Source organism: Dipodomys merriami, unplaced genomic scaffold (genome assembly GCF_024711535.1).
Source record: "Dipodomys merriami isolate MVZ:Mamm:240054 unplaced genomic scaffold, mDipMer1.0.p SCAF_45, whole genome shotgun sequence".
Lineage (NCBI taxonomy): Eukaryota > Metazoa > Chordata > Mammalia > Rodentia > Heteromyidae > Dipodomys > Dipodomys merriami.
In genome coordinates, this window is record NW_027206013.1 from 7,487,397 (window position 1) to 7,550,625 (window position 63,229).

The following is a 63,229-nucleotide window of genomic DNA, read 5'->3' on the forward strand; positions in this document are numbered from 1 at the left end:
CATCATTAATCAATTCAGTATTCCATTTAAGAAAGGCACACAGGAGTAGAGGGAAGAAGGGTGAACAAATGCAGTCATTGTGTACAATATATGTGGTAAAAATTGCAGTATGCAACTTGTGGGCAGGGACAGGATGGGGAAATGAGGGAAACTGAAGGAAGAGTAACAGTGTCTGAGAAGCATTTTATTCATTTTACTTGATTTACCAAATTGTAACCCCTCTGTACAACTCCTTAATGACAATCAGAAACAAAAAATAAGAAGTAGTGCTGTGGCTCAATGATAGAGTGCTAGCCTAGCCTTGAACTGAAGAGCTGAGGGACAGTACCCAGGCCCAGAGTTCAAGCCCCATGACCGAAAGAAATAAGAAATAGTGCTAGGAGTGTAGGTCAGTGGTATAGTGTGTGCTTAGCATATGTGAGGCCCTAGTTTCATTTCCCAGGACCAAATAAAAGAAGAAAAATAAAATACAAATATAGGGATCAAAAATGGTGTTTCGCACCTGTAATTCTAGAGGCAGAGGCAGGAAGACTGTTGAGTTCAAGACCAACCTAGGATACATGTAACACCATGTATCAAAACAAAACAAGTCAGCCACTGGTGGCTCACACCTGTAATCCTAGCTACTCAGGCTGAGATCTGAGGATCGGAAGTTCAAAGCCAGCCCTGGCAGGAAAGTCCATGAGACTCTTAATCTCCAATTAACCACGAGAAAACAAAGTGGTGCAGTGGCTCAAATTGGTAGAACTCAGAGACAACACCCAGGTGCTGAATTTAAGCCCTATGACTGAGAAAAAAAGGAAAAACAATGTGTTGCAAGTAAAATCGAATTGGCTACCTCCCAAGACTAAAAGAATTTTACCTTTCATGAAAGTCTAAACATTTTTCTCTTCACCATGCTGATTACCCTTGAATAGTTGTACCTCTGGGATTAAAAAAATACCCTCTGAGCTGATCACCCAGCATGCCCTGGGTAAGGGTTTTCTGAAGGTGAGCTGGCAAGCTCCTAGCCCTGTAAGGTCCTTTCTTTTACAGATAAAGATCTGAGTCCAGTGCAAGAAGGTAATGGTATCTTAGCTGGTCATTAAATGTGACCATTGGAGGGTCTCTGTCCCAGCATGTGTCATGTCTTCAAATATCAGAGGTGGGTGTTACACAGCTCAGAGATCCTTGATCTGCACATGTCACTCACCCTGGCTGGTCTGGGACTTGCTATGTGTCCCAGGCTGGCTTTGAACTCGTGGTCTTTCTGCTTTTGCCTCTGAAGTGCCAACGTTAACACATAACACCACTATGACAGTAAGTGCTTTGGATTGATGGATTGATTTTTTTTTTGGCAGTCCTGGGGTTTTGAACTAAGAACCTTGCATTTGCTACTCAGGTGCTCTACCACTTGAGTCACACCCTCAGCCAGGAAGTGTATTTTTACAAACTCCTTGGGTGTAGTTGGCCCTATCTCTTTTTGAAAGGTGCTGTTCTTCCTTTCCCCATTTTTCCTGACTCCAATAATGAGGAGGGCTGGACCAAAGAGCTCACTGTTTCCATCTCCTTGCCTTGTGGCTTTTTCTGCAGCCCAGGCTTCTAGACACTTTGCCTGTGGAGTAAGATCTTGTTTTTTTCCTGACCTACTTGCCTGGGGCTTTGTCCCTGCTGGCATCTCCTTGGTGTGGCCACCTTCAGGCCTTGTGTCTTACTGCCTGTGCTGAATCAGATTAAAACTGGGCCTAAAAATAGTTTAAGGGCCCTGCATTGCAGCCTCTGTTCCTGGTCTTGGCTGGAAGGCAGCCAAACTGACTCAGCACAAAAGCTCATCTCCAGAAGGGCGCTCGGACCCATCCGCAGATGTCTGAGAGGAGCCCTGCTTACTTGCTTCTTAGGCAGGGATGTTACGCTTGCCATTCTCCAGAACACATTTTCCCTTTTCAAATAGCGGGCTGCACAAAGGAATCCTTTGGGCTCAAGGAGGAAGGTATTAAAACAAAAGAGAAACCAGGACAATCTAGGCCCTTTCAGCTGCTTGTTTGGGCTGTTTGTTCATTCCAAGGATGGACAGATCAGGGGAAAACAGGCCCATCTTGGGAGGACCTAGAACATTCCTTGGGAGATTCTTGCAGTTTTTCACTGGGCCATGTATAAGACCAACCCCTCTCTTTTATCACCTTGCCCTTGGAAGATAGTTTCCTGCCTTTTTATTTATTCATTGCCATGTTAGGGATCAATGCTTATTCAATGCTTGCTAGGCAATTGTTCTGTCTACCACTAAGTGACACCCCAGCCTGTCCTTGCTTTTTCTTTGTTTTTTTTGTCAGTCGTGGGGCCTGAACTCTGGGCCTGGGCGCTGTCCCTCAGCTCTTCAGCTCAAGGCTAGCACTCTACCACTTGAGCCACAGTACCACTTCTGGCTTTTTCTGCTTATGTGGTGCTGAGGAATTGAACCTAGGGCCTCATTAATACACGGCAAGTGCTCTACCACTGAGCCATCTTCCCAGCCCCTTGCTGCCCTAACTTTTTTGTGTGTCTGCCAGTACTGGGGGCTTGAACTCAGAACCTGGGCTCTGTTTCTTAGCTTTTTTGCTCAATGGCTAGTGCTCTGCCACTTGAACTACTCCCCACCCCCATCCCCCCTTCTAACTTTTTGGTGGTTAGAAATAAGAGTCTCATGGACTTTCCTGCCCAGCCTGGCTTTGAACCTCAATCCTCAGATCTCAGCTAGGATTTCAGGTGTTAGCCACCAGTACTTAGCTTCTTGGTTTCTTCTGCTCTCTTTCCTTGCTTTTTTCCCAATATATACTTATGTGTTTTCTCTAAAAGACTCATAATTTCAAGGATCTTCTTGCTGATCACTTTGATAAAAACAGAGCTTTAAAAAGCCCTATTCATGCCGGGTGCCAATGGCTCACACTCATAACCCTAGCTACTCAGGAGGCTGAGATCTGAGGATCACCATCCAAAGCCAGCCTGGGCAGGAAAGTCTGTGAGACTTTTTTTTTTTTTTTTGCTCCGGTCGTGGGGCCTGAATTCTGGGCGCTGTCCCTCAGCTCTTCAGCTCAAGGCTAGCGCTCTACCACTTGAGCCATAGCGCCACTTCCAGCTTTTTTTTTTCTTTTTGCTTATGTGGTACTGAGGAATCAAACCCAGGGCCTCAGGCATGCAAGGCAAGCAGTCTACCACTGAGCTACCTTCCCAGCCCATCTGTGAGACTCTTATCTCCAATTAGCCACCAAAAAACTGGAAGTGGTGCTGTGGCTTAGGTGGTAGAGTGCTCTTAAGCTGAAGAGCTCTGAGACAGCACCTAGGTCCAGAGTTCAAGCCCTACGACCAACCAAAAAAAAAAAAAAAAACCTATTCATGGGTAGAAACAGAGTGGTCAGGTTCCCAAAGAACTTTGTACCTCCCTGATGAGAATAGGCATTAAGCATCTATTCTGAGTGAGGCCCTGAGCTAATCACAGTGTCACTCAATGTTCTGTTTATTTATGAGTGTATGTGGTGACGTTGGGTTTTTGTTTTTGTTTTTGTATTTTTGCCAATTGTGGGGCTTGAACTCAGGGCCTGAGTACTGTCCCCTAACTCTTTGCTCAAGGCTACACTCTACCACTTTGAGCCACAGCTCCACTTTTCCATTTTCCGGTGGTTAATTAGAGATAAGAGTCTCATAGACTTTCCTCCCCAGGCTGATTTTGAATCTCACTCCTCAGATCTCAGCCTCCTGAGTAGCTAAGATTACAGGCATTAGCTACCAACACCAGATCAGTTGGTACCTTTATCTTAACAGAGGTGGAAACCAAGATTCAGGATAAAATGACTTACCCATGTTATTAACACATCTTTTTTTTTCTAGTCCTGGGGCTTGAACTCAGGGCCTGAGCTCTGTTCCTGAGCCTCCCTGTGCTCAAGGCTAGCACTCTATCACCACATGAGCCACAGTGCCACTTCCGCCTCTTTCTGTTTATGTGGTACTGATGAATCGAATCCAAGGCTTCATGCATACTAAGCAAGCATTCTACCTTTAAGCCACATTCCGAGTCCCATGTTCACACATCTCTTGAGCTGCCTGCCTGGAGTTGGAACCTAACACAGGTCTATGTGTCTCTGAGGCTCTACCCTTCCACAGTCAGACTCAGTGTCCACCTGGGCTTGTGCACAAGCTGGGCCTTGTATTTATTTCAGCAACACAAGTTTTTTGTTGTTGTTGTTACATCCAGAAGAAAAAGATAATCCCCATATCAGTAGTTAGTTTGGTGTCAAATTGAACCATCTGGATTCTTGTTCTACCCTCTAAACAGCCGTATGACCCTGGGCAGGTCACTTAATTCAGTTTTAATTAAAATGTTGGGGTCTCCATGACAACTGTAGGTAGCCACAAACCATTCCTCCCAGCATGGCTGTGAGGATTAGCTATCAACTCTCAATGCCATACCTGGTGCCTGCTCCTGATCTGCAGATGGGAGGTTCTTGTCCCTGGAATCCAGGTTTCAGCCTTGAGAAGGGGCCTTTCAGATGAGGATGGTCCTTTCTCCTCTATCTCCTGTTCCTCTGCTAGGGGTACCCAGGCTCTAGAAGCTCAACTCTGTCTGGCCATGTCCTTTCTTGCAAGCATATGGTCTGTATTAGTTTCCTATGGTTGCTGTAACAAAGCATCACAAACCTGATGACCTAACACAGATTTAGTCTCTTCCAATTCCAGAGGCTACAAGCCTAAAATTAGATTCACTAGGCTAAAGTAAAAATCTTGGAAGGAACGGTTCTTTCTGGAGACTCTAGAAGGAAGTCCATTTCCTTTCTTTTCCTTTTTTCTTTTTCTAGCTTCTAAGAGGCTTCTTGTTGTCCTTGGCTGATGGTCCCTTCCTTCCTCTGCCTTCAAAGCACATCAGTCAGATCTCTACATCCATTATCACATCACCTTCTGCTCTGATACTGATCATCCAGGCTCTCTCTAGAAAGGACCCATCTGATGACATTGGGCCTGCTCAGTTCACCCAAGATAATCTTGCCATCTTGAGATTGTTAGTTCAGTTGTGCCCATAAAATCCTTTGTGCTGTAAATCCACAGATTCCAGAGATTAAAACCTTGATATTTCTGGGAGACCTTGATTCCATCTGCTATATGGCTTGAGAATGAAGATGTATGGTTTCCCAAATAGAAATAGGAAGGTGTAGTTATCAGAATTATCTGGAACATTGCTGTGGGGTTATCAGTAGTTCTCATGATCCCTCTCCATGCATGTAGACATTGAGGGCTACTCTGCCCATCACAGATACTGATTGTGCCTATAAATTGCTCTGATCAATGCAGTATCATCAGGAGACACCTATACCTCTTCCAGATAGAAGTTTTAGGAAACTGTGCAGTTTGCCTTAGTGCATTTGGAAGCCTGGGTACACATGGCCTTCCCTTTTTAGCTTTGGCCCTTGAGTGTCTAGGACGTAAACAAAGATAAACATAGGTGCTTTCTCTATGTTAACACCCTTTTTTGTTATTTATTATTGGATACTTAATCTATCCTGTCTGAAACAACTGGGAGGGGGGTGGCCACTGGAGGATGAAAGCTGTTTCTCATCAACCCAGCTTATCTGTTGAGCTAACAGCTAGGTAACAGAAAGGGCATACTCCTAAAATAGCTCTTCTGTGCATATTGCCTGTGTCCCTGAGGACTATGGTTTCTGACAAGCACTTCTTTCCTAAGTTGACATGATTAGATTTTCCTAAGGTTTGATCTCTTCCTGAAGGGAGGATGTTTTGTGTTTGTTTGGTTTTTGAGTGTGTGTGTGTGTGTGTGTGTGTGTGTGTGTGTGTGTGTGTGTGTGTGTGTGTGTGTGTGTGTGTGTATGTGTGTGTGTGTGTGCGCGCCAGTCCTGGGGCTTGAACTCAAGGCCTGGGTGGGTTCTGTCCCTGTGCTTCTTTTGCTGAAGGCTAGAACTCTACAACTTGAGCCACATCTCCATTTACACCTTTTTTGGAGTAATTTTGTGGAGATAAGAGTCTCAGAGACTTTCCTGCCCTGGCTGGCTTTGCACTGTGATCCTTAGATCTCAGCCTCCTAAAGAACTAGGATTACAAGCATGAGCCACCAGCACCTGGCTCATTTCTCCACTGTACTTTGTTTTCAGCAAAGCTTTCTATTATGAGACATAAGGAGGGTTTTGCTTTTTTTTTGTTTGTTTTTGGTAGGTTGTGGGCCTTGAACTCTGGGCCTGGGTGCTGTTCCTGAGCTCTTCAGCTCAAGGCGAGTGCTCTACCACTTAAGCCAGTGTCACTTCCGGTTTTCTGATGGTTAATTGGAGATAAGAGTCTCACGGACTTTTCTGCTCAAGCTGGCTTTGAACCATGATCCTCAGATCTCAGCCTCCCAAGTAGCTAGGATTACAGGTGTGAGCCACCCAGAGCTTCTTTGTTTTATGGTATTGGGAATCAAACCCAGGATCTCAGACAGAAATTAATTTTTCCTTTCTTCCTCTCATCCTTCCTATATCTTGCTATAAATAACTATTGCCGGGCGCTGGTGGCTCACGCCTGTAATCCTAGCTACTCAGGAGGCTGAGATCTGAGGATCGCGGTTCAAAGCCAGCCCGGGCAGGAGAGACCGTGAGACTCCTATCTCCAATAAACCACCAGAAAACCGGAAGTGGCGCTGTAGCTCAAGTGGTAGAGCGCTCGCCTTGAGCTGAAGAGCTGAGGGACAGCGCCCAGGCCCAGAGTTCAAGCCCCACGACCGACAAAAAAAAAAAAACTATTATTACCTATTGGATTGGCTAGTGTATCACAATTAAGCTTTCTCTGATATAACATACTTCTGTTCTGGAGTTGATAATTGTCTCCTTTCTTTCTTGGTTTTTGTGCCCAGTGTTGGAACTTGAACTCAGGGCCTTACTTTCACCCTTGGCTTTTTCGTTCATGGCTGGGGCTGTACCACTTGAGCCATACCTCCACTTCTAACTTTCTGCTGGAAAATTGGAGACAAGAAGAGTCTTTTGAATTTGTCTGCCCAGGCTGTCTTTGAACAATGATTCTCAGATCTCAGCCTCCCTGAACCACTGGCACCTTGCTTTATGGAGAGTCTGTGTGCATGTGCACGCACGTGGTGTGTGTGTGTGTGTGTGTGTGTGTGTGTGTGTGTGTGTGTGTGTTGAACTCAGAGTGTGGGCTCTGTCTCTGAACTCTTCTTTGCTAACACTCTACCACTTGCGTTACAGCTCCACTTTGGCTTTTGGGATGATTAATTAGAGATAAGTCTCATAGAGTTTCCTTCCCAGGCTTGCTTTGAATCATGATCCTCAGATCTCATCTTCCTGAGTAGCTAAGATTACAGACATGAGCCACCAGCACCCAGCTTCATTGGGATTCTCTATGCTGTTTTCATGTGTACTTCCAATATTTCCATTTACTGTCCATTGATATTAAATCTTCCCGCAGTCTGCAGTAGTTCAATATGAGGCTTTCAATTGAATCTTATATATGGCCAGTCTTGTGAAACAATTTATCAGTTCCATCTTTTTTCCTTGGAGCCCCCCACCTTCCTGCACACCCATTCCACGATGCATGGGAGCTGCACTGCACCCCAGAGAGCACCTTCTCTCTTCTCTGCTATACCCCATTTTCTATATTCCCACAGCTTTTAAAATTCTTGGTTTATGGTGTTTCTTTTTTTAATCGGTTTGGGACTTGAACCCAGAACTTCACATATAGGAAGTACATAGTCTGCTATTGAACTTCCTCCCTACCTCATGGTCATTTTTTTTTTTTTTTTTTTGGTCAGTCGTGGGCCTTGAACTCTGGGCCTGCGTGCTGTCCCTCAGCTCTTCAGCTCAAGGCTAATGCTCTACCACTTGAGCCACAGCACTTCCGGTTTTCTGGTGGCTAACTGGAGATGAGAGTTTCACAGACTTTCCTGCCCAGGCTAGCTTCGAACCACCATTCTCAGATCTCAGCCACCTAAGTAGCTAGGATTATAGGTGTGAGCCAAGCCACCAGCTCCTGGCTGGTTGTGCTTTTTGTTGGAGCATGTCCTCCAGTAACTTATAGAAAGTAAGTTTTTGAGACTCTGTCAGCCTGACATGGTCCTTTTTTACCCCCATCCTTGGTTTCTTAGGTGAGGCTTCTGCACATTTCATCTTTGCTACTAAGGAATTTGGGGCCATTCCTGGTTCTTCACTCTGCTTTATTTCTCAGGAAGCTCTTAGGGCACTTTTTATCCCTGGGCTCTGAAGTGTCAGGTCTGTGATTCAGATATGCTTATCTGTCTCTGCATCTAGAGTTAAACAGATGACCTGGCAGGTCAAGTCATTGTCTTCCCTCCTCCCTGGCCACTGTAACTCATTCCAGGATGGGCATGTGGCTACTCATCCCAAAGTCTGATTTTTTTCCTTAGAGAGAAACCCTATAGATTCTGTCTAATCCATGTGGATGTGTGTGTGTGTGTGTGTGTGTGTGTGTGTGTTTGTATGTGTTGGGGATATATCGGTACCCAGTCTTGGTCTCAGGACCTCAGATTCTCCCTTGGCATTTTTTGCTCAGGGTTAGGCTCTACCACTTGAGCTACACCTCTACTTCCAGCTTTTTTTTTTTTTTTTTTTTTTTTTTTTGTCATGGGGCTTGAACTCTGGGCTTGGGCGCTGTCCCTTTACTCTTCAGCTCAAAGCACTCTACCGCTTGAGCCACAGCGCCATTTCCTGTTTCCTTAGTGGTTTATTGGAGAGAAGAATCTCACGGACTTTCCTGCCCGGGCTGGCTTTGAACCATGATCCTCAGATTTCAGCCTCCTGAGTAGCTAGGATTACAGACATGAGCCACCCGGTGCCCGCTACTTCCAGCTTTTTTGTGTGTGTGCAGGTCCTGGGGCTTGACCTCTAGGCCTAGGCTCTGTCCCTGAGCTTTTGGCTCGAGGCAAGCACTCTACCGCTTGAGCCATAGCTCCTCTTTCAGCTTTTTGTGGTTAATTGAAAGTAGAGTCTCACAGACTTAACTGCCCAGGCTGGCTTCAAACCACTATCCTCAGATCTCAACTGCCTGAGTAGCTAGGATTACAGGCATAAGCCATCAGTGCCTGCCCACTTCCAGCTTTTTGCTAATTGTCACAGACTATTTTTTATTTATTTTTTATTTATTTGTTTATTTATTTATTGTTTTGTCAGGTTGAGCTCAGGGCCTGGGCGTTGTCCCGGAGCTCTTTTGCTCAAGGCTAGTGTTCTACTACTTGAAGCCACAACACCACTTCTGGTTTTCTGGTGGTTCATTGGATATAAGAGTCTCATAGCCAGCCAGGCACTGGTGGCTCACGCCTGTAATCCTAGCTACTCAGGAGGCTGAGATCTGAGGATCGGTTCAAAGCCAGCCCAGGCAGGAAAGTCCATAAAACTTTTTTGTGTGTGAAAATACTGTACAGAAGTGTTACAATTACATGAGCAAGATAATGAGTACATTTCTTATCAAGCATCGTAGCCTCCTCCTTTGTTTCCCCTTCCCATCCCTTCCCATCCTCACCCCTCACCCCCCAAGTCCAGGAAACTCTTATCTCCAATAAACCACCAGAAAACTGGAAGTGGCACTGTAGCTCAAGTGGTAGAGTGCACTAGCCTTGAGCTGAAGAGCTGAGGGACAGCACTCAGGCCCAGAGTTCAAGCCCCATGACCGACAAAAAAAAAAAAAGGGTCTCAGCCTTTCCTGCCCAGGCTGGCTTTGAACAGCAATCCTCAGGTCTTGGCCTCCTGAGTAGCTAGGATTACAGGCATAAGCCATCAGCATCTGGCCTCTCACAGACTTTCCTACCTGGGTTGGCTTCTAAGCTTGATCCTTGGATCTCAATCTCCTGAGTAGTTAGGATTACAGGTGTGAGCCACTGGCGCTCAGCAATGTGGATATTTTTCAAGATAAATACTTTAAATAGTAAATACCTTGATGCCTATTTTAATAGTGAGGTCTGATATACCCAGGACAGGCCTGCAAATTATCAAAAAATTAATGCATGGAACTGGAGGCATATTTCATGTGATAGAGTCTAGACAGCATAAGCAAGCAAACAGAGTGAACATGAGGCCCTGAATTTGACCCCAGTACTACCCCTCCAAAAAAAATAATGCTTAAAGGTTCAGTTCTTGGACATGTTTCATAATGTAAGATAACAGCCAATCAGAATCATTTCTATTTTTGTTTTGTTTTTTTTGGGTCCGGTCGTGGGGCTTTGAACTCTGGGCCTGGGCGCTGTCCCTCAGCTCCTCAGCTCAAGGCTAGTGCTCTACCAGTTGAGCCACAGCGCCACTTCTGCCTTTTTTCTTTTTGCTTATGTGGTGCTGAGGAATCGAACCCACGGCTTCATGCATGCAAGGCAAGCGCTCTACCACTGAGCCACCTTCTCAGCCCCCAGAATCATTTCTAAAATGGCATTTAAAGACCCTTTGGGGCTGGGCTTGTAGCTCAATGGTAGAGTACTTGCCTGGCATGATGAGGCCCTGGCTTTGATCCTAGTGCCACAGAAAAGTAGTCAATAAAACGTCATTTAAATATGACCACCCTAAACTGATTTGGCATTCTTCTAAAATTTAGACCTTGAACTGGATGCTGGTGGCTCACACCTGTAATCCTTGCTACCCACAAGACTGAGATCTGAGGATAGTAGTTCAAAGCAAGTCAGGGCAGGATAGTCTGTGCAACGTTTATCTCCAATTAATTACCAAAAAGCTTTGGAAGTGAAGCTGTGGCTCAAATGGTAGAGCACTAACTTTGAGCAAAAAAGCCTAGGGACAGCACCAGGCCTTGCATTTGAACTCTAGTCCCAGCACCAAAAAAAAGGAGAGAGACAGAGAGAGAGAGGGAGGAGGGAGAGAGACAGAGACAGAGAGTGATACAGAGAGAGAGGAGAAAGACAGAGAGAGACAGAGAAAGAAAGAGGAGGGAGACAGAGACAGAGTGACAGAGAGAGAGAGAGAAAGACAGAGAGAGAGACAGAGAGCACAATGGCTGCATGGCCAGGTATGGGTGGCTCACACCTGTAATACTAGTTACTCAGGAGGTTGATATTTGAAGATCAAGGTTTGAAGCCAGGCTGAGCAGGAACAGTCTCTGAGACTTATTTCCAATTAATCCAATTAGAATTCTAGCTTTGAGTAAAAAGCACAGGGACAGCTCCCAAGCCCTGAGTTTGAGTCCCAGATCTCTCTCTCTCTCTCTCTCTCTCTCTCTCTCACACACACACACACACACACACACACACACTTTGTGACAGATGGAGAAGGGTGCTGAAAGTGACACATGGTGATGGTCAGTGGCCTGAGGAGTTGACATGGACAGATCTTTGCTCCTTCCTGGAGATACCATCATTTGGTTTCTAGCATAGCCTCCATCTCTTTCAGCCACTGATCATTCAGAACTAACTGTTGTGATTGTGACAAAGCCATAACCCATAATGAACTCTAAAAGAGGGAAATTCATTGGTTCAAGGAATGGCCAACCAACTGTGGACAGACCAGAGCTTCAGATAACTTGGTTGGATGTTCTCTCGGTGCCATAGAGGGTCAGGTGTATTATCTATTATCTCTCCTGCCCCTGTATTTCCAGGAGAATAGAACAAACAACAGAAGACACACTTCATCTTAGAAGCACTTGGTTTTATTGCACAGAAGCAATTGAAGGTGGACTCCAGCGGGAGGCGGGCCCTGTGTGATTTGGTGGCCAGTGCCCAGCCCTGCCTGCCGCAGCTCTTCCACAGTAAGAGCGCTGGGCTGGGACCTGACCACTCGTTTGGAAAACAGAAGGCATTCGGGAATAGGTTAAGACATCTCAAGCATTATGCGTTTCTAACTGCTCATTCATTATTGCGGTCATCTGTCAGTGGTACATACAGGAAATTAATGCACTTAATTGGAAAGGAGGGGGCAGTTTCTGAAGTCAAGTGTTTATGTGTGGCATTCAGCATACATCACATTCGGCTACGGAAGCTATCATAACATAATTGTCCATCGCCTTGGGAGGGTTGAAGAGTACACTCCAGTGTGTACTGGAGCTGAGTGTACTCTCTCTTGCTACCAATTACTAAAAGGAATTCTTATTTGGTGACGGAGGGCCCATGGCCAGTTTCCTCTTACAGAAAGAAAAAGGGAGGACAAAAGGAAAGGAAAATTCATTACACTGACCCTTGAGCTCCAGGACCCTCCTGAGTTTCTTTGGCTGCTCTGGATGTTTTCTTTCTCCCCGCTTTACTTCTCCCCCTTGGCGGCCTTGTCCTCTGCAGCCTTCTCTGGGGGCTTGCTGTCTTTTTGGTCTGTGCTGGAGGATTTCTCAGCCTTTTCTGTCTTGGGTTTGCTGGGCGCAGGGGCCTCCTTGCTGGGCTCTTTAGGGAGACTCTTGTCATCCTCCTTGCCCTTGGCCTCTGCTTTGGGTTTCTCCTCTTTGGTATCTTTCTTTTCTGGTGCTGCTGGTGTCTCTTCTTTCTTTGACTTTTCTGGCTCTTTCTCTGCAGGTTTGCTGGGCTCTTTGGCTTTAGCCTCCTCTGTCTTCTCTTTGGGTTTCGCCTCTTCCTTCACCTCCACCTTGGCAGGAGCCTCCTTCTCGGGGGTTGCTGCTTTTTTCTTATCTCCACCCTCTTCCTTCTTGGCTTCCACTTTGGGTTCTTGGGGCTTTTCCACAGCAGCTTCCTTCTTCTCCTCAGCCACGGGCTTTGAGGCCTCCTTTTTGGGACTCTCATCCTTCTTGCTGTCCTTTCCCTCGGTTTTTTGTGTGGCTGGAGTCTTATCTTCCTCTGCCTTCTTTGGGGGCTCTTTGGCTTTCACCTCCTCCTTTACAGGGGACTTTACCTCTTCCTTTTTGGGGACCTCCTTCACAGGAGCCTTGGCCTCCTCCTTCGCAGGGGACTTGGCCTCTTCCTTCACAGGGGACTTGGCCTCCTCCTTTGCGGGGGACTTGGCCTCCTCCTTCGAGGGGGACTTGGCCTCTTCCTTCACAGGGGACTTGGCTTTCTCTGGAGACTTGGCCTCCTCCTTCGCAGGGGACTTGGCCTCCTCCTTTGCGGGGGACTTGGCCTCCTCCTTCGCAGGGGACTTGGCCTCCTCCTTCACGGGGGACTTGGCCTCCTCCTTTGCAGGGGACTTGGCCTCCTCCTTCACGGGGGACTTGGCCTCTTCCTTTGCGGGGGACTTGGTCTTCTCTCGAGCCTTGGCCTCCTCCTTCACAGGGCTTTTGGCCTTTTCCGGGGATTTGACATCTGCAGGGGACCTGGCTCCTTCCTTCACTGGGGTCTTGGCTTCTGGAGACTTCACATCCAGAGTCTTGGCCTTCTCAGGGGACTTGGCTTCTTCTTTCTCTGGGGACTTGACCTCTGCTGGGGACTTGACCTTGTCTGGGGACTTGACCTCTGCTGGGGACTTGACCTTCTCAGGGGACTTGATCTCTGCAGGGGATTTGACTTTGTCTGGGGACTTGACCTCTTCCACGGGAGACTTGGCCTTCTCTGGGGACTTGGCTTCCTCCCTTGCTGGACTCTTGGCTGTCTCAGGGGATTTCGCCTCGGCAGGGGACTTGGCCTCAGCTGGTGATTTTGCTTCTTCCTTCACTGGGGATTTCACCTCCTTTTCTGGGGATGCGGCCTCTTCTGCTGAGGGAGATTTTGCTGCTATTGCTTCTGCTGCTTCTTCTTCTTTTTCTTCTTCTTCTTCTTCTTCTTCTCCTGCCTCTTCCGCTTCCTCCTCTTCTCCTCCTTCTTCCTCTTGGACCTCTTTCTCCTCTTCTTCAGTCACTTCTTCAGTCACTTGGATCTCTTCTGTCTGTTCCTCCACAATCACGGTTTCCTTCTCTGACTTTTCTACCACCTTGATCTTCTCTTCACTTTTGACTTTTATGTGAGTGGATGTAGAGGGAATTTTCGGGAGTCCCTCTGGGAGAGAGAAAGGACTGGGGCCAAAGCCAATCCGACACTCTTCGCCTTCCAAGAGTTTTCTGTAGAATGGATAACAAAACACATCACTACTAACTCAGAGCACATTTGGAGGCCTGGGATCTTCCCTGGTTTTCCTGAAACTTTGTAGTATCCAATGCTGCAGACTTTGGTAAAGGAAAGGATGTGAGTGGATGGTAGGGTTTTCTTCCTTAACTTCTTTCTTCCTTTCTTAGTTTTGTTATTTTTTCTCCTTTTACTATTGATAGGAATCTTAAACTTATTTCAAAAGGTGTTAAGGATGGGACTATGTTAAGCACACACTCTACAACTGAGCTACACTCCCCACAGTAGGCACTTTGAGAATGGAGAAAGTCACTCAGCAAATAAAAACTCTTACCTTAAAGAAGGTACATTTATTATCCCTTGAATAAAATATTCAAGAGAAGATAGGCTCTGAGGGCTACTGCCTGTAATCCTTGTTACTCAGGAGACTGAGATGTGAGGATTTTGGTTTAAAGCTAGCCCTGGCAGGGAAGTCCTTGACACTCTTTTATTTTATTTTTGTTCTGGTCCTAGAGCTTAAAGTCAGGACTTAGTCACCATTTCTGAGCTTCTTTTGCTTAGGGCTAGCATTCTACCACTTGAGCCAGCTTTTTCTGTGATTAATTGGAGATAGGAGTCTCACAGACTTTTCTGCCTGGACTGGCTTCACACCATGATTCTTTGATCTTTGCCCCTGAGTAGCTAAGATTACAGGTTGTGATCCACTGGAACCCAGCTTATTCTTAACACTCTTATCTCTAATTACCCACCAAAAAGCCCAAAGTGAAGGTCTGGTTCAAGTGGTAGAGTACCAGCTTTGAGCAAAATAGCTAAAGGACAGTGCTTAGGCCCTCAGTTCAAGCCCCAAGCCTAGTACTGGCACCAAATGTACATATATATTATATTCACATATATAAATATAGATATAGGTATTTAGAGAAGAAAATTAGGAATCTAGAAGTACTAGATGTGTGTTTTTTGATCCTCAGAATTGAAGGAAAAGAAAGAAAAAAAACTGGAACAAATAATCCCAATTATAAATTTAGATTTAAGAAGTCTTAGAATGTTGCCATTTGAATTTTTCCTGTCACTTTTTATTGTTCTATTTTGGGTTTAGGGAAAGGTGGTGGTAGCAGTTTCTCCTCTTGGTTTTCCTGCTTACTAGGTGGCCATACTCTTAAGAACTCCATTTCTTCCTTGGTTTAAAGAAAGAGAAAGAAAGACAGCACTGGTGGCTCACAACACTGGATCACAAAATTGCACTGGTTAAATGGCAACTTTTATGTGACATATAGGACCAAAATAAATAAAGACTTGTCTCTAATGCAAGCAGGCTGTCCACATAGGACTTGAAATCCAAGGCTTAGTGCTTTATCAGAACCCAAGGCTCTCCACCACCCCAGGATTCATGGTCCACTCACCTATAAGCAGCAATCTCAATATCCAAGGCCATCTTGACATTGAGTAAGTCTTGGTATTCCCGCAGCTGGGCCGCCATCTCCCACTTTGTATTCCTCAGCTCATTGTCCAACTGCTGAATGGCTTCCTGGAGATGACAGGTCATACAAGTCACTGGCCAGCCAGTGCCTGGCCCCCAACACCAGGGAAGCTGGGGCCCATAATAGCCCTGCCCAGCTAGCTAGGCCCACTGGGGACCAAACCCCATCCCATCAAAGTAGCAGGGTCTTCATTTGTGGACATGGAAAAATTTGTAGCAAAAAATCTTAGCCTGGAGAAAGGTCTAGAATGAAAACACATCAGACATGGATCTGATCAACAGAGTGAAGTTTTATAGATCTCTTAAACTTAGAAAACGTTTCATGAGTGGCTCAAGTAGTAGAGAGCTAGCCTTGGGCAAAAGAAGCACAGGGACAGTGACCAGTCCCTGAGTTCAAGTCCCAGGACTTGAGAAAAAAAAAAAAAAAAGAGGTAGTTTATATCTGGGCACCAGTGGCTCATGACTGTAATCCTAGCTACTCAGAAGGTTGAGATCTGGGGATTGCAGTTCAAAGCCAGCTTTGGCAGGAAAAGTCCATGAGACTCTTTATCTCCAATAAACCACCAGAAAACTGGAAGTGGTGCTGTGGCTCAAGTGGTAGAGCACTCTCCTTGAGCTGAAGAGCTGAGGGACAGTGCCCAGGTCCAGAGTTTGAGCTCCAGGACCGACAAAAACAAAAAAGTTTCATGAAAGCCAGACACTGACGGCTCACACCTGTAATCCTAGCTACTCAGGAGGCTGAGATCTGAGGATAGAGGTTCAAAGCCAGCCTGGGCAGGAAAGTCAATGAGATTCTTATCTCCAGTTAACTACCAGAAAACTGGAAGTGGAGCCATGTCTCAAAGTGGCAAAGCATTAGCCTTGATCAAAAAAAGCTCAGAGGCAGCACCCAGGCCTTGAATTCAAGCCCTATGACTAAAAAAAAAAAAGAAAAAGAAAAAGACAAAAAAAGAGAAAATGTTTCATGAACGGTTCAGGGATTGTAGCTCAGTAAAGGGCATTTGCCTAGCTTGTACAAGGCTTTAGAATTTAATCTCTAATACTGTAAAACAGACAAACAAAAATGCTCAGAGGAGGAAGAGTCACAATTGCTTTTCCTCTCTTGTTTCTCTCTCCAGTACCCCAATGTTCCTAGCACATGCTACTCATTTGTTATCACTGACCTGGTACATGAGATGATACAACAGAGCATAAGAAGAAGTGAACATTTCCTTTACTCCAAGCTCTCTATGGCCATTGCTTAAAATGATCTATTTTTTATTTTCTTCTCTTTGTATCTCTGTCTCCTAATGTCTCTACAATCATCAAGTATTCGTTCTTCTTTTGGCGGTCATGAGGTTTGAACTCGGAGCCTGGGCACTGTCCCTCAGCTCTTTGGCTCAAGGCTAGCATTCTACCACCTGAACTACAGCGCCACTTCCGGTTTTCTGGTGGTGTATTGGAGATAAGAGTTTCACAATCTTTCCTGCCCGGGCTGGCTTTGAACTGTGATCCTCAGATCTCAGCCTCCTGAGTAGCTAGGATTACAGGTGTCTGGCCTCCTTGTTCTTTTGAGAGTAACATTTCAGCTTACAGTTTGTCTTTAACTGGAGGACTCTGCCAAGACCCCTCCCACAGGCACTGGTTACTATGAACCCAATGTCCACTGTGACCAAGACCTGGCTGAGCACTCTCAGGTTTGTCTCTCTTTTAGCCTTCACAGCTTGGCAAAGTGGGTATTTGTTCCTTTTGTGTTTCTTCTCTGCATTCTAATTCAGACAGGCAGGTAACTCTCCTGGACTCACCCATCTAGAAAGTAGTGGGATGTCAGATTCTGAGGTGAATGGTCTTCACCAATACATCCTGCTCACGGGCAGTGGTTTACCCAGGCTCACCCACCCAGGAGAAGCAGCCTGGCCCTCTGCCCTTCCCTTGCCCACCTGGTAGGACATAATGTCAGCCTGGTGACGGTCCTCTAGCTCAGAGCGCTGTCTCTCGAGGGAATCTTTGGTGCTTTTCAGTGTCTCCAGCTCTGTGGTCCTGGCCTGCAGCTGACGCCGGTACTCACTGATTTCCTCCTGGGCTGAGCGCATGGCATCTGAGTTCACTTTGGCTGCTTCCGACAGGCGGTCCAGCCTCACTAGATGGAGAAGGAGGAGAGTAAGGCATAGGATTAGACACCTGGATCTGGGTTCCAGTGCCCAGATCTGGAAGGTGACACACATAGATTGAGCACCTGCCAGGTGCCAGGCACCATTCTGGATTCTTATCCTCTCCTATGAGATAGACAAGTGACTACTGTCCAAGGCCATGCAGCTAATGTGGCACAATGGGATTCGAATCTAGAGTCTATCTGGCTCCAAAGGTCAGACTCTTTTGTCTTCCTGAGCTTTGGATCCACCCCTATACCATGCAGGGGAAAGGAAGCCCTCATTTCTGGTCTGAATGTCTGATTCAGCTCCCCAGCAAGGAACTTGCATAAGGGGACTCAGATGTGAAATCTAGTCTGTGAGGCTGAATGCTGAGCTGTTGAACAAATGAGTAAGCCAGGTCACTGTGTCACTATGATACTTCCATGTAGAGTCCAAGGTCACTGCAGATCCTGAGGCCTGTGTGCTAGCCCTCTGTCCCTTCCCCCACCTGACTATGCATTCCTTAGCACCGGAGCACCTGCCAGCAACCATCTCCTGGCTCCCAGAAGATCTCAAGGGGACCCGTGGAAATCTGAAGACTGCTCTCTATCCTGAATCCCTAAGTAGCAGCACCCAGAGCTTGAGTCTTTTTTGTGTGTGTGTGCCAGTCTTGGGGCTTGAACTCAGACCTAGATGCTGTCTGTATGCTTTTTTGCTCAAGGCTAGTGCTCTACCACTTGAGCCACAGCTCCATTTCTGGCTTTTTTAGTAGTTAATTGGAGGTAAGAGTCTCACGGGCTTGCCTGCCCAGGCTGGCTTCAAACAGTGATCCCTCAGATCTCAGCCTCCTGAGTAGCTAGGATCACAGTCGTTTGAGACCACTACAGGATGCTGGTAGGGCTACAAATCCTGCAGTGGTCTGCCTGAGTGAAAGGCAAATACAGAGTCCTCTCTGGGAGGGGCCTTACTGCAGTGATGGGGGAGGGGACAGCTCTATCACTGCAGAGGGGTGTGGAAAAAAGACAGGGAAATTCCAAGCATCCAGACCCCAGCATTTCTTGGCTTTCTGTGCTATGCTGGCAAAGATTTAGAAACCATCCAGGTGGATAAGAATTCTCAGCTACCATGGTACCACATGCTCTTTGAAAAACCATTGGTGACACAGAACAATACATAGACAATACAATTTCAAAAGTGGTCGGGGGAACTCTCCAGGTTGGGAAACCCATCCTGATCTTTCAGGTCAAAAAGAAATGAAAACCAGAGAGGGCTGGCTGTGGATCAAGGTCACCCTGCAGCCACTAGACACAGCTTCAGGGCAGCTGCAGTCTAGCTGACTCAGGACTGGGGAACTTGAGGAAGGGGATGGGGGTTGGGAAGACTCAGCTTTCCTGAAGAAGAGTAGGCTTTTTTTTTTTTTTTTTGCCAGTCCTAGGGCTTGAACTCAGGGGCTGGGTCCTAAGCCTCTGTGCTCAGGGCTAGTGATCTACCACTTGAGTCACGGCAACACTTGCAGCTTTTTCTGTTTATGTGCTACTGAGGAATTGAACCCAGGGCTTCATACATGCTAGGCAAGCACTCTACCACTAAGCCACATTCCCAGCCCAAGAGCAGGTATTATAACTAGCTCATGCGTTGTTTCAGCCATTCTGTAGACGTTGCTTTTTGGGCTGGTCCCCTCCTGGGAAGAAAGGATGTAAAAATCCCCACCCCTTTAGTTCCCATTGCAGATTAAGGTGGGGTTACCCACTGTGCAGGTTGTGGGAAGTAGCCTGATAAAAGAACGGGGATGCAGGAAAGAGGGATGAACGGGGTGGGCAGGGGATGCATGGGCTGAAAACCAGGATCTATAGAGGAGTCTGTTCTATTCTTGAAGGAGACCTACTCAGACTGGGGTCTCCTAATTTTGCGTGAGGGACAGAGAAAACCGGGCGGGGGGCAGCCAAAGGAGAACCCCAGAGGTGGGCTGTCCCATTTAGAAGACCCCATTAGAACTGGGACTTCATTGATAAGCAGCACGCCCCTTGCAGAGGGAACCTAAACTGTCCAATCGCCCTGCTGCTCTCTGCCTGGGAGGCAGGGGGCGCTCTTCCCCCTTCCCCCTCCCCCCCACCCCCGCATCCCCGCGCGCATGCGCACCTCGAAACCACTCCTCGGACTGCAGCGTGCTCTGCACCGCGTGGCCTTCCAGCTGCGCGCGGATCTCACGCAGCGCCGACGTCACGTCGCACTTGAGGGCGTCGCGTGCCTCGGCTTGCGCCTGCGCCTGCGCGGCGCCGCAGCCCTGGATCTGGCCGAGCAGCTCTCCCACCTCTTCCTGGTGGAGGCGCCGCAGGTAGCCGCACTCCTCCTGCAGCGCCTGGGCCTTCTTCTGCAGCTCCGCCCGCGCCGCGTCGGCCTCCTGCGCGAAGCGCGCGAGGGCGCGCGCCGCCGCCTCGGCCTCCTCGCGCTGCCGGGCCTCGTCGTCGAGGCGCTGGCGCACGTGCGCGATGTCCTCCAGCAGGTGCTCCTGCTCCAGGCGCAGCTGCCCGCGCGCCGCGCCCAGGCGCAGCACGGCGCCGCGCATCTCGCGCACCTCGCGCTCGTACAGCTCGCCCATGGCGGCGCGGCCGGCCTGCTGCTGCCGCAGCGCCGCCGCCTCGCCCTCCAGGCTGCGGTTGTGCGCCTCGAGCTGCCGCACCTTGTCGATGTAGCCGGCGAAGCGGTCGTTCAGCGCCTGCAGCTGCTCCTTCTCGCTGCGCGCCGCCACCACGCAGCCGTCCGGCCCGTTGCTCACCGTGTCCAGCGAGTCGGTGCTCGAGGCGGCGCCCGCCCCGCGGAAGCGGCTGGGGGAAGCCGACACGGAGCTCACGGACGTCCGCGCCCACGAGTGGAAGCCGCTGGAGGAGCCGGCCGCCGAGCGCGAGCCGCCCGCGCCGCCCTTGCGGGCCAGCGCGTAGTGCAGGCCGCCGCCACCTCCGTGCAGCGGCGCGAACGGGCCGCCCAGCAGCGCCTCCGCGCCGCCGCCGAAGCTCATCATGGCCGGGAGCAGGTGCGGGCCGCCGCCGGCGGAGCCGGGACCGGAGAGCGGGGCCGGGGCCGGAACCGGGGCAGGCGGCACTGCGGCAGCGCTGGGACGCCGGCTCTTTTATAGCCGCCGCGGCCCGGGGTCCGGCCCCCCGGCAGTAGGGGGCTGGGCGGAGGGCCCCGCCCTCCCGCCTCCTCCCCCGCGGCCCCGGCCGGCCCCGCTCCGCCGCAGTGAGAGGGGCGGGGCGGGACGGAGGAGCGTCGCAGCGTCCGCCGAGCCTCCCGAGGTCAGGGCCTGGGTGGGGGTGGGGGGGAGGCAGAGGCCTTGGGGGCCCGCGGGGAGCTCTGGGGGCACTCGAGGTACAGGACAAGGAGACCAGGAGGCATCGGTGCGGGGCGCGGCGGCAGGAGGAGAGGGACGCAAGGTTCCCCTCAGAGTTAGACTCTTGGCGTAGGGGGTACGGCCGGCCCGGAGTAGGGGAGGGAGCGAGGCAGCCGTGGGTGGGGACGCCCATGGGGGACGGGGACTGCGTGATGGAGGAGCAATGGCCCCCTCATTGAGGGCCACCCGATTACGGGAGGGGAGCCTGGCGTGGGGAAGGACGGCCAGGCTGCCCCGAATGGGGGATACGGGAGACCCTGGCAAGCGTGCACCCTGGGGGGGGGGGTCCAGCTCTGGTTTGCTGGCTGAGTGACCTTGGACAAGTGCGTTTCCTATACGTACAAGGCGGGGGAGGGGGGCTGGTCCTAGGGGTAAGCTGCAACCTCGGACCCCAGCTGCACCAGGAGCTTCCCCTTTGGGGGGAGGGAACCCACATATTGCCTGTGGATGTGACTGAGTTCCCACCATGGGAAAGTCCGTCTTCCTCCTCCCCTCGGCGCTCAGCCTCAGCTTGTCCCCCACAGGGGGACTCTCACCCTCGCCCCGGCCGCAGACAACCTGCCACCTCCGTAGACACCCCCTCTTGCTCTCTGGGAAGTGCTGGGAGGCACGGAGAGTGCCAGTCCCTTTCTCCCTAATGGGGCTGGGGGCTGGGGGGAGGTCCCTTGGATTTGGGGGTGCGCGCAGCTGCTTCGTGAGGAGGCTCTTGGTTTTTGGTTCGCCGCAAACTGGCCTAGTGAAGGGCGATGTGGCTAGCACTTCAGCACCACGGACAGAGCCCACTCCTTCTTGGAGGGGAATGAGTTAACCGTTTCCCTACCGGGAGGGGAAGGAGGTGTGCAAGCTCTCGGCAGGCCGACTGGTGGGCCCCAGTGCTGTGTGGATGGGAGCTGAGGAGGGGCTGGGGGAGCAGCCTGAGGGGCACAGGATGACACGCCAAAGTCTATTAGGGATCTTGTTCCCTGCTTTCTGTAAAGTTCTCTACATGTGCTTGAGTTGTCTCCCTCCTCCACTGGGAGCCTGAAAGGAGCCCCTGAAATGCCCGGAGCCCTGATTCCCCCCTGGGAAACCAGTGTGCATTCCCCTTCCAGATCTGAACCTCCCTCAAGCCCCAGTACCACCCCCAATTTACTCTCATTTTATTTTTCGATTGGGTTCCCATGATGAAGCCAGACAGATCTCCCGGGAAAGACCTCTGCCATCTCCTTTTTTCTTTGCCCTCAGCCTCATTCCCAGCCCCTGGTGCCAGGCAGACCCTCAGCGCTGGGACTGTGATGGCGCTGCCCCTTTAACCACGTTTTCTTGGAAGGAGAGTGCGCTAGGGAGTCGTGGGGAGGGGGAAGGGAGTTCCGACTCCGCGTGGTGAAGCAGACCGTGATGAAGCATTTTCACCTCATCCAGCCCTGCTCTGGTTTGCAGGAGGCAGAGGGGCTCGTTTTCAGATGTGGCTGGGTGGATGAGGTGAGTGGCTGGCCGGAGACACAGGAGGAAGGCATGGGGTGGGAGGGCTGGGCCTGATCCCCTGTGCTCTCCGAGGGTCCCTTTTATGTTTCATGCTGCTTGGAATTCTGCCATAAGATCCTGTTCCTTTGAATGTCTTCTGTGTCTGCAGTATGCGGATACTTTCTCTGGGTGTGGGGAGGCTGACAGCAAGGAGGAATGATGTGGGGGGTGGATAAAAGAGGGAGCAAGATGGATTTGTTGGGACCGTGGGACCACAGCTGTTGGATTGTGATTGCCAATGTACCAAGCAGCTCCACGCATTATTTTTGTGCCTGGAAAAAATGCCATGAGGGCTGGAACCCTGAGGTCAGTCCTCCAAAAAGACCTTCAGGTTTACCTCCAGAAAGCCAGCCTTGGTCTCCCTCCCCCATGTTTAGTTAATAATCCTCTCCTGGTCCTTGGAGCCGACTTCTCACTGAGCACATATCAGCCCATGTTTGTGAATAAATGAGTGGGTGAATGGATGAATGAATGAATGAAGTCCATCAGTTCCCCAGCCACACTGGTGTCAAGGAAGCTAAGATTAGCCCTGCCCAGAGTCCTTGAGGCTCTAATCTCTCACCTTGCATCATTCTTAACATGTGGAAGTGAACAGAATGACATCTCCATCTGTCCTTCCATCCATCCGCTCCCCTCTGAGCATCTGTCATGTGGTTGATACACACTAAATGCTGAGGTCACAGAGTCCTGCACACCCCCAAAATCATGTCCTTGGAACAAGGATTCTCAAAGCCCTTTTTTAACCCCAGCCCAGAAAACAGCTGCAGAGTAAACCCAATGTCTCCTTAAAAGGAGCCTGGGATAAATGTTTAGTGCCCAGGATGGCACTGTTGGGGGGGGGGATCTTTGAGGGGCGGGCGGGCCCCAGTGGGATGTCTTTGGGCATTGTAGGCCTGAGAGGGAAAGTGCTCTTGCCAGCAGAGTTAGGTAAGGTCACGAGTGAGTCTCCCACAGCCTGGATTTGGGGATGAGCACTGGGAGTCTCACAGGAAAGGGGAGTGTGCTAGGACTCCAAAACTTCTCTGCCCTCAGGCCTTCTTGCACCTGAGTGTCTCCAGGACAAGATTCCAGGGACTCACACTGGAAGACCCACTCAGAATTGGGGTCTCAGTCTCTGCTGTTCCTTTTTTTTTTTGTTTTTGTCGGTCGTGGGGCCTGAACTCTGGGCCAGGGCGCTGTCCCTCAGCTCTTCAGCTGTAGACTAGACTAGCGCTCAACCACTTGAGCCTCAGTCCCACTTCCGCCTCTTTCTGCTTATGTGGTGCTGAGGAATCAAACCGAGGGCCTCATACATGGAAGGCAAGCACTCTACCACTGAGCCACCTTCTCAGCCCCAAGCCTCTGCTGTTCCTAATCAGCCATCTAGCCCCTTGTGCCCCCTGCCACCCCCCAACAAGCTGGTACTCTTCAAGGACATATCTGTACGGTGAACAGAAAAGTCAGGAAGCTTTCTGGGAACATGAGATATTGCTGCCACCTACTTCATTCATTCTCATTGATAGGACTCCATCCCCACAGTGAGCCTGGGGGACTGGAAGGACAGCACAGGGAAAAGGGACCTGTCCCCTCCCACGTGGATGGCAGGGAAGACTCACGCCACATTTGCCTTGGCAGCTCCTCAAACCCTGTTCACTACTCAGATCACAGACAAGTAAACTGAGGCTGGAGTGAGGAAATGAGTTTGCTGGAGCAGAGCCCTGCTTCTGCTAAGGCCCTGCTTAGGCCCTGCTTCAGGCCTAAGCCCGTGCCGGACACATTTGGAGGAAATGCACTTCTCATGCACAGTAGAGACGCTTATAGTCTGAGGGTTGAGGAGTAACAGGTCCCCAGAGCAGGAACCGGCAGCTTGCTGAGGCTGGGGCCAGGATGCTTGTCTGACCTCTGGCAAAGTGCCCACCTATGGGAATCTGTGACTCATGATCCAGTATCAACACATCTTCCTTGGGGGGAGAAGCAGTGTCTGGGCATAGAACCCACAGCTTTGTGTCTGCTAAGCACACCCTCTTCCCTTGAGCTGCACCTCAGACTCTCTGCATATACTTTATGTGAGGGCCCAGTCCCCAGCCTGGCCACCCTACACCCCTGAGCCACCTTTATGAGAAACAGCACATGACCACTATTCGGGGTTCATTTGCTAAACTTCATTCTCTCTTCCTGTTTTCTCTCCTTTTCTTTCTTTCTTATTTTTTTTTTTTTTTATTTGTGGGTCCTGGAGCTTGGACTCAGGGCCTGGGCACTGTCCTTGAGCCTCTCTGTGCTCAAAGCTAGTGCTCTACCACTTGAGCCACAGCTCCACTTCCATCTGGTACTGAGGTACTGGTACTTCCATGTGGTACTGAGGATTGAACCCAGGGCTTCATCATGCAAGGCAAGCCCTCTACCACTGAGCCACACTCCCAGCCTTTTCTCTCCTTTTCTGACTGCTGTGTGTCTGTCATGTCTCTTCCCATTATGATGTAAGTTTTTACACACACAAGGATTTGTATCTGCTTGATTTGTGTCTGGTTTTTCCCAGTGCTCAGCGCAGTGGCTGGCATGTGGTGGTTGTAGGGTGAGTCTAAGGCATTGATTGAGAGGCTGGTGATACCCCAGATCTTTCAGCACCAGACATCTGGACAGCTCCCAGCTTCTTCTGCCCGGGGCAGAAGTGACTGCTGGGGTGGGGGTGGGGGGCCTGAATGTGTGGTGTACACACCAAGCTGAAGCCGCTAGCCCAGCTGTGTGGTCAGCTTTGCAAAGGCTCAAGTCCTGTCCACTCCATTTCCAGCAGACTCATGCCAGTCCTGGAATTCACTCTCCAGTTCAACAATTCCGTCTATTCATGAAGCACTGAGAGTTTCTCTCCTCAGTTGTCATGGTGCCCCAGTCTCCAGCTTTGCTTCCTTTGTCCCCCACTCCTCCACTCATTCCCTCCCCTTCTACTCCTGCTACCTCTATTACGTGCCTTCTTTCTCCCCGGTTCCCGTCCTCCTTTGCTCAGTGCTCCCTCCTCCTCCCCCCTCTCCCAGATGAGCCCTCTCTTTGAATCTGAGTTGAAGAGGAGACAGTCTCCTTACCCCAACTCCCTTCAGGAAGCAGGCAGCAGAAGCTGAGCTACGTGCGGTTCTGCATAAGCCTCCTCCCCGCTAGGTTCCACCCACAGCCTGAACCACCAGGGACTGCCGGCAGCTGAGGATGCCTGTGGTGAGTCTGCCCGCCCACCATCTGCCACCCCAGGACTGCACTGCAGGGGGGGGGGGAAGCTGAGTCCTGCCCGCTCTGCTCTGCCTCTGCACCTGTGTGGGCAACTGTGGCTGAGTGGTTGAGAGTGAGACGGTTCATTGGTGTGTCCTTCTAAGGCCTCCTTAGCCATTGACTGTGTGGGGCTGTCACTGCTCTTATTACCTCGATGGAGCAAGAGGCTCCGTAGTAGGAAGGAAGACTGTCAGCTAAGCAAGGGAGGAGAGGCTGCAGCTTCCTCCTCCTCCTCCTCCTCCTCCTCCTCCTCCTCCTCCTCCTCCTCCTCCTCCTCCTCCTCCTCCTCCTCCTTCTTTTTGCCGGTCCTGGGGCTTGAACTCTGGGCCTGGGCACTGTCCCTGAGCTTCTTTTGCTCAAGGCTTGCACTCTACCAATTGAGCCACAGCACTACTTCTGGCTTTTTCTGTGTATGTGGTACTGAGGAATCGAGCCCAGGACTTCATACATATGAGGCAGGCACTCTACCACTAAGCCACCGAGGCTGTGGCTTTTATGCCTGGCCTCTCATCCCTATAAACCTAGGAAACAGATTCTCTGTTACTGGCCCTACTTTGGGTTAGGGCAGTGAAAGCTCAGAGAGGTTGAATAACTTGACCTAGGTCACACAGGCCAGCAGCTCCTACTTATGAGCTTTATACCTATATGCTCAACCATCAGACCCATTGGACCCAGCACTTCCTGGTACGCAGTACCAGGAAGACATTATCCCAGGAGTTTCTTTGGGCATCTTGGTGGCAGCAAGGGAAGTTGACAAGTGGCTCTACTTTCCGTTCTAGCTTCTTATCTTCTCTGGCTTGTCTTGGTGGCAGGAGGGAGGGAGTCATCCCAGGTAGCAGTCAGGAAGTTGAAATGAGGGCCAACTCAGCTTTCTGGACGTCCCAGGCTGAGGAGTCAGGTAAGTGGAAAGCGGTGCGGGACCCATGATTGATGTGTATCCTGTCAGACTGAGTCATCAAGAAAACAGTCAGGTCAGCTTCTGTGTGGTGAGTACCTGCTCACGGTATTCTGGCTGCACCCCCACCAGGGGCCCAGAAGCAGCTCATCCAGGTGGGCGGGGCCAGCCTCTTCGGAGCGAGGCTGAGGGCAGAGAAAGAAAGGAGCTGCCAAGGTCACACACAAGGTCAGGGGCTGGAGGGGCATGGCCAGCCTTTCACCAAACTTCCTCTCTGCTCCAGAGAAGGAAGTCCTTACTGCATTTAGAGAGTCTGTGCTAAAGAGCTTAGATTGTGCTAAGATCTGCAGACTGAGATAATTAGCAACTGTGCAAAGCTCTTCCCAGGTGGTGAGTGTTGGCAGGTGGGTGCTGCAGGACTAGACTGAGCCAGTCTAGCCTCAGGCTTGGTTGACTTGAAGCTTGCCCTTGGGGTGGGGTGGGGGGCGGGTGTTTGTTCCCTGTCATTCTCTCTGCAGTCAGCCTGTGTCAGGACCTACTGGGCCTAGCAGCAGCCCTGGCACTTACCAAAGGTGATGGATACCAGCATGGGAGAGATGTGGCAAGTGAGTTTATGAGACCTGCCTCAGCCCTGAGCCAGCGTGCTGTGGAGAGAAGACTGAGTGCACCTGGACCAGAAGATGACAGAAAAGGATCACAGGAAAGCAGGTGCTGTCCTGGGTGCCAGCACTGCCTCCTGGCCTCTGGAGAGCTTCATGCTGGAGGGAGGAAGAGGCAGAGCTGACCTCCTGGTCTTGGCTGGCTGTGAGTTCATGTATCTAATATACTGTTTACTAAATTCCAGGGAGGTGGCCAGTGCTGGGGATGAACCCCTGGACCTCACATGTGCTAGGCAAGTGCTCTACAAGCCACATCCCGAGCTCTAAATATTTTTTGAGGTATTGTCTCAGCCCAGGGTACCCTCCCAGGTTCCTCCTGCCTTAGCCCCAGGATTATCAGTATCCACCTCCCCAGTGGCTTAATTTTTTAAAACTAATTCTGCCTCAGTTCTGGTTAATGATGCAGAGTCACAGGTCCACCCAGATCATCCAACTCAATCTGGTAGGGGCCCTTGGGCGCCGTGCCTTCTGAGCCTTTGTTCCAAGGGCAGGAGATCCACAGCTGGCTCCAGCTAGCCTTTGGGCCTCTGATTGGCTCCTCCTGGTAAGTTGTCCATCTATGATCTTGTCACAATTCTGAGGCTTTGGTGAGCAAACAGGCTGATGTGGTTAAGTCATCTACTAAGCACAAGGCTGGGGTACAGCTCAGTGGTATATCATTTGTACGAAGCCCTGGATTCCATCTCTGGGATTTAAAAAAGATTGTCATTGTCAGACACAGAACCAGGATTCAAAACTTCGCAGTCCATCAGTTGTTCAGATGATGCGAAACGGAGGCCCTTGAGGCAAGCACCAGCTCTGACATAAAGCCAGTTATTTTCTGTGTAGCTTGTAGGCTGCCTGGTTTCTGATTATCTGGCTGGAGCTCTGACAGCCACAGACCAAGATGTGGACATTATATCCTGGCGCGCGCGCGCGCGTGTGTGTGTGTGTGTGTGTGTGTGTGTGTGTGTGTGTGTGTGTGTGTGTGTGTGTGTGTGTGTAATCTCCACCCACAAATGCCAGGCAACAGTGCCTTCTGGCGACTCAAGACACCAGATCCTTTGTATGTGTTTTTCCATGCATGTTTGCATGTCCACAGGGGGGACAAGCGTATGGTTAGTTCCATTTTACAGATGAATAGGCCAAGGTTGGTGGGGGTTAAGTAACTTATTCCGATATGTCTTCTGGTTCTCTTCACAGACTTATCCAGGACTCACTGGAGCCCCATACATTTTGTCTTTAAGCCTAGTTTCCTAAGCAAAAACCCAAGGCTGTGTACTATAAAACCTTTTCTCTGTCTTTGAATTCTATCATCTAATTTTCAGGCTAGATAGAATTGCAGGGACAATGTCGCCCCCTGCAGGCAGCGGTGGGCATAGTTACATCCCAACAGGCCGCCACCCTTGCCCATGGCCTATGGGAAAAGTGTCCATGCCTTGGCTGCCCTTGCTTTCTTCTTGTGAGTGACATCCAAATGGTAACCCTGGATCCCAGTGAGTTCTCTAGCCTTGTAGGAGGGGTGTGGAGGAGCTGGCTGCTGGGACAGCGGACCAGGGCTCTAGCCAGGATACCTATGCATCACCCAGGCCTGTGCCTGGCATTTGTGGGTGGGTGGGTGGACAACAGCATCCTCTTCCGCAGGCCTCAGGTTTCCATAGGAAAAATTAAGGACTTCATCAGAATTACTTCTACGCCTACAAAATTGATGTCATGTCACACTTTGAGAATTCTCACCCTCAGACAGCCAGAGCTGGACGCCTGGGGGGTGGGGAACCTGAAGGCTGAGAATCAACCCTTTCCTGGAGGACCAGATGCCTGTGGCCTGGGGTAGAGGTGGACAAAGCCAGGCCGTGGAAGGGAGGGTCTCAGAAGCAGTGTGTGTGTGTGTGTGTGTGTGTGTGTGTGTGTGTGTGTGTGTGTGTGTGTGTGTGTGTGTGTGTGTGTGTGTGTGTGTGTGTGTGTGTGTGTGTGTGTGTGCGTTGCTGGAAATCAAGCCAAGGGCCTTGAACACACTAGGCAAGTGTTCTGCCACTGAGCTACAGCCTCCGCCATCCCTCTGTCTTGAGTATTTCTCTATTTTATTTAAATTCTTGTGGCAGTACTGGAATTTGAACTCAGGACCTGGAGATTGGTAGACTGGCATGTAAACCACATCTCTAGCCCTACTTTTCTGTTCGGGCTGGCCTCAAACAATAAACTTCCAGACCTCAGCCTACTGGGTAGCTAGGACTACAGGTGTAAGCCACCAGGACCTGGCAGTCTTGAATATATTAAGATGGCAGTTGAAGAGACAGCTTGAGGTCCGATGAACTACATCTTCTCATGATTTCTCTATTTTAAAGATGCTGAGGATGAAACTCGGGACATTACCCTGAACCATCCAATGCTAGGTAAGTGCTCTACCACTGAGCTACGCTCTCTCTAGCCATGAGGCTGGCTTGCTTGCTTGCTTTCCTTCTTTCTTTCTCTCTCTTTTTCTTTCTTTCTTGCTTTCTTACTTGCTTTTCTTTCTTTCTCTCTTTCTTTCTCTCTTTCTTTCTTCTTTCTTTCTTTCTTTCTTTCTTTCTTTCTTTCTTTCTTTCTTTCTTTCTTTCTTTCTTTCTTTCTTTCTTTCTTTCTTTCCTTCTTGTTGATCATGGAGCTTGAACTCTGGGCCTGGGTGCTGTCCCTCAACTCTTCAGTTCAAGGCAAATACTCTACCACTTGAGCCACAGAACTACTTCCAGTTTTCTAGTGGTTTGCTGGAGATAAGAGTCTCATGGAGTTTCCAGCCCAGGCTGGCTTTGAACCGTGATCCTCAGAACTCAGCCCCCTGAGTAGCTAGGATTACACGCATGAGCCACTGGCACTGGGCTCTCTCTCTCTCTCTCTCTCTCTCTCTCTCTCTCTCTCTCTCTCTCTCTCTCTCTCTCTCTCTCTCTCTCTCTCTTCCTTCTTTCTTTCCCTTTTGTCAGTCATGAGCACTCAGGCCTGGGCACTGTTCCTGAGCTTTTTCGCTCAAGGCTAGCACCCTACCACTTTGAGCTACAGTACCACTGCTGGTGATAAATTGGAGATGAGAGTCTCATGAAGCCAGGCACCAGTGGCTGAGATATGAGGATCACAGTTCAAAGCCAGCCTGGGCAGGAAAGTCTGTGCGATGCTTATCTCCAATTAACCAGCAGAAAGCTGGAAGTGGCGCTGTGGCTCAAGAGATAGAGCACCTGCCTTGAGCTGTAGAGCTCAGGGACAGCACCTGGGCCCAGAGTTCAAGCCCCATGACTGACAAAAAAAAAAAAAAGTCTCATGCACTTTCCTGGGCTGGTTATAAACCTCAATCATCAGATCTTAGCCTCATGAATAACTAGGATTACAGGCATGAGCCACCAGAGCCCAGTGAGTCTTGAGACTTTCTAATGAACAGAATTCTGCCATGAACAGTGAGCACTGAGGGCTCGCTCCCCTCCCGATCCAGAGCCTTCCTGTCAGGTGGAACCATCCCAGGGCTGAATGCTAACACATCCCCTTCCCAGCTGGGCAAGTGACCTCAGTTTCTGCCTCTGTAAGGTGGCTGCTAAATAGTTCAGCTTTGTTTGAGAAAATAATACAAAACTGGTTGTACAGACATCACATTCTGGACCCTGGGGAAGTTCTGTGCCTGGAAACTTGCCCTTCCCTGGCCCTGGGAACCACATCAGTCCTGCCAAGAGTCAACGGCTAACCTTGAGTTGGGTCTTGGGCTGCCCCTGCCCAGCCTCTGGAGGGCAGTGGCCGTGTAGGACTGCTGCCCTCTAGGGATTGAGGTGACAGCCAAGTGCGTTCACATGTGCAGCTTTATGAAGTGTATCCACAGCAGTGTCCCCAGGACAAAGCCTGAGGCACAGCACAGGGCTCCCCACCACAGCAGCGCTGGAGCTCACAGGAGCAGAGCCCCAGACTGTACAGGAATGGATGGGTTGATCCTTCAGATGCCTAAAACCTCAAAATGCCAAAAACAAGGTTTTTGTGTTGGGTGGGTGTGTGGGGGTGGGGGGGTGTTTTCTGGGCCTGGGCGCTGTCCCTCAGCTCTTCAGCGGAAGGCTAACGCTCTACCACTTGAGCCACAGCACCACTTCCTGTTTTTCTGGTGTTTTATTGGAGTTAAGAGTCACAGATTTTCTTGCCCAGGCTGGCTTTGAACCGTGATCCTCAGATTTCAGCCTTCTGAGTAGCTAGGATTATAGGCGTGAGCCACTGGCACCAGGCTGTTTTGTGTTTTTGAGATTGGGTCTCACTATGTAGGTCAGGCTAGCCTCCAACTTAAGATCCTTCTGTCTCAGCCTCCTAAGTACCACATACAGGCATGAACTACCATGTCCATCTTTCAAAAAAGTCCCCCCCTGCTGTCATACATTCAACAAATATTTCCTAGGATGAGCTCCTAGCTCTCCGTGTTCTGCTATCACACCCCAACCAGTATAAAGCCAGACTTCAGGATTCGAACCCAGAGCCTCACCTTCACTTGGCCCTCTTCCACTTGATTTACTCCTTTAGCTCTGCTTTTTTTAAAAAAATTTTTTTTGGGGGGGTCCGGTCGTGGGGCCTGAACTCTGGGCCTGGGCGCTGTCCCTCAGCTCTTCAGCTCAAGGCTAGCGCTCTACCACTTGAGCCACAGCACCACTTCCGGCTTTTTTCTTTTTTGCTTAGGTGTGCTGAGGAATCAAACCCAGGGCCTCAGGCATGCAAGGCAAGTGCTCTACCACTGAGCCACCTTCCCAGCCCCTCGCCCTGCTTTTTGCTGGTTATTTTGGAGATGGAGTCTTGTGGGCTTTTCTTTCCTGGAATGGCTTTCAACCATATTCCTCCATTCTCAGCCTCCTGAGTAGCTAGAATTAGAGGTGTGAACTATGAGTGCCCATCAAGAGTGTAAGTTGCCTTCTGGGGAATGATTAAAATGTTCTAAAATTCATCCTAGTGATGGTTACACAGCCCTGCATACATAGGAAAAGAAAAAAAACCCATGGAGCTGGCTGCTGGGGACCCACACCTATGATCCTAGCTACCCAGGAGGCTGAAATCTAAGGATCATGGTTCAAAGCCAGCCTGGGCAGGAAAGTCTCAGAGACTCTTTTTTTTTTTTTTTTTGTCGGCTGTGGGGCTTGAACTCTGGGTCTGGGCGCTGTCCCTTAGCTCTTCAGCTCAAGGCGAGCGCTCTACCACTTGAGCTACAGCGCCACTTCCGGTTTTCTGGTGGTTTATTGGAGATAGGAGTCTCACGGTCTCTCCTGCCCGGGTTGGCTTTGAACCGCGATCCTCAGATCTCAGCCTCCTGAGTAGCTAGGATTACAGGCGTGAGCCACCAGCGCCCGGCTCTCAGAGACTCTTATCTCCAGTTAATCACTGAAAACCAGAAGTGGTGCTATGGCTCAAAGTGGTAGAACCACTAGCCTTCAGCAGAAAAGCTCAGGGACAACACTCAGGCCCTGAGTTTGAGCCCTACAAGTGACAAAAAAGGAAGGAAGGAAGGACAGAAAGAAAGAAAGCATTTATATTTTAAATAGAATTATATGATATATGAATTATATCTTAATAAATGATTACCACAAAACCAAAAGGTTGCTGGAGCGGTAAAATTCATAGATGCCCTGTCTGTCATAAGTATACCCTAAATGTTTGCTACTCATTATTTATTCCTGGCAGCCAGCCCTGCCTTCCCCCAGAGAAGGCTGACAGGGCCCTGGAGGAGAACCAGGAGTCCGGCTGGCCACAGGTTAGTTGTAGGTCACCAAGCAAGGCACAGAACTTTCTTGTGGCTTCCTTTTCTCATCTTAGAACGGGGGAGGGGGGTTGCCTGTCATTTTTCCGAGGCTGAACTCGGTGAAGCTCAGATCACACACAGGCTTTGCCAGCTGTGGATCTGCGGGCGTGCGTGGGACTCTGAGCTGTGGGCAGACAGCCAGGGTCTCAGGCCGGGATGCAGACTCCCCACCCTGCTGTGGGTGTCACCATTTTGGGGCTCAGTTTCCCCCTCTGTGAAGTGGACACTGAGTAGGGCCCCTCTGTGGGGGGGGGCGAGGTACATCTGCACCCCACGCATTGACAATCCTTCGCTGACATGCCGTGCCAGCCCCCTGGCCACACAATGCTGCAGTCAGAGCTGCATCCCCGCCCTGCCCAGACCCAGCTCCCCTGTGCCCAGTATGCGTGCCCCTCTGCCCACTTCCACCCACCCTTCCCAGCCTGGGGCCTGAAGCTCTGGACCACCTTCTCATTCCCAGAGAGCAGGACCCACGGGCTGCAGGCCTGACCAGCAGAGCCTGGAGCCATCCTCCACCCAGCTGCAGGGCCAGAGCACTGGCCAGCCCGGGGGGCCTTGCCCGGCCTCTGCTCTCGTGCCACCATAGCCAGGCGGGCGTAGCTGCCCAAGCCCAGCTCAGCATCCTCTGCGCCCCTCCTCCTGCAGAACTGCAGGCCGCTGGCTGAGAACCCAGCCAGCAGGGATCCTGGGTGAGCTGAGTGAGCGTCCTGCTGGGTGCCCCGGCAGCCCAGCCTGACTTGTGACTTCCCTCCTGCTGCACACACCACCCCACACTCCTGGTGGACTCTTCCTTCTGGGTCCCTGTTTGCAGACAGGCCGTCCCAGACTATGGTGTGTGTTGTTGGCCTGCACAGTCTAAGGTAGCTCTGGGAAACTCTGTGCCTCAGTTTCCCCACAGGTTCATTGTGAACGCTCTAGCTGTCCCTGATCTCTATGCTTCTGGATCCCTTCCACTTCTCCCCTTCGCACCAGACTTTCTCTTCTGGACTGAGTCTCCACACAGGGACTGCAGGGGCCAGGTCTGGGAAGCGGGAGGCAGCCAGAAAGGGGTGGGGGTGGGGTGGGTTAAGGAAACCCAGCTTTAGTCCCATAGCCTGGGCCAGGACTCAGGCCTCCTTCCCTCCCCCAGGCCAGTGCCGGCCAACCCTGACCTGTGGCTCCTCACTCATAAAATGGTGCAGTTGAACCTGAGTCATTGCAGACAAAGGCTCAGCTCAAGCAGGGACAATAAAGATGGGTCTCCTTCCCTCCTCGAAGCCAGCCCCGCGTCCCATGCCACCTTCCTAGGCACTGTCGAGGTGAAGGCCCTGGCAGGCAGTGGCAAGATGGGTATTTGCCATCAGAGTGGTGGTGGGAAGCTCCCTGGGGGGCCTCAGATGACCTGTGTGACCCCAGTTCCGTGGTCCACTGGGGGTCTGCAAAGAGAGTAGGATGGTCTGTTTGCTCATTTGTTCATTTGTTGAGGCTGGGCATAGTACCTCACACCTGTAATCCCATCTATTCACAGGATGAGGGTAGGAGGATCCTGGTTTGAGGCTCGCTGAGGGCAAAAAGATGAGAGAATATCTGAAAAATAACCAGGTCAAAAACGGCCAGAGGTGTGGCTCAATGGTAGGCCACTTGCCCTACAAGTGCAAAGCCTTGAGTGTAACTTCAGTACTGCAAAAAAGGAAGAAAACCCCACCTGGACATGGTAGTACATATCTGTAATCCCTACTTCAAGAGGCTGGGGCTGGGAATGTGGCCTAGTGGTAGAGCGCTTGCCTCGCATGCATGAGGCCCTGGGTTCAATTCCTCAGCACCACATAAGCAGAAAAAGCCAAAAGTGGCGCTGTGGCTCCAGTGGTAGAGTGCTAGCCTTGAGCTGAAGAGCTGAGGGATAGTGCCCAGGTGCAGAGTTCAAGCCCCACAACTGACAAAAAAAAAAAAAAAAAAAGACTGAGGCAACAATATCAGAACCCAAAGCCTGTCTGGGCAACAGGGTGACACCTTGCCTGGAAAACAACAACCAGCCGGGCGCTTGTGGCTCACACCCGTAATCCTAGCTACTCAGAGGGCTGAGATCTGAGGATCATGGTTCAAAGCCAGTCCGGGTAGGGAAGTCCATGAGACTCTTATCTCTAATAAACCACTCAGAAAACCAGAAGTGGCGCTGTGGCTCAAGTGGTAGAGCACTCGCCTTGAGCTGAAGAGCTGAGGGACAGCGCCCAGGCCCAGAGTTCAAGCCCCACGACTGACAAAACATCAACAACAACCACAAAACAAACCCTCAGCTACGGTATCACCTCTTTCCAGAAGCTTTCCTTGATTGCTTCCCTGTACCGGGCTAGGTGAGGATTCTGTGCTAGTTTTCCCATGCTACGTGTAACCCTCCACCGCCTCTTTGTGACTCTGTTACTGAGTCTGTTTCCTCTACAGGACGGTGATGCCTTGTCTTTCCCCAGCAGCCCCTGGGGCTGGCTCCCTTTAGCTGAGAGCACTGAGAAATGCTGTTGATACCTTGCGGAGAAGTGGGGAAATTTTGAGATCTCAATCTCGGGGGAGGAAACAGGAGAAATCCGTGGGGTGGCTTTGCGCAAGTCCCAGAGTCTACAGTGACAGGATGGCTTCGATCTTGAGGAGGAGAGCCACAGGCTGGGGAAGGCTGGCGGCAGCCGCCCTTGGCTGGGCTGCAGGGGCTGGAACGACAGTAACAATCGCAATGGCACGTTTAGGAGTTCTTAGGACAGCCAGCCCCTGGCCACACGTCCTTTGTCCTTCACCCTCATTCTGTAAAGCAAGCCTGGTGATCAGCCTTCTTTACTACAGCCGGGGAGGGGGGAGGGAGGGGAGACGCAGAGACTCTGTGAATCTGTGACTTGCTCAAGGTCACCCTGCAGTGCAGCAATCATCTATTATTAAACTAGGGTTTCATTTTTTTTTCCTTTCTTGTGCTTATTAGGCAAATGCTCTCGAAGTATCCCAGCTTCCCTAGGACTGCTGGGACTCGAACCCATAACCGGCAAAAGGAATCAGCAACATTCAGTCAATAGGGCTAGGAACCTTTATTAGCTGTGGTATCTGACCTCCACTATACTAAGTGAAGACCCAGCAGCCAAGTTCTCTTGAGGCAGGGTTTAAAGGGGAAGGCAGGTCCCTCCCAGGTAGTGGGTACATGATCGCAAGCAGGTTTACAGAAGCAAAGCTAGCAGTTCGTGATTACAAATAACAATTACAGTTCTAATAAAGCAATAAGTCATCAAAGCAGAAGTTTACATTCCCAGTCTCCCCTTTGTTTTATGCCCAATAAGGGTTTAGCTGACCTTTATCAAAATAGATTCCAAACTACTTACCATCTCCAGAATCAAACTACCCTCCAGGTTTCCTGGCTCTTTCTGAGTTTCACTGTTATTTACCACACTTAACCTGTCTAACTCCTTAATTTTCTCTGACTCCCTACTTCTGAGAAGTTCCTGTAATAATTAACCTGGAGTTTACAGAGGTCTGCTTTAATGCTTGCTTATCCTTACAGTAAGTGTCGGCAGTTCAAAGGGGAAAATGATGGATAACCTTAATTGGGCTTTGCTAGGGAGCTTCTCGCCCACCGAAGGGGGGCTCAGGGGAGAAATTCCTTGCAGCAAGAGGGAATGTGGCTAGGCAGCAGGAAGGACTTCCTGCAGATGAACAGTAGCTTGGATGCCCTACTTCTGATGGGGGGGGGTCACCTCATCCCACACTCCTGTTTGAGTATGTCTAATCATTGACGTGTCTCATCCTCATTTTCCTGACATAGGGGTTGATACTGGGTCTGGGTGTGCAAGATCATCAATTTGACAGCCTGGATTCTATCCTGGATGTAACCAGTCAGACAATTGGAAAGGCAGGGCCCCACTATTACAGCAAGTCAGAGTATGACGTATGGCCTGCTATGGCCGAGGTTAATGTGGTCGCCCATGGGGACCATGAAAAAAGAAACTCATACCATGACTCTGAGGCTTGCTGATTGTGTTCTCCGTCCCTCAGGTTCTTTCTAACCAGAACCAAGCTTTCTCTGATAAGCCCGGACTGATTTGCATAGATGCAACAGGCTTCCCCTAATGCCATACAGAACCCTCCCTGTTTCATAAAAAGCAAATCAAGTCCCCTACTGTTCTGAAGGACGACTTCTGCTAGAGAGTTAACCGGGTTCTCTAGACTCGATAAGGAGCTTTCCAGATGTCTTATATCCTGATCTATTTGGGCACTCAGCTGTCAGGAGTTCTTAGCTCCCACTAGGAAGACAGAGCACTCATGGCCTCTGCCACCCCTAAACCCACCAGCCTAGGAATTAGCATGGGCACCGCTCTTCTCATTCGGAGTGCTCCTTGACCAGCGTCAAAAAGTATCATTCCTCCCTCTCCACTGTATAAAAGCACCTGGGGCGGAATCTGAACAAGTACACACAAAGCCCCATCCTTTTGGCTTTCCAGTCTATCAGAAGCCACACACACTTAGCCAGCCCATTTGTGCGTGCCAACCATGTCGTATCGGGGCGCTGGTAGTAATCTGGCTTTGAGGTGCTATCTGATGTACGCAGGGTTGAGTTGCAAATGCCCGCATAAGGGGAGCCTTCCAACTGGTATTTGGAGGAGACAATGCAAATGCCTCGTCCTTGAAGGTCTCCCAAGGTCACCTGGGGGACGATTCCAATTACAGCCAACCCCATCTTTAGTGGGAGTCAGGGAGAAGTTAGTGACCCCAATCCCCATGTAGTAAGGGGGTCGAGGATCTAGATATAACCAACAGTCTTTTCCCAAACCAGGCAGGAGCCGGTTGAGGTGCAGGCCCCCTGGTGGGCGTAGTCCCCGTGAAGCGGTGGCTGCGTTTGTTTTGCTACAGTGGCAAAAGGTGGTTTTGTAATAGCCACCTTTGGGCTGGGCAAGAACAATTGACTATTGAGGCCAATGGGAAGGTTGGTGCTTGCTTGGCGCACTTACCTTTTCTGGATAGTAAATTGGGATCCAGGGTCACATCCCGTTACATACAGTCTGATGCCCCAGGTCCTACTTGTCTCCTACTGTTGATTAATGCTATCAGTGATAGCATTCCAGGCCAAAACTTTAATTTCTATGGGACTGCAGGTTCCTATTTTACAGTTTTAGTGGGCAATTTTCTTTCCACTCTGATGTAGGAGTCTGTATGTTGCTAGGAAGCTTCGGTCTCACATCCCCACTTTGCACAATAGAATGCTCCCGCGTCCCTGCATTCTTCCCTCCCATCAGCTGGACAGAGAGAAAACTGGCTTGACTGGAGTTTTTGATCTTGGAACTCGGCTGCAGAGGCCCCATGGGCCGGTAGGTACATGGAGTCATACAGGTACCCATTAGTTTACAAAGGTCTAAATTTAAAATGGGTTGGTGAGCTATGGTGACAGTAGCTAGTACCATTCCTGACTCCGTTTCCCTTATTTGCCATTCCCAAATCTTAGGCCTTAGCCTATTTTCCCTTTGCCCTCTTGCAACCATAAGCATTATAGAAAGAAACGTTAAGGGTTTTTTGTTTTGTTTTTGTCAGTTGTGGGGCTTGAACTCTGGGTTTGGGCGCTGTTCTTGCGCTCTTCAGCTAAGGCGAGGGCTCTACCACTTGAGCCACAGCGCCACTTCCAGTTTTCTAGTGGTTTATTGTAGATAAGGGTCTCATGAACTTTCCTGCCCAAGCTGGCCTTGAACCGAGATCCTCAGATCTCAGCCTCCTGAGTAGCTAGGATTACAGGTGTGAACCACCAGCGCCCGGCTCCGTGAGACTTTTATCACCAATGAATCCCCTGTTTAAGGCCTGGGACAGCACTGTCCCCCCCTGGCTCACCACTGCGGCCCCTGCGCACCTGACTCCATCCTGAACGAAACTGCTTCCATCCGTGAGCAAGGTCTCTTCGGGGTTTTTGTGAGGCACATTCCTCAGGTCTTCCCTTACCCCGGTCAGCAGCTGGACAGTCTCTTCACAATCATGAAGTGGTCCAGTCACGGAATCATCGAGGAGCAGGGAGGCAGGGTTTAAAGTGCCAGTTTGGATGAACTTAAGTCTTGGGTGGTCTAGCCGCTGTACTTGGTCCTGAGTGATGCGTGTATTAGTCAGCCACCATCCCGATGGGCCTTTTAATAGGGCTTCTACTGCATAATAATAACTCTTGCCCAAAAGTTAATTTATCAGCTTCTTTTACTAAGATCGAGGAGGCTGCTGCTGCTTGGAGGCAGGGGGCGCATCCTAAGGCTTCAGGGTCTAGTCTTTTGGCTACAGGTCTTTTCCGTGGCTCTAGGGCCTGGGTTAGCTCTTTCTTGGCTACTCCTCTTTGTGTTGCAGCAAAGAGCTGGAAAGGCTTTTGTAAGTGCCAGGAGTGCCAGGGCTGGCGCTGATGACAGGGCTAGTTTTAGCTTTTTGAAAGCCCGCTGCTGTTCCTCTCCCCGGTTTAAGGGAGTATCTCCCCTAAGTGTGACTGAATACAGAGGTTTTGCTCCTGCCAATCCTGGAATCCAGAGGCTGCGGTAGCCAGCTGCCCCTAAGAATTCTCGAGCCTGTGTCTTAGAGATCTTTAGAATGGCTCTCATCCTTCTTTGGGATAGTGTCCGTTGGCCTTCTTTTAGCTCATAGCCCGAATAAGCGGCTTGGGCTACACCTAACTGAGCCTTTTGTGGGGGAGCCTGTCAAGCGTTTTAAGCAAGACCTTAGTTGCTGCGCCGCATTCTTCCTCATTTGAGGCAGCCAACGGGAGATCATCTGCATACTGTAACAGGGCTGCCTCGGGATGCTCTGCTCCGAATGGTGCTAGGTCTTGACTTAGGGCTTCACTGAAGAGGGTTGGTGAGGGTTTGAAGTCCTGTGCAAGTCTCGTCCAAGTCAACTGCCCTGAGAATCCGCCCTGTGGGTCTGTCCATTCCAAGGTGAAGATGGGCTGGCTCCCTTTTGCCAATGCAGGCTGAACGGAGCACTTTTTAAATCCAGGACAGTGTACACAGTCTTTTCAGGAGGCAGCGGACTCAATAGAGTGTAGGCATTGGGCACTGTGGGGTGTATGGTCTCCACCCATTTATTTACCTCCCTCAGATCCTGTATGGGGCGATCATTATCTGTCCTGGGCTTCTTTATAGGAAGGAGTGGTGTGTTCCAAGGGGAGTGACAGGTCACCAAGATGCCCTCTTTTCTCAGGTGGTTAATGTGCACTGCAAGGCCTCTTTTGGCTTCCTGGGGAATCGGGTGTTGCTTCACCCTTACTGGCTGAGCACTAGCACTGCTTGTCAGCTGAAGCACAGTGGGAGGTCAGTGCCTTGCCAATGGGGGAGGGGGAGGGGGGAGGAAGGGGAGGTGCTAGTTTCTGTCCATACCTCAGGTACCTGTTCTTGGAGAGTTCTCAGGGAAAAGGAGGTATCCTTTGATTCTTCTGGGAGGAGCAGTTATTCTTCTCCCAAGGGGCAGGTAAGCAAGAGCATTATAGCGGGGCTCTCTCCTACCACCACACCAATTCCAGAGCCCCGAAAGGAGATTGTAGTTTGCAGCTTGTGGAGTCAATCTCATGCCAGGAGGGGATACAGACAGCCAGGGATGACCAGGAAGGAATGGGTCACAGTGTGCTGTCTTATCTGTATGTAGTCCATGGATAAGAATTAATTTTGTGGGCTGGGAAGGTGGCTCAGTGGTAGAGCGCTTGCCTTGCATGTCTGAGGCCCTGGGTTCGAGTCCTCAGCACCACATAAGCAAAAAGAAAAAAGCCGGAAGTGGCGCTGTGGCTCAAGTGGTAGAGCGCTCGCCTTCAGCTGAAGAGCTGAGGGACAGCGCCCAGACCCAGAGTTCACGCCCCATGACCGGACCCAAAAAAAAAAGAATTAACTTTGCCTGTAGCTCCTTGAATCTTTGTTTTTACTTTCATTATCTGTCCTCCTGGTTCCTTCAAAACTGACTACGTTGCTCCTGTATCAATGAGAAACTCAACCTCCTCCCCCACTTTACCATGGGCTCTGAGGGGGAGGGGTTAGAGCCCTGACCCCCTCAGTCCTCAAGGTTGAGAACTGATTTCTCCTTTTTCTTGTTGGACATTCCTGTTCCCAGTGCCCATACTTCTTGTAAATCACACATTGGTCCCTTCCCAGGGGGTGTTTTCCGGAGCTGCTGTTTGTCTCAGGACTCCCGCGGGGATGAGGGGACAGGAGCATCCCCACCTCTGGTCCCTGGCCTGGAAGGCTGCTATTACTGTTCTAATAATCCTTCTGCCCTGGTCCTTTTCTGTTCAGCCTCTGTCCCCTCTCTATTCACAAACACTTTCTGAGCTACTTCTACTCATTCTGCTTCTGCAGCTTTTTCCTAATGTCAGGAGTAGCCCGTGCAACAAATGCCATATTCACCATTCTTCCATTCTCTGGGGCTGCAGGGTCTAAGGGGGTGTTAGTGCGGTAGGCCTCGATAAGGCTGCAGGGGACTCCTCTGCCTTTTGATAAACCTTATCTACCTTTGCCATATTGGTTGGTCTCCTTGCTTCTGCTCTTACCCTTGCCAACAGAGCCTGGTGGTACCTGGCGATCGCGTCCTCACCTGATCCTGATGAGCAGTCCCACTCTGGGCGGGAAAGGGGAAACACTTTCTTGTTAAGCTGGGTGGATGGTAACAGTCCTGTCTGGTCCTAGAACTATCTTCAGGACTCCCTGGCAGATACAATCACACTCCTAGGAGGTAAAGAGTCTGTAGGAGCTGCTGACAGTCCTCCCATGTAGGTTGATATGTAAAGAAAATAGACTGGAGAAGCTGGAAGACAGCTTGGGGTTTCTCTGAGAAAAAAAGAGTCTGATTTTTCCAATGAGAGAGGGCAGTCGTGGAGAAAGGAACATGCATCATGCTACTGGTCCTGTCCTGAACAGCCACCTACCTGCCTGAGGGGGAGGAGGCTTGGAGGGCCTGGCTGTAGATAATGACCCACTTCCCATAGGAGGGGGACTAAGAGGGCAGGGGCTATGGTCTGGGGGCTGAGTGGGCGGCGCCCTGGGATTAGGGGAAGGGGAAGGTGGGAAGATCATCCTTTGGTCCCCAGGTCCTGGAGAATGGGGGGTTTCCGTTGTTGACGAGGTAAGGTTTCTTTTAGTTCCCCTGACCCTCACGGCTCGGCCACTGCCTTGAGTGGGGCTTTTCTCCATTTCAGACTCTTCTTAATCCAGGGAGGGCTCTCAGTCACCATGTCAGTCCAGGCCATTTATACAGGGATCTGGTCGGGATGACCAGGAGTCCCAAAAAATGACCCTACGGATGGCATAAAGAAGAGGTAAATTAAAAGAACCCCTAGAGGGCCAGTCGACACCAAAGCCTGGCCAATAAAGCTTACACAGAGTGCACAGTGGCCCTTGGTGTCAGAGTAGCCATAAGCAACCTGCTTTGATCCGGAAATCAGAAAGATGTTGGAGCATTAGTTCCAGGGGGACGGGGACTGAAGTGCACTGTCCCATGTCATCCTGTTGATAAATGGACAAAAAGGCACACACAACAACAAACCCAAGGAATGGACAGACAAGTGGCCACACAGACAAAACCTGACCCACCGGGTCCCTGTGAATGCGGTGACTTCTCACCGCCATTCAAGGTAGAGATGTACATCCGTGTCTGGGTCACCCACTACCTTTTCCTTGCCGGCACAAGTGGGACTCCAACCCACTTCCCTAGGAGGACTCGAACCCCTTCTACTCACCTCTGGAGGATTTCTCTTTTAGATTCCTGCGAATGTTGACCCAGGGGCCTTCCAGCACCAAAGAGAAGTCCCAGTCATCTTGGGGCAAGGGAAATAAGTCCCCAGAGACGGCCCCCGCAGGTTGGCAGATTCGCCACAATACTCAGACTCCCTGGGCCAAGCCCTGAGGTTGGGATCTCTCTGGGGCCTCCAAAAAATGAAGTATCCCAGGTTCCCTAGGACTGCTGGGACTCAAACCCACAACCGGCAAAAGGAGTCAGCAACATTCAGTCAATAGGGCTAGGAACCTTTATTAGCTGTGGTATCTGACCTCCACTATACTAAGTGAAGACCAGCAGCCAAGTTCTCTTGAGGCAGGGTTTAAAGGGGAAGGCAGGTCCCTCCCAGGTAGTGGGTACATGATCGCAAGCAGGTTTACAGAAGCAAAGCTAGCAGTTCGTGATTACAAATAACAATTACAGTTCTAATAAAGCAATAAGTCATCAAAGCAGAAGTTTACATTCCCAGTCTCCCCTTTGTTTTATGCCCAATAAGGGTTTAGCTGACCTTTATCAAAATAGATTCCAAACTGCTTACCATCTCCAAAATCAAACTACCCTCCTGGCTCTGAGTTTCACTGTTATTTACCACACTTAACCTGTCTAACTCCTTAATTTTCTCTGATAAGTTCCTACTTCTGAGAAGTTCCTGTAATAATTAACCTGGAGTTTAGAGAGGTCTGCTTTAATGCTTGCTTATCCTTTTTTCTTGGGGGGTCCAGTCATGGGGCCTGAACTCTGGGCCTGGGCGCTGTCCCTCAGCTTTTCAGCTCAAGGCTAGCACTCTACCACTTGAACCACAGCGCCACTTCCGGCTTTTTTCTTTTTTGCTTATGTGGTGCTGGGGAATCGAACCCAGGGCCTCAGGCATGCAAGGCAAGCGCTCTACCACTGAGCCACCTCCCCAGCCCCTTGCTTGCTTATCCTTACAGTAAGTCTCGGCAGTTCAAAGGGGAAATGATGGATAACCTTAATTGGGCTTTGCTAGGAGCTTCTTGCCCACCTAAGGGGGGCTCAGGGGAGAAGTTCCCTGCAGCAAGAGGGAATGTGGCTAGGCAGCAGGAAGGACTTCCTGCAGGTGAACAGTAGCTTGGATGCCCTACTTCTGATTGGGGAGTGGGGTCACCTCAGTTCTACCATTTGTACTTTTGGTTATTTTTTTTGTTGGTCGTCGGGGCTGAACTCTGGGCCTGGGCGCTGTCCCTCGGCTCTTCAGCTCAAGGCTAGTGCCCTACACTTGAGCCACAGTGCCATTTCCAGCTTTTTTCTGCTTATGTGGTAGTGAGGAATCGAACCCAGAGCCTCATACATGCGAGGCAAGCATTCTACCACTGAGCAAACTTCTCAGCCCCTACTTCAGGTTATTTTTCTGGTATTTCTGATAGGGTCTCCCCCTTCCCCGCCCTTAGACTTCCATCCTTGTACTATCCTTTGGTATAGCTGAGATTACAGGCATGAACCATAATACCTAGACTTGAACTCAGAGCTCTTGCTTGGCTTATTGCGCACTCAAGGCTGGGACTCTTCTCCTTGAGCCACACCTTCACTTCTAGCTTTTGAAGTCCCTTGGAAATAAGAGTTTCTTGGATTTATCTGCCCAGATTGGCCGTGAACCTCAACTCTCAGATCCCAACCTCCTGGCTAGCTAGGATTGTAGATGTGAGCCAGCCACCAGTACCTGGCTTTTATTTTATTTTATTGTCACTTCAGAGAATGGAACGGTAGGCCTGATCTGCTCTGGACCACTGAGGCACGCCTCCAGCTGCATTTTTTAAAATTACCCATAAATGGCTCCAAAATCCAAACGTCAACAGTGCAAAGCTGCTGCCCACTTCTGTCCCCAGCCACACAGTTCTTCTGGACGAGCCGCCCAATCTACCCTGTGTCTCAGGGACGGTTCCCCGCAGGGTTTTGCTTTTTGTTGTTCAGAGTGAACAGCGTTCAGTTGCCCCATCACAGGCAGAGCTGATCAGGATTTCAGAGCCACGGGCAGAAGTGTGGATTCCCCACCCTGCCTTCTACTCCCTCTTGTGGTTCTCCTCCCCGGCTGCTGGCTCTGCTCCACTGGCTGCAGCAGGCGCCCGGGTTGGCCTGCCGCCCTGGTCTGCTGGGATCCGCAGGGCTGCGGAGTCTCGCTGTGGAGGTCGCCCTTCAGCCCAGCCTGACTCCCGCTTTGTACGCCTTGGGGGTGGGATGACAGCCTGGCATGCCCCGGCCCGGCCTGGGAACTGGGGCCAGCACAGGAGCACCAAAGCCGCGGGGGGGGGGGGGGGCTGTTCTGTCTTGGGCCAAGGTAGATCTGGGTGTGAGTCCCTGCTCCCCCCTCTGGGTGGGTGGGTGGGCCTCCCAGAGAAACCTCCTTTCTCTCTGAGGATAAAGAGAGGAGACTTGAAACCTCCCTAAATGGTAGTTGGGCTGTTTTAATGAGAGGCTTCTGGCTTTTCCACCACCCTGTAATCAGGGATGCCAGAGTCTTGGAGTCCTTAGACAGAACTAACTTTCCTTCCTTCCTTCCTTCCTTCCTTCCTTCCTTCCTTCCTTCCTTCCTTCCTTCCTTCCTTCCTTCCTTCCTTCCTGTCTTTCCTTCCTGTCCTTCTTTCCTTCCTTTTCTTCCTTCCTTCCTTCCTTCCCTCCCTCCCTCCATCCCTCCTTTCTTTTTTTCTTTTTTTTTTTTTGTCGGTCGTGGGGCTTGAACTCTGGGCCTGGGCACTGTCCTTCAGCTCTTCAGCTCAAGGCGAGCGCTCTACCACTTGAGCTACAGCACCACTTCCGGTTTTCTGGTGGTTTATTGGAGATAGGAGTCTCATGGTCTCTCCTGCCCGGGCTGGCTTTGAACCGCGATCCTCAGATCTCAGCCTCCTGAGTAGCTAGGATTACAGGCGGGAGCCACCAGCGCCCGGCTTCTTTCTTTCTTTCTTTCTTTCTTTCTTTCTTTCTTTCTTTCTTTCTTTCTTTCTTTCTTTCTTTCTTTCTTTCTTTCTTTCTTTCTTTCTTTCCTGGTTGTGGGGCCTGAACTCTGGGCCTGAGCGCTGTCCCTCAGCTCTTCAGCTCAAGGATAGCGCTCTACCACTTGAGCCACAGCACCACTTCTGGCCTTTTCTGCTTATGTAGGCAAAGAAGAATGATGGTGGAGGGGTGAGGTTGTATCCACAATGGAAATGCCACAATAAGCCCCTCCCCCTTCTATAACTAATATATGCTAATAAAAAAAGTACTCTAAGCCAGGCACCCATGGCTCACACCTGTAATCCTAGCTACTCAGGAGGCTGAGATCAGAGGATCAGAATTCAAAGCCAACCCAGGTAGGAAAGTTTGTAAGACTCTTATCTCCAAAAGACTACTCAGAAAAAGCTGGGAGTGGGCTGTGGCTCAGGTGGTGGAGCAGGAGCCTTGAGCACAGAGAGGCTCAGAGACAGTGCCCAGGCCCTGAGTTCAAGCCCAAGAACCAGCCAAAAAAAAAAAAAAGTATCCTAAAAGAAGAAATGGGATAGGGCTGGGAAGGTGGCTCAGTGGTAGAGCGCTTGCCTTGCATGCCCAAGGCCCTGGGTTCGATTCCTCAGCACCACATAAGCAGAAAAAAAATCTGGAAGTGGCATTGTGGCTCAAGTGGTAGAGCGCTAGCCTTGAGCTGAAGAGCTGAGGGACAGCGCCCAGGCCCAGAGTTCAGGCCCCATGACCAGACCCCCCAAAAAAATTAAAAAATAAAAAAAAAAAAACAAAAAAAAAGAAGAAATGGGAAAGCTTGGGTTTTCCTCTGAGAAGAAAACAGACTCACAAAGGGTCTTGGACCTGTCGGGTCTAAGACCAAGGGCCATTCAAAGAAAGCAGTCCTAAGCGGAACACTGGTAGCTAACGCTGTAATCCTTGCTACTCAAGAGGCTAAGATCTGAGGACTGCGGTTCAAAGCCAGCCTGGGCAGGAAAGTACGTGAGACCCTTTTTTTGTTGTTGTTGTTGTTGTTGGCCGTGAGGCTTGAACTCTGGGCTTGGACACTGTCCCTCAGCTCTTCAGCTCCAGGTGAACGCACTACAACTTGAGCCACAGTACCACTTCCCGTTTTCTGGTAGTTTATTGGAGATATGAGTCTCATGGACTTTCCTGCCCAGGCTGGCTTTGAACTACGATCCTCAGATCTCAGCCTCCTGAGTAGCTAGGATGACAGGCTTGAGCCGCCAGAGCCCGGCTCCGTGAGACTCATCACCAGTGAATCACCAGAAAATTGGAAGTGGTGTTGTGGCTAGAGTGGTAGAGCATTCATCTTGAGCTGGAGCTGAGGGACAGTGCCCAGGCCCAGGGTTCAAGCCCCATGACCAACAAAAGACAGGAGGGGGGAAGAGAGGAAAGGAAGGAAGGAAAGAAGGAAGGAAGGAAAGAAGGAAGGAAGGAAGGGGAGGGAAGGAAAGAACTAAAGAAAGCCAACCTCTTGGCTCCCAAGATGCTCAGAGCTTCAGCTGGGAGGTTCGTGGCATGGGTCAGATGCTCACTGCCCGTCAGGGAGCTGAGACAGCAGATTCCCTCAGTCACAGGGGGACACTTATACTCCCTTTCGGGGCCTCAGGGCTGGGGAAGGGGTGAAGGAGGGATTCTGGAAGAGGGGTTCCGGTTGTCCCACACCCCCTCACCCCACACCTCAGGTGCCTGGGAGTAGGGTTGCCATGGTTACCGAGAGGCCAGTGCATCCTGCTAGGATGACCGACACCCCCACCCTAAGAGCGGAAGAACTCCGCAGACCCCCGCTCCCTCCCAGGCAACACAAGCACGGGAATTTGTCCTCTGCAGGGACATGCAGAAGAGGCTCCTTTTTTGATGAGACAGCGATGAGGTGATGTCTGGGTTGTTTTTTTTAACATCCCCATGGCTGAACTGGTGCCAGGCGCCAGAGACCAGCCAGATCCCACTTGCTACATTTGCCCTCTGAGTCCCCCCCTCCCCCCGTCCTGAGGGGGAACCTCCAGTGGTCCACTCTGAGATCCACCATCTGGAAAGAACCAATGCAGCCTCCAGATCCACAACTGGGCTAGAGACCCAGGTAGGGTCCTTGAGTGTATGCGTGTGTGCGTGTGTGCATGTGCGTGTGTGTGTGTGTGCGCGTGTGTGTGTGTGTGTGTGTGTGTGTGTGTGTGTGTGTGTGTGCCAGTTCTGGGGTTTGAACTCAGGGTCTAGGCCTGACCCTGTGCTTCTTTTGCTCAAGGCTAGTCAAGGCTAGCACTCTGTCACTTGAGCCACAGTGCCACTTCCGGCTTTGTGGTACAGAGGAATCAAACTCAGGGCTTCATGCATGCTAGGCAAGCACTCCACCACTAAGCCACATTCCTTTATATTTCTTCTTAGGAAAGAAAGAAATCCTTTGAGAAATAGATACTATCCTACCACATTTTGGAGCTTAGAAGGAGATAGAGAGGGTTTAGTGGTAGAGTCCTGCCTAGCATGTATGATGCCCTGGGTTCAATTCCTCAATACCACATAAACAGAAAAAGCCAGAAGTGGTGCTGTGGCTCAGTGGTAGAGCACTAGCCTTGAGCAAAAAGAAGCTCAGGGACAGTGCTCACACCCTAAGTTGAAGCCCCAGGACTGGCAAAAAAATAAAAAATAAAAAAGATGAGACCTAGATAGTTTCATTAATAACCTATTGTTAATGACCCAAGACTAAGTGTCAAGTCATGGCTCCAATCTTGTGGATGCCTTCTGAGTCAGTGTTCAAATTAATTTCTCAACTTAATTTTCTCAATAAAGGATGCTTGGTCTGGAGGATTTGAGATTGTTGTGGAGAATATAGGCTCATATTTTAAATAAGAAAAGCATCTTTAAGAAGAACACACACTTATTCCTCTTAAAATAAAAAAAAAGGGGGGGAGCTGGGAAGGTGGTCCAGTGGCAGAGCCTTTGCCTTGCATGCCTGAGACCCTGGGTTCAATTCCTCAGCACCACATAAGAAAAAAGCCGGAAGTGGCACTGTGGCTCAAGTGGTAGAGCGCTAGCCTTGAGCTGAAGAGCTGAGGGACAGAGCCCAGGCCCAGAGTTCAGGCCCCAAGACTGGACCAAAAAAATTAAAAAAAAAAAGTTACAGAAATGTCTGCTGGGCGCCCAGTGGCTCATGCCTATAATCCTAGCTACTCAGTAGGCTGAGATCTGAGGATCGTGTTTAAAGCCAGCTCTGTCAGGAAAGACTGTAAGAATCTTGTTTCCAATAAACCATCAGAAAACCAGAAGTGGTGCTGTGGCTCAAGTGGTGGAGCACCTAATTGGAGATAAGAGCCTCATGGACTTTCCTGTCCATGCTGGCTTTGAACCACAATCTTCAGATCTCAGCCTCCTGAGTAGCCAGGATTAAAGTATGAGCCACCAGTACCCGGCTGAAATGAGGAAATTCTTAACCTAGTAGATTCAAGACAGATGTGGTAGTGGCTGTGTGTGTGAATGAGTGTGTGTGTGGGGGGGGGGGGGAAGGGCATGATTTTTAGAGATAGTGACTATGATTTCCTCAGAAGAAATATCCAGACTCGGGCCTCTTTTTTTTCAGGTGGAGAAAGGATGGGCCCAGGGCCCAGAGGCGGTAAGCCAGGAGCCAGCTCTCAGATGGCCTTGGACTGAGGAGGAGAATGCTGCAGTTTCTGGGAGCCAGGCAGGGCACCCTGGCTCTGGAGAGGAGCTCTCTCCCATCGAGCCATGCGGAGGGTGAGGTAGAGCCTCTGCAGTGTCTGCGAAGACAAGATTTACGGCCACCGGAGGCTTGGGAAGGTTACAGAGAAAGAGCATGGCGCAGTATCTGGAGCCTGCAGTACCTGAGGTGAGCCTAGCTCAGCCAGGCTCAGGGCCTGGGCCCAGGCTCAGGACAGCCCCCTGGGGCAAGCTGGTATATTGAGCTGGGTCAGGGGCAGACCAGGCCCACAGCCCTGAACACAGAGGCTGGCCTGGGCTATGTATTAATCAATGCAGGGGCTGGGAAGGTGGCTCAGTGGTAGAGTGCTCGCCTAGCATGCATGAAGCCCTAGGTTCAATTCCTCAGTACCACATACACAGAAAAATGCACAAGTGGTGCTGTGGCTTAAGTGGTAGAGCGCTAGCTTTGAGTCAAAGAAGCTCGGGAACAGCGCCTAGGCCCCGAGTTCAAGCTCTATGACTGGCAAAAAGAAAAAAATGTATTAATCAATGCAGGCTTGCATGGATGGAGCATGGAGGTCCAGGTCTTCTCTGTTCGTGGTGTGATGCATGTCACCAGTATCACTATTGTGATACCAGTATCACTAATGTGAGTGCCATGCCAAGCACCACACACACACACACACACACACACACACACACACACACACACACACACACACACACACACACACACATACACACACACACACTTCAGCCTTGAACCAGCCCAGCTAATCCAAACATTGTGGGGAGGTGGTCCTGCACAAGAAGGTTAGGAGCATACTTCAGTGTTAGAGTATTCAATCCCCAACACCATCACCCAAAAGAGTCCTGCACACACCTGTCATGGTAGTGCTCTCTTGTAATCCCAGCACTTGGAAATCTGAAACAGGAAGAGTGATGCTGGTGGCTCACACCTGTAATCCTAGCTACTCAGGAGGTTGAGATCTAAAGATCGAGGTTAAAAGCCAGCCAGGAAAGTTTGTGAGAGTCTTATCTCCATCTATCCACTCAAAAGCCAGAAGTGGTGCTGTGGCTCAAGAGGTAGAGCCTTGAGCTAAAAAGCCAAGTGAAAGTGTGAGTTACGGGTATCCCACACAGATACCACAGCTTTGTTTTGCTTGTTTACATTTGCATTCTTTGCACCCATTCCTGCTTTCCTAGCCTGGCTTCTACAGTTGGGATCAGACAGGCGGCCAGGGCTGGAGAACACCAAAGAACAGCCAGTGAGTAGTTCCTGAGGGTTCTCCTATCTCGTGGATCTGAGATGCTGGAAACAGGCTGGAACAGGTAAGTGCTTTCTTTCCCTAGTCACCTGCTATGGTTAGGTGCTCCCAAGCTTGGTTCCCAGCCTGGTGTTATTGGGGCATAGTGGAACTTTAGGAGGTGGAGCCTACTGGGAGGTCTTTAGGCCATTGGGGGCATGGCCTGATAAAGGATTGGAGTAGCCTAATCTCCTCTTTCTCCTTTACATCCTGTCCATGAAGTGAGTGTTGCTCAACTGTATACACCTGACATGATGTTCTGTGATGCCACAGGCTCAAAGAGCAACAACTGACCATAGGCTCTAACCTCTGAAACTGCAAGTGAACTACAATAAACTTTTCCTCTTTATAAGTTGATTGTCTCAGTTATTTGTGCAAGTGATGGAGAGCGGAGTAACACATCCTCCCACCTCACACACACACACAAAGAAGTTGTTCCCACCCTGACCTGAATTTGGATCACTCTGCTACTTTTGGATCACTTTTCCTAAGTGCGCCCTTTTGGTTTGACCCCTGGTAACGCCAGCATTTTTCCTATTGTACTCCTTTTTATCAGCTGGACCCAGAGATTTTAAAGCTGCCCGCTCATCTGTTAGGGCCATGGTGACATGGGTGTTTGGATGCCCCTTTAAACTAAGGACAAGGCTGTGCTGGGTCCTCCCTTCAAGACAAGTATGCATCCTTGAGGTGAGAATTTTCCTTTGTAAACACGTTTTATGCCAAGAGGAGCCATTTTCCCAAGATTTCCCCCCACAAGGGTAAGTGTCCTTAAGATAACCTTTCTCACTTCCCAGAGCACACTAATTATAATTATTTGGACAAACAGCCAAAGTCAAAGGAAAAAGAGATGTTCTTTTCCCTTTTTCCTAAATGTTGCAGCTTATAAGGGAATGTGAGGCTTAAAGCAAACCGAATTGTGCCTATGTGCCCCAAATCAAGCTATTCACTGATGCATAATTTTATTTTATTTTTTTTGGTACCAGTCTTGGGGCTTGAACTCAGGGCTGGGGCACTATTCTTGAGCTTTTCTGCTCAAGGTTAGCACTCTACAACTTTGAGCCACAGCTCCATTTCTGACTTTCTGGTAGCTAATTAGAGGTAAGCGTCCCACAGACTTGGACTTTTTTGCCTGGGCTGACTTTGAACCATGATCCTCAGAGTAGTCTTCTGAATAGCTAGGATTACAGACATGAGTCACAGGCACATGGCTCATTTGTGCAGAAATTATGATTCCTGATTTCCAGGTCTCATTTTCGCTACTCTCTCCTGCCTTGTGGGTATCTGCTGTCTCTTGATTCAATGGATTAATCCCCTCTGATCCATTCAGTTTAGGCAAAGAAGAGCAAAGCCTGGGATGTATAGAGTATGGACTCTTCTAGGTGTCAGTGTTTGTTTTATTGTTTTGTGTGTGTGTGTGTGTGTGTGTGTGCGTGCACGCGCGCACGTGCGTGCGTGCGTGCATGCATGTAGAGCTTGACCTCAGGGCCTGTATGCTACCTCTTAGCTTTTTCACTCAAGGCTGGTACTCTACCATTTGAGTCACAAATCCACTTCTGAACTTTTGGTGGTTAATTGGAGATAGTCTCACATGTCTCACAGCTGTCTTTGAACTGTGATCCTCAGATCTCAGATCCTCCTGATCTCAGCCTCCTGAGTAGCGAGGATTACTAGGATTACAAGTTATGAGCTACCAGCACTTTGCTTGGTTACACATCTTGATGGAGTTCATCAAGAATGTGCTAGAAGCCAGGCACCGGTGGCTCACCCCTGTAATCCTAGCTCAGGATGGTTGAGATCTGAGGATCACCGCTCAAAGCCAGCCCAGGCAGGAAAGTCCATGAGACTCTTATCTCTAATAAATCACCAGAAAACTGGAAGTGGCACTGTGGCTCAAGTGGTAGAGTGCTCGCCTTGAGCTGAAGAGCTGAGGGACAGTGCCCAGGCCCAGAGTTCAAGCCCCACAACTAAAAGAAGAAGAAGAAAGAAGGAGGAGGAGGAGGAAGAGGAGGAGGAGGAGGAGGAGGAGGAGGAGGAGGAGGAGGAGGAGGAGGAGGAGGAGGAGGAAGAAGAAGAAGATAGAATGCCCAGACAAGACCAGAGCTAGGTAGATGGGCAGAACTCTGATCTGCTGTTTGCTGCAGATTAACACTGTTGCATGTATGCTGTGAAAACCCTTCTCATAGAGCTAAACCTACCCACAAATCATTGGGCCCAGGAGTTAGAGGACCCTCTCACAGATTTAGGGGAAGGCAGAGGCTTGTAAGCTGCCTGCATCTTTTCTTTTTTCTTTTTCTTTTTCTCTTTCTTTCTTTTCTGTCTGTCTGTCTGTCTGTCTTTCTGTCTGTCTTTCTTTTTTGGCAGCTGTGGGGCTTGAACTCAGGGCCTAGTTGCTATACCTGAGCCTCCTTGTGCTCAAGGCTAGTGCTCTACCACTTGAGCCACGGTACCACTTCTAGTATTTGAGTGATTAATTGGAGCTAAGAGTCTCTCAGGGACTTTTCTACCCAGGCTGGCTTCGAACTGGATCCTCAGCCTCCTGAGTAGCTAGGATTACAGACTGAGCCATCAGTGCCCCGCTGGCTGGCTGCCTCCTTACACCAACAAAATGAGCCACTGAACCAGTGCCGATGTGCGTGAGCTCCAAAACTGCCATCGTGTCACTTCTGCTCTCCAAATCTCATACCGCTATCTTGCCGATGGCTTACCTGGGGAAGGGAAAATAACAATCCACCCATAACAAATCCACCCAGCCTCTGCAGCATTTGTCACAATGCTGCCAGTTGTGTATGGAGATGTGTCACGCCCCTCTGTCACCTAACCACCCTAACTCTTGTCATTTGTTATAGAAAGGGGCCTGGGCTTTGGAGGCCCACAAGGGCTGGGCTCAAACTCACCATCTGCCAGGTACCAAGTAAGCTCTAAGCCTCAAGTTTATCCATTTGTAAAATAGGGATAATAAGACATAGCATGCAGAAATAACAAAAATATTAAAACTCCAGGTGTCCTTCTATATCTGTGGGGAATTAATTGGTGCCAGGATGCCCAGAGATGACTAACCTCCACAGATAATATAAAATCCACAGGTGCTTGTAAACCAGGGCTTCAACCATGCTAGACAAATGTCCCACCATTGAGCTACAGCCTCTGTCTTCCCCAATTTTTTTTTTTTTTTTTTTTTTTTTGCCAGTCCTGGGCTTGAACTCAGGGTCTGGGCACTGTCCCTAAGCTTCTTTTGCTCAAGGCTATACTCTACCACTTGAGACACAGAACCACTTCCAGCTTTTGCTGTTTATGTGGTACTGAGGAATGCCCCCCCCCCTGCCCCCTGCCCAGGGATACATGCATGCTAGGCAAGCACTCTACCACTAAGCCACATTCCCAACTCTTCTCCTTTATTCTTTACATCATCTCTAGGTGTTTATAACTGATATAGTAAAGCTAAGTGTGGGTGACTCATGCCTATAATCCTAGTTACCCAGGAGGCTAGATCTGAGCCTCTGAGCTTGTGGTTCAAAGCCAGCTGGGACCAAAAAAAAAAAATCTAGGAAATTCCATCTCCATTAACCAGCAAAAAGCTGGACTGGAGGCATGGCTCAAGTAATAGTAACCCTTTAAAAGCAGAGGCTTTTCTCCAGCTGGTAGCAGAGAAGGAAGTAAGCAGATTGGAAGCGTGAGGTGGAGCTGCTGTGGAAGCAGTCTCGGGGCTGAGCCAGATGAGCCAAAAGGATGACCTGAAAGACGCCTCAAGCCTCCCCTGGCTGAGAGTTGGAAAGAAAATGGACACATCAGGCTTCCACTCCAACGAAAACAAATTGTACCAAACCAACAAGCCTGGAAGGGAGCCCAGATGGGACATTAGAGTGGCTGACACCTCAATTTCAGCCCTGCGAGACTTCTAGCAAAGAATCCAATCAAACAATGCAGAACTGCCGGCCTACTAAGCTGTGAGGTAATAAATGGATGCTGTTTGAAGCTGCTAAGCAGGTGGTGATATGTTGTACAGCAACTGAAAACACCTATGTAGATTTGCTACAAAGGACTTTATTCTTTAATTCCTATAAAGGTGGTACTAGCAATCCTGCTCATCTGAATGAAGTGTTTCAGAGAAGTACAGCCTCTTTCTCAAGATCAAACAACCAGCTCATTTCTAGAGAGTCCCTGTACTCAGGCCAGCCACTCTGACTTTCTTAAGGCTTAAAAGGTAACCAAAGGGGGTAACCTATCATGCAAATGAAGTGGGATGTGGCTTACTCAGTGGTTGGTGAGAAGGTGTAACCCAAACCATGGCTTCCATCATCTGGACAGGTAGGGCGGGGCTTCCCAGGGACATAGCCTGGGAGCAGCTGCCAATGGAAAGCAACCATTTTGTTAACCTGTTTATTCATGTATTATAATAGATAATGGGGCCCAGTGGCTCAACGCTCAGATTCACCTCTATCTCACAAAGGAGGCATAGAAGCCATTAGTACCCTACAGCAGTGAACACACCAGGCACTCAGTTTGGTTCTTAAATATCATTCTCCAATAAAAAGGAACCAAGACTGTTTGGAAAACAAATGGTTGATTCCAGTGCTGGCAAAGAGGAAGCCAGAGGTTGAGCCTGGAACATCTTAGTTACCAAGAAGTAAGGAAGTACTTAAAAATCACAACAAACAGAAAAAAACAAAAAACAAAACTCATGTTTGGTGGGCACATCTGTCATCCCAGCAGTCAGGAGGCAGAGACTGAACTGCCGAGTTCTAGGTCAGCCTGAACTACATAGTGAAATCCTGTCTCAAATATTTCTGAGTGTGTAGGGGGATGCCAGTGGTTCACGCCTGTAATCCTAGCTACTCAGGAGGCTGAGATCAGAGGATCATGGTTCAAAGCCAGCCTGGGCAGGAAAGTCTCTGTGAGACTCTTATCTCCAGTTAGCCACTCAAAAACTGGAAGTGGTGCTATGACTCAAGTGGTAGAGCGCTAGCCTTGAACCCAAAGAGGCTCAGGGAGAGTGCCCAGGCCCAGAGTTCAAGCCCCACAACCAAAAAATAAAAATAAATAAATAAAAGTTAAGGATGTTGTTCAGGGGTAGCATTGCATGCCTACTATATGTGAGGTCCTGGGTTCAATGTTCAGTACAGAAAAAAAAAAAGTGTGGGATTCTGACATGTGCTATATGTATATGAACCCTGAAGGTGGGATATAGTTTATGGAAAGTGAAAACATCAGACCCAGAAACACAGATACATGTGATAATCATCAAATCAGAAAGGAGATACTGCTTACTAGGGACTGGGCAGGGGGCAAGGGGAGTTAGTATTTACTGGGGGTTGAGTTTCAGTGTGAGAAGATGAGAATTTCAGAGCATGGTGGTGGCATAATAATGTGACTGCACTTTATGCCACAGAACTGTATGCTTAGGAGTGGTGGAAATTATAAATTTTGCCAGGTGCCAGTGGCTCACACCTGTAATCCTAGCTATTTAGGAGTCTAAGATCTGGAGGACTGAGATTAAAGCCAGCTGGGATTACAGCTGTGCTCTACCACACTTGGCCTTTGTTAGCAATATTCTAAGGAGGCACCAGCAACCTGACGTCCCACGGGGGGGGGGGGGGGGGGGGGGAGAGGAGGGGCTCAGAGTCCAGACTTCTTTTTTTTTTTTTTTAATTTGCAGCAGCGAAGGCTGGTTCAGCCCCAGGACATTCAAGATAGCCAAGCTCTTCATGGGGCAGCCGAGAGAGGTGAGCAGAATGTGGCTTCTGGAAAACTAAGGCTGGTGAACTGTAGGAATTTACAGCAGGGAGCCAGGGTGGATGAGAGCTCTTGCCTGCCCTCTGCAGGTGGAAAGCAGGTACTGTCAGTGAAGCTGGGGGCAAGGTCCCTCCAGCCTCCTTTCAGGAAGAACCCCTGACATCCACTGCCAAAATCTGCAAACAAATAGGGACTCGAATAGAGGACTCTTCTTTATTATTTTTCATAGGAGCTAATGGTTTCTTTTCTTTTTCTAAATTTTAAATATATTTTTATTGTAAAGATACTGTACAGGGGGTTATAGTTACAAGAGCAAGGTAATGAGTGCATTTCCTATCGAGCATTGTTACCTCTTCTTTATTATTAACTTACATTATTATTATTATTATTATTATTATTGAAGTGATGTACAGAGAGATTACAATTCCATGATTCAGGTAATGAGAACATTTCCTTTGGTACAGTGTCTTCTGTTCCCAAATAGAGGATTCTTAATCAAATTGGAAGAAGAATCTAGAAACTTGAACCCTGGAAAGGCACTGCTTAACCTATGCAATGACTGCAATTGAAGGAATGGGTGTCAATTTAATGGTACCTGTGCGACCTCTAGTGGAAAAAGGTACAAATTACTGGTTTTAACTTGCCCAATTTAGAGTAATTTCTCTATCTGGGGTAGAGTGGTTGCTGGAACCCCATGGGTACCAAAATCTGTAGATACTCAAGGACCTTATATAACATAGTGTTGGGAGCTGACAGTAAAGTTTAAAGGTCATCTTGACCCTGTTGCTCACTTGAAGGCACGTACAAGGAACTGGCTTACTTAAAAAACACCAGGTGCCCGGGATTGCTTTGCTACGTCTGCAGAGTTTTACTTTCTACCTGTTGACCATGTCTTGTTTTTACTGCACTCTGTTTTTACTGAAAATTTTCCTTGTTTTTCTGGACTAGTGTAACTTTACGTTACTTCTTGACTTCTAATAGTATATATTAGGGAAAATTAAAAATAAACGGTGCTGCAGTCTTGAGCTGCAGACCTCCCGACCCCATCCTTTGTCTTACGTCTTTCTTTTTCCTCATTCTCTCCCTCTAAATCAGGATTTCCTTTCGTTGCTGGCAGGCTCCGGCAACATAGTACAGTATTTGCATCAAAGCTATGCATATTCTGCTTTAAATAATCTGTAAATGACTTAAAAACTTAGCACACAGTAACAGTAGCATACACAAAAAGTTTTAAATTAGGGCTGGGAAGGTGGCTCAGTGGTACAGCGCTTGCCTTGCATGCATGAGGCCCTGGGTTCGATTCCTCAGCACCAAATAAGCAGGAAAAAAAAGTCAGAAGTGGTGCTGTGGCTCAAGTGGTAGAGCGCTAGCCTTGAGCTGAAGAGCTGAGGGACAGCACCCAGGCCCATAGTTCAGGCCCATGACTGGACCCAAACAAAATTATTTTAAAGTTTTAAATGGTATTGTTAAGGGAATAATAATAAGGCCAATAGTCTGTGTGTGTGTTCAGTCCAGACAAAACTCTCAACCAGGTACTGATGGCTCATACCTCTAATCCTAGATCCTCAGGAGGCTGAGATCTGAAGATCACGGTTCAAAGCCAGCCCGGGAAGGAAAGCCTATAACACTCTTATCTCCACTGAACCACCAGAAAACCAGAAGTGATGCTGTGGCTCAAATGGTAGAGCACTCGCCTTGAGCTGAAGAGCTCAGAGACAGCGCCCAGGCCTCATAAAAACAAACAAGTAAACACAAAAAACCACCTTTTTGCTCTTTGTTTGAGTCCCACCTACAGGATCTGCAGATATAGAATGCTGACTGTACACTATGTACCATTGTGGAGGGAAGTTTGTGCTTTGAGATTCTAGGTGTCATCAAGTAGAAAGGATTCACTGAAGGACATACAGGGCTGGTGGCAAGTTGTGAGTCATTCCATGTCCCTGTGAGAGCTGCCAATATTCCTCTGATTGGGTGGAACCTCATGAGGCGGGTGAAGATGAGGAGAAGAGAGTGGGCATGTGTCTCCAGTCCCTAGCCCTGGCCTTAACTCCCATGTTGGCTCATTGATGCTGTGTGAGTTGGGAAAGCCCTTCAGCTTCTCGGGGCCACAGTGTTTTCATCTGTAAAATGAGTAATTGTGGTCTCCACTCTTGAGAATGATAGGAGTTAAACAAAATGGTGGATTATAAGGGTATGCAATGGTGCTTGACCTATGGAACTATAACAGATGGGTCCAACATTTAACCTCAGGTCTTGGTCCAGAGAAGCAACTCCTTAGGGAGTACTCCAAGGCCGGGCACTGGTGACTCATGCCTGTAATCCTAGCTACTCAGGAGTCTGAGATCTGAGAGTTGCTGTTGGAAGCCATCTTAGGTAGAAAAGTCCATGAGACTCTTTATTGCCAATTAACCAGTAAAAAAAAACCTGAAAGTGGAACAGTGGTTGAAGTGGTAGAGCACCAGCCTTGAGTGAAAAAGCTAAAGGACAGTGCCCAGGCTCTAAATTCAAGCTTCATTACACACACACACACACACACACACACACACACACACACACACACACACACACACACACACACACACACACACACACACACACACACACACACACACACACACACACACACACACACAGTCCCTAACTACGCTTTCTGAAGGACTCAGATGCCATGGAACTTGCACAGAACTTTCCTTGCAAACTTTTTTTTTTGTCGGTCGTGGGACTTGAACTCTGGGCTTGGGTGCTGTCCCTGTACTCTTCAGCTGAAGGCCAGCGCTCTACCACTTGAGCTACAAAGCCACTGCTGGTTTTCTAGTGGTTAATTGGAGATGAGTCTCAAGGACTTTCCTGCCCTGGCTGGCTTTGAAGCATGAACCTCAGATCTTAGCCTCCTGAGTAGCTAAGATTATGGGCGTGAGCCACCAGCGCACGGCTTTTCCTTGCAAACTTTGTGCTTCTGTATTCTCCTTCTGTACTGTCCCTTGAGTGCTCTTCTCTGCCCTCTCAGCCTCTGTAACCACATTCTCGCTTGGTAAGACAACACAAAGATCACCTTCCCCTCTAAGGCCTTCCTGAACAGTTGGGCCTAGTCACCTGTTTCCTTAAATTTTCCTTTTTTTAAAGCTGTACTGGGGCTTCAACTCAGGGTCTTAAGTTTGCTAGGCTGGTGCTCTACCACTTGAGCCACCGTACCCCCATCCCCCTTAGACTCCCCTCTACTTGCTTGCACTAATGAGCAACTTGTGCATGGTAGCTTTGGGCTTGCTGCTTTTGTTGGATAATTCTCTTCCCGTGTTTCATTACCCAATGGAATTTTGTTTTCCTGTGAGCCTGATGGCATCTGCCATTGTTTCTCCTTACAAAATAAAACAGTGCTAGAGTTGGGCACTGGTTGCTCACACCAATAAACCTAGCTACTGCTTGGAATGCTGAGAATGAGAGGATCAAGATTCAAGGCCAGCCCAGGCACATGCATGAGACTCCTTTTCTACCAATAGCTGGATGTGTTGACATGCATCTCATACGACCTATATTGGAAGCTTGGAGGTAAAGAAGAGAATTGCCATTCTAGGTTAGCCTAGGCAGAAAATGTCTGCAAGACTCCATCTCATCAGAAAGAAGGTGTGAAGGTGTGAGGCTGACATTCCAGCTACAAAGGGAAGGAAAAATTTGGAGGATGACAGTCCAGACACATGGCTAGACAGGAAGCATGATCCCATCTCAAAAATAACCAGCACAGCCAGGTATTGGTGGCTCATGCCTGTAATCCTAGCTACTCAGTATGCTGAGATCTGAGGATCATGGTTCAAAATCAGCCTGGGCAGGAAAGTCCGTGAGATTCTTCTTTCCACTGAACCACCAGAAAACCAGAAGTTGAGCTGTGGCTCAACGTGGTAGAGTGCTAGCCTTGAGCAAAAATGCTCAGGGACAACGCCCAGGCCCTGAGTTCAAGCCCCACAACCGACAGCAGCAGCAGCAACAATAATAATCATCACAAAAGGCACCAAAGCATCTGCCTAGAAAATGGCCCTTCAGAGAGCTGTGTGCCGAAATGGAGTATGGCACATGCATCTAAAACTATTCCAGACACAGAGGACAAACCATGTAAAGACTCAGAAAAAGAATAACACCCACAAGCCAAGGAGAGTGTCTTCAGAAGAGCCAGGCTGGTCTTGATCTCAGATTTCTAGTCTCTCAGAAATTTTTGTCATTATAGCTAAAAACAACAACCAAAACCCCCACAATTTTCTGCCTGTCTTTTCTGCCTGTTTAAAAAAAAGGGGGGGGTTGAAGATGGGATAAGGCCCGTGGTTGTCATAATGGCATTTTACCAGTGCCAAATTTCCTGGTGTTAATGTTATACTATGGATATGTAAAATGTCATCATTGAAGGAAGCTGGGTGAGGGGCATATGGGACTCTTATTTTGTGCTAGTTTTACAATTTGCTGTAAGTCTATAGTTATCTCAAAATTTTTCAAAAACTTAAAATGTGTTGAGGCTGATTCTAGGTATAAAATTATATTAAATATTCAAATAATGTATATATAATAGGATATACAAATTTGGGCTATGTAAGCCTATTTATTAATAAGCTTTTAAATTAAAAGGATTAATAATAACTTAAGTGGACTGTGTGAAGAGATTTCTTTCTTTCTTTGTTGTTGTTGCTGTTCCTGGGGGGGTTGAACTTAGGGCCTGGGTGCTGTCCCAGAGCTGTTTTTGCTCAAGGCTACTAGCACTCTACCAGTGGACCACAGTTCCACTTCCAGCACCTGATTGTCATGGGAATTCTTATCAATATCTTGGTGAATTAAAAATGTCATTGGAGGGGCTGGGAACGTAGCTCAGTGGTAGAGTGCATGCCTTGCAAGCATTAGGCCCTGGGTTCAATTCCTCAGCATCACATAAACAGAAAAGGCCAGAAGTGGCGCTGTGGTTCCAGTTCCAGCGCTAGCCTTGAGCTGAAGAGCTGAGGGACAGCGCCCAGACCCGGAGTTCAGGCCCCATGACGGGCAAAAAAAAAAAAAAAAAAAAAAAAAAAATGTCATTGGACAAGGGAGGTAATCGGGGAGGGAATGAGAGAGAAAGAGGGACCAGCTGATACTAAGCAAATAGAAAAAAATGTACATATTACCCAATTTATAAAAAATTAGTTTTACTGTTAAGGTCATAGAGTTCATAAGCAATGTAGATTAAGATAATGATGACTATCATTGTGAAGATTAAAAGGTGTTTGTGACTTTAGCTAAGTATAACTAATGCTACAGTATTGTGAAATTTATTTAGTCACTTAATCTCAATAAGGAAATATTTGGAAAAAATAAAAAGACAAAAAATAGTCATAAGATCTGGGTGCTGGTAGCTCACACCTATAATCCAAGCTACTCAGGAGGCTGAGAGCTGAGAATCGCAATTCAAAGCCAGTGTGGGCAGGAACATCTATGAGATTTATCTCCAATTAACCACCAGAAAACTGGAAGTGGTGCTGTGGCTCAAAGTGTAGAGCACTAGCCTTGAGTAAAAAAAGTTCAGGTACAGTGCTCAGGCTCTGAGTTCAAGCCCCGTGAACAACAACAAACCGTAAGAAGTAGGGAATTGATGGCTTATGCCTGTAATCCTAGCTACGCAGGAGGCTGAGATCTGAGGATCATGATTTGAAGCCAGCCTGGGCAAACAAATTTTCAACTTTTATCTCCAATGAGCTAGCAAAAAGCTGAGAGTAGAGGAATGTCTCAAGTGGAAGAACATCAGTGGTTCGAAATTCAAGGCCCAGTAAAATATCATATGAGCTAGACTTTAATCCCAACACTGAGTTGGCTGAGGCAGGGGGATCTTGAGTTCTAGGACAACCTGGGCTACCTAGACCTAGTCTCTAAATAAATAAGTAAATAAATAACCAGATGACAGGTTAAATCTAGAAGAATATTCATCAAAAATATTAAAAGTAATTGTTTCTGGGCACCAGTAGCTCATGGCTATAATCTTAGCTACTCAGGAAGCTGGAATATCAGGATTGCAGTTCAAAGCCAGCCCAGGCAAGAAAGCCTGTGAGACTCTCATCTCCAATTAACCATCAAAAAGTCTGAAACAGAGCTGTGGTTCAAGTAGTGAAGCACCAGCATTGAGCAAAAAAAGCTAAGGGACAGTAACAGGCCTTGAGTTTAAGCCCCAGCACACACACGTGCGCACGTGCACACACACACACACACACACACACACACATCAGATTGTCAGAAGACAATGGAACTGCATGTGATTTTTTGTCTTCTTTCTTACTAATATATGTCTATTTATTTTGTTTTTTTTTTTTTTGGGTCCGGTCGTAGGGCCTGAACTCTGGGCCTGGGCACTGTCCCTCAGTTCTTCAGCTCAAGGCTAGCGCTCTACCACTTGAGCCATAGCGCCACTTCCGGCTTTTTTCTTTTTGCTTATGTAGTGCTGAGGAATCGAACCCAGGGCCTCTGGCATGCAAGGCAAGCACTCTACCACTGAGCCACCTTCCCAGCCCTAATATATGTCTATTTGTGTACAATGAAAATATTTAATAAAGTACCCTTAAAGAGCAGAGTGTATAATATTTCAGATGGGTTGAACAAAAACATTATTTAGTAGGAGGAAAAAAAATGAATGGTACCAGAGTCAGAAATGGCATGATGGGGCCACTGAGACGTCGGCAAAAGAGGAAGCAGCACGTTATGATAAGGTTCCAAGCAGGCGCTGATGTTTTCCTCCAGAACACTGAATTCTCAAAGGGCTGCAGCAAACGCCTGGAGTCTGAGCAGTTACAGCTCTAGTTTGACTCTCTTATTCTCAAGGACAGTGACCTTGTGTAAAACCCTCTCAGGGACTCAGTTTCTCCCTCTGCAACTCGGAAAGAGATAAACCTCAAGGTCTTCATAACCGTTTTGGCTCCATCCCGTTA

The 63,229-nt window shown here is 49.3% G+C and overlaps 1 protein-coding gene across 1 annotated transcript; it reads right to left on the reverse strand.

Annotated features, from left to right (window-relative positions):
* Positions 1–11,597: 11,597 nt before the first annotated feature.
* Positions 11,598–20,589, reverse strand: Nefh (neurofilament heavy chain). Its single transcript, XM_069994579.1, has 4 exons — positions 19,655–20,589; positions 17,324–17,523; positions 15,328–15,452; positions 11,598–13,923 (listed from the first exon to the last, which is right to left on the reverse strand). Exons 1-4 carry the CDS (start codon positions 20,532–20,534, stop codon positions 12,189–12,191), a joined length of 2,940 nt encoding a protein of 979 aa, XP_069850680.1. The 5' UTR covers positions 20,535–20,589; the 3' UTR covers positions 11,598–12,188.
* Between the last annotated feature and the right edge of the window lie 42,640 nt (positions 20,590–63,229).

Excerpts from the sequence above, each read along its gene's own strand:
- Nefh (XM_069994579.1), bottom strand. The coding sequence starts at position 20,534 with ATGATGAGCTTCGGCGGCGGCGCGGAGGCGCTGCTGGGCGGCCCGTTC. Across the intron at positions 17,524-19,654 it reads GTCCGAGGAGTGGTTTCGAG|TGAGGCTGGACCGCCTGTCG; the intron begins GTGCGCATGCGC and ends TTCTCCATCTAG. Across the intron at positions 13,924-15,327 it reads ATTGAGATTGCTGCTTATAG|AAAACTCTTGGAAGGCGAAG; the intron begins GTGAGTGGACCA and ends TCCATTCTACAG.